Source organism: Rattus rattus, chromosome 1, assembly GCF_011064425.1.
Source record: "Rattus rattus isolate New Zealand chromosome 1, Rrattus_CSIRO_v1, whole genome shotgun sequence".
In the NCBI taxonomy this organism is placed as follows: domain Eukaryota; kingdom Metazoa; phylum Chordata; class Mammalia; order Rodentia; family Muridae; genus Rattus; species Rattus rattus.
Genome location: NC_046154.1, coordinates 210261418 through 210332875, shown reverse-complemented (window position 1 = coordinate 210332875; position 71458 = coordinate 210261418). Strand labels below are relative to the sequence as shown.

The 71458-nt window shown below is 46.2% G+C and overlaps 2 protein-coding genes across 2 annotated transcripts in view; both read left to right on the top strand.

Moving 5' to 3' along the window:
* Nucleotides 1-19037: 19037 nt before the first annotated feature.
* On the top strand, nt 19038-43821 carry Ywhaz (tyrosine 3-monooxygenase/tryptophan 5-monooxygenase activation protein zeta). The gene is made up of 6 exons (XM_032914565.1): nt 19038-19179; nt 22117-22421; nt 37766-37889; nt 38616-38779; nt 38861-38956; nt 41342-43821. Exons 2-6 carry the CDS (start codon nt 22128-22130, stop codon nt 41399-41401), a joined length of 738 nt encoding a protein of 245 aa, XP_032770456.1. The 5' UTR covers nt 19038-19179; nt 22117-22127; the 3' UTR covers nt 41402-43821.
* Nucleotides 43822-48371: 4550 nt separating this feature from the next.
* The window catches only part of LOC116890057, a 24095-nt gene continuing 1008 nt past the window's right edge, over nt 48372-71458 (top strand). The window contains 7 exon segments of the mRNA XM_032890825.1: nt 48372-48612; nt 53128-53316; nt 58737-58853; nt 62269-62385; nt 67493-67611; nt 69066-69089; nt 69091-69157. Coding sequence (XP_032746716.1) covers nt 48486-48612; nt 53128-53316; nt 58737-58853; nt 62269-62385; nt 67493-67611; nt 69066-69089; nt 69091-69157 — 760 coding nt within the window. The 5' untranslated portion in view covers nt 48372-48485.

Below are 71458 nucleotides of genomic sequence, written 5' to 3'. Positions count from 1 at the left end.
GAAACAGCAGATAGCAGGGCTGTTCTGTGACTAAGCAGAATGAGAACCCACTTCCTGTTGCCCATCGTGTTTGGAGCTGCACAGAAGGGGGCTCAGTGATGCAGAAAACAATACTATTTTAAGGGAAGAATTTCTGTAGGCTTCTCTCAGTGTCCTGACAGACTTTCAGAATGCAACAAAAGTGCAGCAGATACATAAGCCTTCTATAACATTAGAGACGTGTCCACTGCTCAGGAAAAACAGCCAAGAGAGTGCAGAGGTGAGCTGGAATCTCGCCCAGCAGCTGTGTGCGGTGAACAGGCCTGTAGACCTCAATACTTGGGAGGCTGAGGCAGGAGGATCATGGATTCCAAACCAGATCTGCTTAAGCTGCATAAGGAAAACCAGGTTGAAAAAATAAAACTAAACCAGCCTCTGTAAGGATAGTCTTTAGAGGTCAACGCTTATTTTTGCCACTTTTATAAGAAAGAATTGACAGCGCCATTGTTTTCAAATTCACAGGACATTGTTCTGAAGGAAGTGACACCCCCAGATCCCCACAACGGTCTTTACCATGCTGGGGAGCAAACCACGCAGCTCTTCTGCCAGCTTCTGCGCTTCCAGAACCCATTGCTCTCTGGACAGCTCAGTGAAGCCCGAGAGAATGCAGAATGCAGCCTAGAACCCACCAGTAATGCAGCCTCATCGAGTCCCCTCAAGTGCAGCTGAGGATGGTGGTTAGCCCCTCACCTGAGAGGCTCAGGCCATGCCAATCGGCAGAAGAGGATTAGGCTTTCAGTAAAGGTCGCAGTGGGTGTAGTAGGAGCACACTTCCTCTCAGCCAGGCTGCCCTGGCTGACAGTGGTTCAAGACCTTGTATCTGCCCAGTCACCAAGACTTGTCGAGACATCTCTAAGCTAGCTCACCACTTCTTCTCTTTCTTCCTCTCGGGGCAGACACAGACATGCCTCACTCAGAGGCTTCTTCAAGACCTAACTTGCTTGAGTTGTTGGAGTGTGGTTGGCAAAGGCCTCCATCTTTTGGCTTCCTTAGGATCCTCCTCAACTTTCAAGCCAGGATCACTGTCTCCGCCAGTCTTCTGTTGCTATGACTTAACTCTGCAGGCTGAGTAATGTATAACGAATAAAGGTTTGCTCAACCAGTAGTTCTGGGGGCTGGAAGGTCCAAAGCCAAGGAGCCACATCCTAGGAGAGCCTCCTTGCTGATGAGGTGGGGCCAGGCAACAGGAGGCCACAGAGGTACATACAAGACATGGAGCTAGACTGCAGCAGCCCCACTCTGGTGATGAACCCAGAATCCAGACCTCATAATCAAACAATTCCTTAAGGCTCCACCAACCCCACATAAGCCTCGGAATGTGAACCTGAACCTGGGTGAGACGGTCAAGCTGTGACAGTCACTCTTCCTGGGCAGATCCACGGTGACTGAGCAGGTCAATGTGCAAAGCCCAGCCATCCTCTTACCGCAGGACACAGATGACATCATTTGTGTGAACAGAGCACCTCGGACAGAAACCTGTTGAGTCTGCTGTGGCTCATAAGGGCAGAGCACCTGACTGGCAGTCAGCCTGGCTGGGGGGGCGTCAGGCTACACTTGCCAATCTGTTTCCTTCCTTTAAGTTTTTCTCCCCTGCAAACATTCATGCCCTCTTCTCAGCTCTTGACATTGGGAACTTATCCCCCCACCCCCTTTCCTGAGGAGTCTTTCAGAGACCCTATGAAGACTGACATCCTTTGGAAGTCTCCTCAGACAGGCCCAGCAGCTCACACCTGTAACACCAGCACCTAGATGGCTGATGGAGATCATCCCTGAAAGTTTAAGGCCTACTTGGACTGCACAGCAAGTTCCAGGCTAGCCTTGGCTACAAACTCTGCTTCAAATGCCCAGAGAAAAGAAGGAAGAAAGGAAAGAGGGAAGTGGGAGGGAGGGAGGGAAGAGAAGGAGGGAAGGAAGAAGGGAGAGAAGGAAGAGAGGGAGGGGAGGGGAAGGGAGAGAAGGAAGAGAGGAAAGGAAGGAGGAAGGAAGGAAGGAAGGAAGGAAGGAAGGAAGGAAGGAAGGAAGGAAATGTTATTCTAGATCCTGCACCATGCCATCCCTGTTGGAGACTGTGCTGTCCCTTGCCGACTCTCTCTGGGGAAGGCCACACTAGAGGGGAATACATTCAGTGTTCAGAACAGTAGTCACCAAGGAGAAAGTGAAGACTCATGCAGACTCTAGATTTAAGACCTGTCTCGGGCTTTTCCCCTCCCTTTCTTTTTCTCTTTTCTTCTTTTCCCACTCCTTATTATTTTAATGAAATGTCAAGGCCTTGATTGTAGCCTCAGCCTAGTGCGCAGTGCTGGGATTGGTTGCAGGTGTGACATCACACACGTTCCTCTGTCCTTTCTTTTATGTATTTATTTCTGTCCTTTGTTTTATTTTTGGGGACTCTGTGTAATGGCCGCAAACTTACTATGAAGACAATACTCACTACCCTCAAATTTATAGCAGAGCCCCTGCCTCTGTCTCCAAGTTACAGGGACCACAGGCAGGGCTGCTGTATTTTGTTCTGTATTGGTGCCTTTTTAAAAAAAACTTTTCATTGATTCTTTGTGAATTTCACCTCATTTCTTTGTAAATCCCACTCATCTCCCTGTCCCTTTGTACCCACTCTCTGCCCTTGTAACCTCCCCGCTAAAGGTAAAATAAATAAATAAATAATCTCACTGTGGAAGCTGTAGTATGTCACAGTGTGTACAGCAGTACACCCATTCTCCCACACTTCTTTACTTGCAAATGTTCATTACGAGTCCTTGTTCTGATTGGAGGCCTCTGGCTGCTGCTACACTATCAACGCTGGATCCTCTGGGACTCCTCTCTGATATCCTGCTGTTGCCCTGTGTCATGGAGATCCTGCAGCTTTGGATCTGCAGGACTGGCCCCTTCACATGCTCCAGCAACTCACAGATGGGGCGGATGTTGGGGTGGGCAGTTGGTCAGTGTGCCAGCTCTCCTGTGTCCACACCACCAGGGTGAGCTCTCCAGCACTGGTCTGGCTGGTTCATCCAAAGCCACAGCTGGCGAGGGGCAGGGCCAGCTCTCCCACTCTCACCTCTCAGGGCCGTCTCACCAGCACCCATACAGGCTGAGCCAACTCTATTGTGCTGCCCAGGTGAGACACAGGACCCACTCTCCTGAGTACTGCAGCCAGTGAGGGGCAGGGCCACCTCTCCGACTCTGACAACCGTGGGGCCAGCTCTCCTGCCTGCTGCAGGTGGTAAAGGTTGGAAGTGGGGTATCTCTCCCTCCTATACCACTGCACAGCAGACAGATGTCAGGGCCAGTTCTCATGTGCTCATGCCTTGGGGGTCCAGCTCACCCGAAACCCCTACGACCAGGGTTGGATCTCCTCCATTACCCAGATGAGGGGTACGGCCAACTCTGCACAGCCCTCAGACATCAATGGCCCCCAGTGGAACCCAGACCAAAGACAACTGCCTGGCCTTAGTGGTGACAGCCCCCCTCTGCAGCAGAGCCACAGACTCAGATATGGTCCTTGGGGGCAGCATGGGCCAAGACCTCACCATGGCCTTGGGAGGCATCGACAGCTACTCACATCAGGCTGCTCCTCACTACGCTGGAGTCTCCAGTTCTGTCTCTCTCCGCTGTGCACACTCTGCTTCTCTTTCTCTTCCATCCCTCCACCACTTACTTGCACATTTAATGGCCCCTGGGGTTGTCTCAGGAGTGCTGTGCCAGGTCTGTACTGTGTGGCACTGGGAGGGGACGTTTCAGGCATGGTCTGCCCACCTTGGCCCTGTTCTGTAATCTTTAAACAGAAGAATCCAACAAAGTAGATGCTGCCTGGGTTAGGGAACCCCACCCCTGGAAGAGCTGGAGCGTCTGCAGTGAGAAATGACTCTACTTTGGAGAAGGATCAGGGGAATTAGCCACAAAAACAACAAGGTACTAGTGTGAAGGAGTCAAGTCACTAACTTTGAGTCAGCAATACTAACGAGCAAACTACCGTGCTAACACGAACCTACCAAAGGATGAGCAGTGAGCTCGTAGTGTCTAGTTACTATCATGTGCCTTGCTTTAAACAATGTTTCTTGGATGTGTTAAAAACACAGCTAATGAGACAAAGAAGCGGAGCTTGAGTCTGACACGTGGCTGTTTGTGAGTTTGAGGCCAGCAAGGTCTATAGGGCTAGGTTTAGGACAGCCAGGGACATGGATATACCCTTGTCTCAAAAAAAACAACAAACAAAAAACAAAAAAAATGAATGAATAAGGAAATAGCAATAAACACTCCTAAAAATGTCCAACATCACTGTTTGTTGGAGAAATATATTATGAAATCACTGCTATGTGACTACACACATAATAACACAGACAAGGTTAGGTGTTGGCAAAGACGAAAGTTCTCCATGTTGTTGGTGAGAACGCAAAGAGACACCGCCATGCTGGAGAAGGGTTTGACAGTTGCTTAAAGTGTTTAATCTACAGTTATCACATAATCCTAAAGTCCAGTCCTAGATATGAAATAAAAGATATGTCTTTATAAAAGCGAGTATGCACATGTTCGTAGAACCGTCATAGTAGCCTAGAGCTAAAAGTAACCCCATGTCTATACAGATAGTGCATGGCGGTAAACCCCTGTGAGGCGAAGTTTGGTTCTCCAGCCCACCTCTTCACAAAGGACCATGGGGAATCAAACCTTCAACACAGAAGCCTTGAGGGACATTTTCTATCCAAACTGAATAAGAATATGTAAAGAATTCTCAAATGTCAACAATTTAAAGGGATTCATTTTAATAACAGACATTTCTCCAGATACAGGGTAAATAGACCAATAACACATGAGAAAATGTTTCACATCATTAACCAGTAGAAAACCCAACTTAAAGCCACAAGGAGCCATCACTACCTATCAGATGGCTGAAATTAAAAAATAAAATAAATAAATAAATAAATAAATAAATAAAAAAAAGTGATAGCACCAACTGGAAAGAACTGGATCCACACTGCTGGTTATAATGGTGCCCCTTGGGGAACTCAGACAGCTTTCACCACAGCACCCAACAACCACACTCTTGGGCGTCTTACTTGTTCTGCCTCACGGTTTTAGGGCCACCAGTCCACCACAGAGGCTGGGGCAGCACCATGCGCAGCTGCAGGAGCCTGCAGTGACAGCCCCTCACATAAAGATGGTTTAGGAACAGAGGTTGGGCTCTTGATATCTGGATAGCACCTTCAAGACCCACGCTCAGCCATTTACTCCCGCTTCTGAGGTCACAGTCCCAAAGTGTTCCGTCTCCCAAAAGACTGCCACTAGCTGTGAATGACATTCACGTTTACTTTTCAAATCCTCGCAGAAATCTATCTTTAAAAGAATCCCATAGAAACCGGTTGGTTTTGTGTCAATTTGACGCAAGCTTGAATCATCAGAGAGGAAGGGGCCTCAGCTGAGGAAATGCCTCCATGAGATCCAGCCGTAGGGTATTTTCTTAATTAGTGATCAATGCGAGAAAGGCCCAGCCCATTGTGGGTGGGGCCATTTCTGGGCTGGTCATCCTGGATTCTGTGAGAAAGCAGGCTGAGCAAGCCCCACAGAGCAGACCAGTAAGCAGCACCCCTCCATGGCCTCAGCACCAGCTCTAGCCCTGCTTGAGCTCCTGTGGTGGCTTCCTTTGGTGATGAACAGCAGCATGGAAGTGTACACTGAATAAACCCCTTGCTCCCCAACTTGTTTTCTGGTCAGGGTGAATCTCCCCGGCATGAGAAACAACACATGCATATTCACAGCAGCTCTGTTTGTAATTGCTTCGAATTGGAAGCAACCCATGGCCTTCACTTTGTGAATGGTTACATAAACTGTGATAGAGCCATGCCACGGGCTACTGTGCAGAATACAAACTGTATGCGGCGGCCCAAGTGAATCACCAGAGAACCACAAAGGGAACAAGTCGTTCCCCCGAAGAATTCCATTCATAAAAAGTTCTTCAAATGATAAAATGGAAATGAGGGACAGATTGGTGTCTGGGAAGATTATAGAGAAAAGATAGGGCTGGATGGGAAAAGGCCTAGCCAAAAAGAAAAGATTGTTGGGAAGGATCTAAATCTTGGCTACATCAATGTCAGTGTCTTGTTCTTTCCACTGAGGACTGGGTGGAGGGGACATGGGATCTCTCTGCAGTATTGTGCTAAATGAAGAGTCAGACGGAAGCCCTGCAAGTTAGCACATGCCTGTGTTCCTGTGTCCCTGACGCCTGGGAAGCCGAGACACAAGGACTGCAGACTCAAAGACGCTAGCTAGCTCTCTATACGGTAAGGCCCATAAACACAAGCGAAGGAAGGAACAAACAAAACCACCAAAAATAGAAAGAAAGAAGAAAAGGGTGAAAGAAAGTAAAAGAGAAAAGAGAAGCAGAAGAAAGTATATAACACATGCTTTAATTTATGTCAAAGTCTGTCTCTATTAAATGAACCAAGAGTAACTGGACTTGGAGGGACAGAGTGACTCCGGCACGTGGGAGGGGTTAGGAAAATCCACAAATCCATTGTCTGTCTACACCGTGAGATCCAGGTTGGACTGAGCTACAGAATGAGACTCTGTACAAACCAAACAAACCAAAACAAAAAGGGACTGGAGAGGTGGCTCAATGGTTAAAAGCATTGGCTGCTCTGCTCTTCCTGGGACATGAGTTCGATTCCCACACCCACATGCTGATTCGCATGCATGTACACACCTACATTAACAAGCACCACACACACACACGCAACTCAGCACATATCCACAGACACAAATCCCAAGTCTGGAGAGAAAGGCCACAGGGTTAAAACACTTGCCACAAAAACCTGACAACCGGAGTCTGATCCCTAGAAGCTACACCAAGAGGAAGGAGAGAATTGACTCCACCGAGCTGACCTCTGACCTCCACACATGTGCTCTCAGGGACACAACATACATATAGACAGCATTCATAAGTGTAAAATCTTTGCTGGGTGTGGTAAAAGCATCGGCTTTCCATTCTAGCTTGCCTTTAATTGGGAGGCAGAGGCAGACAGATTGCTGAGAATTCAAGGCCTGCTTGGTCTACAGAGCGAGTTCCGGGACAGTCAGGACTGTTATACAGAGAAACCCTGCCATGTGCTGACTTGGACCAGGTTCTGTGCTATGTCTTCCTTCTGGCCAGCTAGGAGGGGAAAGACAAATGAGATGTGACCCTGCCTGCTGGGGACGACCTCCTAAACCGTGCTCTTGAGTTTCTGGCTATCTCTTACGTGGTGCACCTGGCGGGACAGGAGGCTGAGAAATGTGATTGATTCCAGGGAGCCCAGAGACTATCAGAGTCTGTTAACACAAGAGAGGGAAGGATGCCTTGGAAGGACACACTGACTCACCCTCAGGCTGAACTACTTGCCTTTGTTTCTATTTCTACATAAAGTTGAACTAGAAATATGACTTTTCTTTAAAAAAAAAAAATCCCACACTCATTAGTTTACTCATGCTTGTTCGGTAATCATAAAATATTTTTGCAAGGAACTGAGGCGGTGCTAAATTATTAAGACAAAGACATGATGCAGATGGAACAAAATGCCTTATGAATAATTTAACACCTTACTATTGATCTGCAATTTTGAAAATGCACCTTTCAAAAACATATTAAGTCAATGATCTATGCACTAGGATTAACTTTTAGGTTTAAAAATAATGGCTTTCAGAGTTTGGGAGGCAGAGGCAGGAAGGGCTGCTGTAAGACTACGGATAGTTCCTCTGTACCATACAGTGAGACATAACTCCATGTCGGCTTTGATTTTATATACAGTCCTTTATCTGGGTATTTCTCAGAAATATACTGGGAGATAACATTTGAATTTTAATAGCTGGTTACATTTATCATTTCAGTCTAGCCCCTGAATCGGGTAAATACTTTTTAAAAAAGTCCTATTTACTATAAGTACTCACATACAATTAGATTGCTCAGGTCTTACTTCTTTTTTAATTGATGATCTCATTTTATGCCTGACCAAATTCAGACTCTGGTCTTTTCCAAAGAAACGACAATAAAACTTTCACTTAAACAAAAAAAAAAAACTTTTATTTTTGAGACAGGGCCTTTAGCCTAGGGTGGTCCTGAACCTTCTGTGTAACAGAGGATAACCTTGAACTGCTATCTTCCTTTCAAATCCCAAAATGAGTCACCATGCCCAGTTTCACAGATTTCTGTATTAAGAAGTACTTCTCATTCCTGGCTTACATATTCAAGTGTGTACATTTATTTGTTGCTGTCCATATATAGTAGTACTAGTCACTGACAAAATGCTACTGTTTTTTAATTCACTTGCTTCATTCATTATTATTCCATTCAACCAAACTTCACCAGGATTTTCCTATTATATTTGATTTTCCTCCTAGAATATGGCTTTGTGGGATTTGGAAGTGTGTTGTGGGGAGGGGGGGACAACAGTGCTGGGGGTCAAATCCAGGGCTTTGCACATTCTAGGCCAAGCACTCCACCACTGGACCTCATCCCTGTCTCTAGAAGTATCACTTTCTCCTCATCCTCACAACATCAGCCCCTGAATATACGGACATCCCAAAATCCCCTGGTCCTGATACTAGTTCCCTTCTTAGGGCAGTGTCTATAAAGAGCAGGAGGATGTGACCCCCTCCCACCATCTGCTCCCCACTCCACCTGTGCAGCAGCCATTGGGATTGTCCCTTGGTTTGTTTCTGTCTTCTCCCCAGCCATTTCTCCTCCCTGTCCTGACTCTCAGCTTGCTCTAGTGAGATGAGCCTTCTTTGTCAACAGCGAGGAGTTCCTTTGTAAAGCCTGACCTTCACGGGGACCCCATCACCACCCCTTTACTGTGTCTTCTCTTCCACGGGTCACTCATCAACAAATGAATCCCTCTCTATGGGTTCATGGTTCAAGTATGAAGCCCACCGATATTAGCTGACTTAAAAAACACAAAACCAATGTTCAGCAAACAAGGGAGGCATGAGCTGTGTGAGGGTGAATCATGGGGAGAGAAGCGCACATCTGAGTTGCCCAGAATAACCATCCTGTGTCCTACATAATAGGTTTTGTTTATACTTCCTATTTGGGTGCTGAAATATTGAAATAGGTCAGAAATTTTGAGGAATTCATGGCTAAGAAAGAATGGGAACCTCTCAAGACATCCCCAAGTTGAGAGAAATGTCTCTAAGGAAGATATGGAAAGTCTGCTCTCAGGCCTGGGAAAACTGTCGGGTTCCAGGACACCTGTCGAAAATTCCCTGACATTCACTTCCTTTTCCAATGCCTGTTTTGCTAAAAAGGGGAGAAATAAAATGATTTTCTTCTGCCATACATGTGTGTATGTATGAATGTGCGTATGTATGTATGTATGTATCTATGTATGTACGTGCGTATGTGTGCATATGTATGTATGTGTGTATATGTATGTTGTGTGTATGTATATGTGTGTAAGTATGTATATATGTATGTGTATGTATATGTGTGTATGTGTGTGTATATGTGTGTGTGTGTGTGTAGGTATATATATGTGTGTATGTACATATGCATTATACATTTAAACCTTTAATGAACTCCAAACATTCCCTCACTGATCCTTGGATACTCAGGGCTGAACTGTAGGCCGTGGAGTAACTTAGTCTTCTGACTTTTCCTCTCCAACACAGGCTTTTGAATGTTGAACTGATGGCTTCTGAATTATAAATACCTGTGCTTTTGAATCCAGGGGCTTCTGACTATTATTGTCTACTCAAGGGTCCAAGAGTCAGGTGGTGCTGGTATTTCCTCCCTAGGCCCTCCCCCATTCCTCCTTTTTCTTTTTATGGTATTTTTCACATGGATCAGTACCTCCCCATAGAACTGATTCCTGCACTGAGACAAATCTGTATTACAAACCAATATCTTCTTTTCAGACACAAAGGGAACAGACAAAACCTGACCCTATGAACCGTAGATGTAGTTCAGTTGGGTGGCCTATGACTGTAATCCTGTTACAGAGGTGAAGGCATGGGGATTCGGAATTTGGGGTCATCCTATTTCACAGTGACTTTCCATCCAGTTTTCTCTTTCAATCTCTCTGCCTCTTTGTCTCTGTCTGTGTGTCTCTGTGTGTATGTCTCTGTGTGTGTGTCTCTCTGTGTGCTTCTGTCTCTGTCTCTGTCTCTCTTTCCTTTTTAGTATTTTTCCTTGACATGAGGGGTAGAGGTCCTCAAGCCTCTAGAGTACTGGGATTAAAGTAATTTCCTACCATGCCTTTAAATACACACACACATACACACACACACACACACACACACACACACACACACACAGAGAGAGAGAGAGAGAGAGAGAGAGAGAGAGAGAGAGAGAGAGAGAGAGAGAGAGGATTTAAATTTCAAACTATTTACTAAATCAGCGCTTGCAAATCTCAGGCAGAGTCACAACAGAATACCCTGGGCTGGAAGACAGCTGGTTACGAATTGTGACAACAGAACACAGGGCTGAAGATAAGGCTAAGAGTGAACCACAGCAGCTAATGCGTTCAAGTTTATTCTTTTCTCACTTTTCAGAGCTGATTAAAGAACCACAGATAGCCACTAATTCTTGGCAACATAAATTCCCCTCGTGGAAAACAAGTGGGCAGTTTGAAGTGACAAAGATCTTGACATGGAGGCCGCCCAGGAGGTGATGAATGTTAGCAGCTGGGGGTTCCAGGATGAAGTAAAGAAGTCTGGGCTTAGCTCCTCCTCTCTCTGTAGGCCAGTTGGTTTCCAGATCAGCGAGACAGGCAGGGGAGTCACCGTCTGGAGTAAGTTCTCATTGACACAGAATAGGTAAATAGGAACTGAATAATTATCAGTTGGAAGACTCTAAGGAAGGGCATGTGTCCTTCGGCTGGGGATTTAGCTCAACAGAAGAGTGTCTATCTAGCAAGGGCCAGGCCCTGGGTTCAGTTCCTACCTGGGGCTGAAGTAGAGGGATGAGGCGTTTGAGAAAATATCTGTGTTCTCAATAGGATGCCAGAAGTATACCCTATTAATCAAGTAACCCCAAAATTAAGAACCTGAGGAAATAACTGTGTGGTGGCCCTACTTGTAATTCCAGTTCTCAGAAGGTGGAGGTAGAAGGGTTAAGAGTTCAAGGCCCACATCATAAGGAAAAAAAAAAAGAGTTCAAGGCCAACTTAGGCTAAAAATGGCTGTGCTGATTAATTAATTAATGAAAATGCATATTCATTCATTCTGCTGCTACTCAGAGCCTAATGAAAGGGAGTTAAGTCAGTGCATATCCTTGAGGGACATTGTGACTCTGAGCTGTTTTCTCCTTGTATCCCAGTTAAGTACAAACAAGCCTCCTCTGCTAGGCCAACTGGGGATGGACTGAAATCTTTGAAACTGTGAGTCAAAATCAATGATTTTTTTTCCTTTTCTTAGGTATTTTGCCACAGTTGTATAAAATGAATGTGCCCATTGTGTGTGCACACATGGATCAAGATATACAGAGGTATCTTCCTGAGTGGCTCTGTTGTGTAGCAGTTTCCTACTGGAGTGAAACATTGTATCCTGCAAGGAGGCTCCCTAAGGTGGACAATTCAAAATAGCCCAGGAACTCCCTGAAACTGACCAGATTTACCATGTCCCTCTCTCCCTAAGAGTAAACAGCACATTGCAAAGAAGACAGACAAGCTAAGCTGCCTGCAAGAAGCTGAAGAGAAGAGAGTCTGCCTTGAAGAGCCTTAGAGTAGCTTAGTGACATGGAAAGGACCTTTGAGCTGCCTGCAGGCTGTGCAGTGCTCTCCAGGTCCCCATGCTAGGGTGGGCTTTGGGGCTGCAGTTGTCTTTGAGTCATTTCTGTGCCTGTAAGTCAGCCCTCAACTATACTCTTGTAAGGAATCCCAGGTAGAATTCATTGAATCACCAATTTGGACTTTGGTTTTGTGTGACAACCTGACACAAGCTGGTGTTATCACAGAGAAAGGAGCCTCCCTTGAGGAAATGCCTACATGAGATCTAGCTGTAAGTCATTTTCTCATTAGATCAAGGGTGGGAGGTCCCATTGTGGGTGGTAGTCCTGGGTTCTATTAGAAAGCAAGCTGAGCAAGTCAAGGGATCCATGGCCCCTGCATCGGCTCTTGCTTCCTGACCTGCTTGAGTTCCTATTCTAACTTCCTTTGTTGATGAACAGCAATATGGAACTGTAAGCTGAATAAATCTTTTCCTTCCCAGCTTGCTTCTTGGTCATGATATTTGTGCAGGTAGCATCCGTTCTTGAGTCTGGGTGAGGTATGTGTTGCATCTCCCTAGGAATTCTGTCACAACATTCTCCACAAAACTTTGTTAGTAACCTTTTTTATTTATTATTTGAAATTTTTATATACTTGACTCCCTTTAGTGCCTCCCCTCCTTATCCCAACTTCATACCCGCTTTTGTTGCTATTGTTAATCTCACCGATTGAGAGTAAGACCACTACTACAATTTTTGAGCCAAAATTGAAGCAAGCTAGGGAAATGGATACTGGCCAGGTCCATACATGGAATTCCCAGAGAATGGTTGAAAATTCCATTAGTCAGGTGTTCATAAAGACAAAATCCTCAAAGGTATATACTTCCTCCCTTTATCTAGTCAGAGGCAAGCATATATCCTGATACACTTCTTGCCTACACACCTCTTGCCTGCCCAGATGTGATCAAGCACATCTTGTGCACTTGGGCAACCAACCTTGCTTACAGAAGTGAAAACATAGGGCTTGGGTCTTACATGAACCATAGCCCCCAGCAATCCTGGAAGGCATCTGTCTTTGGGCAGGTGGGGCTTGCAGGTTTATCTGTCCTTAGACAAGGAGTCTTAGAGATTAGAGGCATTTTTGTTTTACACATCTTTTAAGCACAGTAATTAAAACTTAAAACATAACTTTAGCCTTCACATTATTAATAACCTCTTGATTCTAATTAAGTGCTGCCCATATGGCGGTAAACTAGGGCATGGGAAACTTACCAATGGTTATCCTCGGAGGTGACTGACTCTCCTCTCTTAGCACCCATCAACTACCAATAGCTCTTCTGTCAAGGGAGAGGCTTTAGGAGTCCTCTCCCCATCCAAGCTGGAATCTTGACTAGCTTGCCCTTTCCTAAGTCATGTGCAGGTGAGCGCAGCTGCTACGGATAGTTTGACACAAGCAATAGCCCTGTGTTGGCCAGAAGACTGCATCTCACAGCTCCCCTCACCCTCCACCAGCTCTTACAGTCCTTCCCCATCCTCATCCTCAACTGTCCCCAAGTCTTGGATGGGAGAGAGGTTGGTATCGGTGATTCATCCATAGTAGACACATTTACTTATCCATGACACTTTGACCAGTTGTAAGTCTGCATTAACCCCTACCCCCTGCAAAGAGAAACTTGTCTAACTGAAGTTGAGAGCAATACAATTTGACAGGTCAGGGAAGTGAGACCCAGGGTACTAAGAAACTTATCTCTACCTTATCTCAATGACCTGGGTGTACAGAAAGCTCAAGGAAGCCTCCTGTCTTGATCTCCCCAGTGTGCTGGCCCAGCGAAAGGGGACCTGAACTCAGTGGTACTTTATCAATGGAGTCACCTCTCTTAACTCCTAACATTGTTTATAACAACCACCATCGTAATTTCTGACCCGTGAACACTGAGTAGGTCCTTCACCAGCATGCAGAGCGCTGAATCAGTTTGGTTTTCTTGGTTTTTTGTTTTAAACACGGATGTTGGGGATTTACTCATGGATGTGCATGTCCTGCAAATGTTCTGCTCATTAAGCCTTCTCTCCAGCCTCCCTTCCTTTTTGTTGTTTAAATCGATGTATACAAAAAATTTACCCAAAGTTTCAAATAACATAGGGTTAGAGCCTGGCATATAGGATAGAATCAATAGTTACAGAATGAATGAAACACTCAAAAAGGCAGGACCAAGGGAGGGGACAGAAGAATGGAGACCATATCAAGTAAATAGCAAAGCAAAGAAACAGTGTGAGCATCAGAACAGTCTGCACTGAGGAAATATCCCTGTTTGAGGTCATTCGAGAGGTCAATGGATAGCTGATCCCATTGAAACAAGGTAGGTTGCCATACTCCCCTTTTGAGATAGTCTCTTTATGTAGCCCTGGTTGACCTACAACTCACTATGTAGACCAGGCTGGCCTCAGACTCATGAAGGACTGCCTACCTCTGCTTCCTGAGCTCCAGGATTAAAGGTGTGGCACACTATGGCTTGTTATTGATTTCCTTTTTCTTCCACCTTTTTTAAAGTTTTTATTGACACTGAATTTCCCATCAGGCACCCCAGTCCTGCTCATCTAGGGACTCCTCTCATGCCTGCTCTTGGTTTTTGCAACCTCCTGCCCAAATAAAACACACACACACACACACACACACACACACACACACACACACACACACACACACACAAAAAACATCTCATCATCTGTGGAAGCTGTAGTGTGTCACACAGTGTGTCCCTCTTCTACACATCTTCCCTTTCAAGTGTTCATTGTAATGAATCATTGGTCTGGTTTGAGGTCTCTGGGCACCATCAATACTGGATCCTTGCTGGGACTCCTCCAGTTATCCTGTTGTTGCCCTGTGTCATGGAAACCCTGAAGCTTTGGACCAGCAGGACTGGATCCTCCATGGATCCTAATCATCCACAAGTGATATAGATTTGGGGCAGGCCAACTCAGAGCCCTTGATCCAGGCCTGCGTGGCAGCTGGGCTGGTGATCAAGCTCTCCTGCACTGCTCCAGCTAGGCCACCCAATGCTGTCATTGGCAGAAGGCGGGGCCAGCTCTACTGCTCTCAGGCCAGCTCACCAGACCCACCCCTCCAGAGCCAGCTGTACTCTGTCTGCTCAACTCTCACCTTCAGGGTTGGCTCATCTGTGCCCTCTCAACCAGGGCGAGTGCTACGTGCAGTCCTGGCAAGCTGCAGGGCCCATTCTCCCAAGTGCTGCAGGCGGTAATGGGCAAGACAAGCTCACCTGCTCCCATGACCCCTGGGTCAGCTCTCCCAACTGCCACAGGGGGTGAGGGGTGAGGAGGGGTAGAGGGCATCATCTCCACACCCACGCTACCTCACAGCAGAGGAGTGGTGGGGCCAGCTCTTCCACATTTTCACCCTGGGGCTGGCTCACTTGCCCTACCAGGGTCAGCTCTGCTGTGCTGTCCAGGCCAGGTACAGGGCTAGCTCTCCTCAGCAGTGAGGGGTAGGGCTAGCTCTCCTCAGTAGTGAGGGGCAGGGCTAGCTCTCCTCAGTAGTGAGGGGCAGGACTAGCTCTTTTCTGCTCATGATCCTGTGGGCAGCTTTCCCTACTGCCAGAATTCTCTCTCCTACACTCATACCTTCAGGGCTGGCTCACCTACACCCGGTCACCAGTGCCAGCTCCGCTGTGCTGCCTGGAGAAGGTGCTCCCCTGAGTGCTGCCACGGGTAAGAGGCAGGGCAGATCTTCTGAGCAACGCAGCCACTGAGAGGTGGGCAGGCTCTGCAAGGTCCGTCTGTGCACATTCATGTGATCTAACACTGAACCCTGCTGCTGAGGGGCCAGAAACCCAAACATGGCCCCATGGCTCCAGGTGGCAGGGCTGGCCACTCACAACAGGCTCCTCCTCTCCACCCTGAGTCTCTAGTCCCACCTCTCTTCATAATGCTCAAGCCGCTCACTTCTCTCTCTCTCCCCCATCTGTGTACCACACACTCACATTGTGGTGGCTCCTGCTGCAGGTGGACCCTGGCTGACAGCCTCTGGGTGACAGACATGCAGTGTGTGTGTGATGACAAGCAGGCGCCTATGGCCTGTGCTAGTCTGCGGGTGGCATGCTGGACTGCAGGTCTCTGCAGGGTTGTAGCTGGGCTCTGTGTCTATAGCCTGTGCCGACGGAGGGCGGTCTATGGGTGTATTCTCACCTGCACTGGTGCCATAAAGTAACGCATGTCTCTGTCTTCCTCCTGCTGCACTGCCAGGCAATAAGTTAGGTGAACAATGACTGGCATCTGCTCTGCCCTGACTGATAGATCACCACCATCATCAAGAAGTCTCTTTAACCACTGCCGGGGGAGGGGGAGTAGGGGTGTTTCTTTTTATAATTCGGGATCTCATGTCATGTAGCTGGACATGACCTTGCACTTGGGATCCTCTTCTCCACCCAATACTGTTCTGTGGTACTAGGCTCAGATCCAGGGCTTCAGGCATGGTAAGCAAACACTCCAACAGCTGAACCCACCCTCAACCACGGGATCTTCCACTTTATGAACTTCTCTCCTCGATGCCTTGGTCTGCTATTTGGTTGGCAGATTTGGGGTTCAACCATGAATGATCCTAGTAGGGAAGATTTATGGTTCAGGCCCACAAGCAGAGGGCATCACTTTGTGTCATGTTGCCTAGTAGTTGGTCAGTGGGCCACAGCTAGCTCCAAGAGACTCAACGGTGGGACCCAACTATGGCAACTAGAGAAGAGGATTTAGTGAACAACTCTCGGTATCTACTACTTCCTTGTCCTCTACAGCACAACAGCAGCCCACTCTTTACTCTCTCAGTCAGGGTATTTAATCTTATGGGGCTGGGAATTAGTGTGTCCAACTTAGTAACCTAAAGAACAGACTTCTGGATGGCAAAGCAAGATCGCCCCTCTTCTGACTGCAAAGCCCGGCACACTATGTTGCATTCAGTTAAAAGATGCAGAACTGAAATTATAGCCTGCTGGAACTGTTTATGAACGAAAAGATCACCCTTGACATGTGTCTCCAGTTGGAATGACACTTAAACTCCCTACTTTACTGTGTAGCATAACCCTGAATAGACCATTGTCTTTGGTGCAGGAATAGAATGAATGGGATACTGAGTACTACTGTGTATATGTCTTGTGTTGAGCAAACACATCTGTACTTTAGGCCTACTACTTTTAACGAAGTTTCACTTCATTTTTCACTAGTTTTTTTTAACACCAGAGACATCTACCACCTTTATTGTTCCCAAAATGTAATTACAGTAAACTACATGGAGTGGCGCTCAGAAGTACACACATGCATTCCTCAGCCCCAGATGGCATTTTTATTGCTGCTATTTTATTACTGTGCCTATCAAGTTATACAGGAGACAATCATCTGCATGAGGTAAGACCTGAGTAGAGAAGACAGTAAGACAATCGGGCTGCTAATCAAAGTCGCCAATAATTTCCCCAGAGTTCAGGCCCATGGGCTCTGTTTATTGGTTTTGCTACATAATACTTTTTATTCTTCAAAATACTTTTCACTTGGACCTTCCAAGGCAAATCTAATTCTGGCCCCCTTAAAGCCTTTTATTAGGCAAGCATGTTGGTTGGAGTTTGTAAAAGCTAAAGGCACCTATGGGTTTATTAAAACACAAAGAAGCCTCGCTAGTTAATGCACAAGGCAAACGCCCAAACTAGCTATTTCCCAAAGCAAGTCTGCATTTTATGCAGGGAAATCTCTTACCTTTCCCCGAGGAGTATATTCCAAATAGATGCGTATTGCAGACATTAACAGCCACTTCCATTTTACAAAAGATTTAACCTAGTATCTTCTGTCAAATTTCTAGCGCCTACAACAGAACTGGAAACATAAAAGCTTTTGAAACGAGTCATTTTAAGTGAGTCACTCCCTGAAAGAATTTACATTGGAGCCAAAGTAAGTTGACTTCAGTATCTTGGAAGTAAAACCTGCATTAATTTGCTCATCTGCTTAGCATGTTATGAATCTATTGCTGTGGAAACGGGTTGTGGGGGGGTGGTTGGCGAGGGGAGGGACAATGAACTGGTCACAGGCAAATCTTTAGCTAGCTGTCATTTCAGGCAAATTATAATTTGTAGAGCAAGCTTGTGGTTCAGACAATGTATCCAACATACGGATAAGACAGTGGTAGGGAAAGAATAGCTTGTTATGAAGTCTTCCAGAGAGCTCTGGGCCGAATTCCTGAGGTTCTTTTTTCAGTTGTGCTTAGTGTAGCCCCCCAAAAATGTTTTAGCTCAGAGGAGCACATTTAAAAGGAGCAAAAGCAGATACATCATACAGAAACTGCATCTCCTTTCAACTTCCGTCTCCTGGGTGGAGACCTTGTGGGTTCAGGCACCTGCAATTTCCGCCCTTTTCCTTCCCCCCCTCTTCCGGGCGTAGAAGCCCTGCTGCTCCTCCTCCACTAGGGCCCTAGGAACGACCACGCTCCCAAACCTTGCTTCCAGAACCTAAAAGGGTCACACTCTTACAATGCGTTAGTTAGGAACGATGCGTCTCCCAATGAAAGCCCTACGGAGGGTAAAGTGTAGACCATGAAGAACAATTCGGTGTGTTCTAGCCTGTTTCCCCGCTTCGCCCCAAGTCAGGCTTCTACGATCACGTCCAACTCGCAAACCCACCCTTTCCCCGCTCCTCCCAGCGACCACCCATTGTCCCCGAGGCTGTCACGGTGCGGACGCCGAACTCGCGACTGGAAGAGCAGGGCGTCATTCAGCCTCGCGCTTTTCCAAGCCTTAAAAGGTCTAAGGCCGCTTCCTGCAGCCGGCAGGTAAAGCGGACCGCGGGAGGGAGCAACCGCGCCCGCCCCGCCCCGCGACGGCGGGGCCGCTGCCCTGCTCCCGGGTTCTGATCACAATGCCCTGGCAGTAGAGCCGCTGTCACCCTGCCCTGCAGCCAGCCCGCCGCCATTACCAGCGCAGAGAGAGGGCGGCCAGGCGGGAGGGGGTGGGGGTGGGGAGATGCGAAGGTCCCGGATGTGCCCGCCAGTAGAGGTGGGGGCGGGGAGAGGCTTCCTTCCGCGGGCCGCAGGGGCGGGGAGGGAGGGCAGCTCGCGGGGGCGGTGGGGAGCGAACTGAGCACGCGGGTGAAGGCAGGGTCTGGAGCGGAGCGGAGCGCGGGTACGCGCTCTCCTCCGCTCGCCCTCGGGCGCGGGCGGGCGGGCCGGGCGCGCGCAGGGGAGCGGCGGTTGCGCTGGGCCGGAGAACTGTGGGCACCAATCAACGGTTGCCATAGCAGCGTTTGACGTCATCGTGCGTGTGGTGCCCCTGCTGCCGGGGCTAGTGATTGGAGGAAACCCCGTGTCTGCGGAGCGGCTGTAGCCTGTGAGCAGCCAGATCAGGGACAGAGTCTCAGCCTCGCCGCCACCGCTGCCGCCGCCCAGAGACTGCCGAGCCGGGTCCGTGTGCCGCCACCCACTCCGGACACAGGTGAGAAGCCGCCCTGAGCCGACCTCCGCTCCCTTCAGCCCTCCGCTGCGCTGCGGGCCGAGAGGGGTCTCCCCCGGAGGACCCGGGCGGCGGCTCGGCTCTGCCGGGCCCGGGCAGGCGCCCACCGCCGCCCCGGGTCGCTTGCTTCTGGCCTGTGGGGCTGCTCATCGCCCCGTTCTGGTCCCCGGGTGGGGGTGGCGGATCAGGCGCCCACGCGCGATACCCAGGGGCTCCTACTCCCCAGGGCGACCGCGATCCGCCCCCGCCGGCACCCTGCTTCCGCCCGCGACTGTGACTCGGTCGTGGCGCAGGTGAGGCCGCCCCCACCCGCGGTACCCCGGCCACCCCTCCCCCACGCGGGGGGCAGCCAGGTAGCACGCGGGGCGCTGGGGTGGGGCCCGTCGGGGACCCTGAGTTGGGTTTGCTGGGTCCCGCAATGCCGGAAAGGACTCTCGGGGCGCGCGGTGGGGGAGGGGCGCGGCCAGAGCTAGGCATGGGGGCACAGGGTCTCGGGGTCCCCAGCGTCCCGGACCGGTGGGAGGTGCGCATCCTTCCCGGAGCCGCGGCCCCGTAGTGGGGGCTGCGCCTGTCTGGGTGGGGCCCTGCCCCTCCCCCTACCGCAGCTGTCGGGGCTTCGGGACTCCGGTCGGACACAGGCGGAGGGGACCCTGGGCGGGAGCGGGGTGTGTCCGGCGCGGGTCGGCCGCGGTTCCGCTTCTGCGGGCGCGGATGGCATCGGGCCCCCGGGAGGGTGAGTCGCTCTCCCCCCCCACCATCCGACTGGGGCGGGTGCGCGGACTGCTCCACCCTCTGCCGGGGTTGGGGGGGGGATTCACAGTCGGAGTAGGTTGGGCTCCTTGACACAGTTCCGCCATGACAAAGAGAGTCGGGGACTAGCGCGGAGGCACCAGCCTGGGCGGAGCCAAGGAGGGGAGGTGGCTGCGGATGGCGCGGACGCAAGGACTAGCGCTTTAAAGTCACCGCTGCGCGGTTTCGGTTCGCCCCACCCGCCGGCCTCGGGCAGCTAAGGGTTAAGTGGGTGCGGCGAGTATTCCCGCAGTCTGAAGGCGAGGCCCGGGAGCACTAGTTTTCCTGTGAGAAACCTAATCCACTTCCCCTTATACGGGAGGTTGGCAGAGGAACGTTTGTACTGACTGGGCTTACATCATTTTTTGGAAGCAACATTTACCAGAGACGGTTTCTGATGTTAGATTTCGAGACCCCGGAGGGGAAGTATGGGTTCACAAATTTTAAATAGTTGATGCACTGAAGGTACTGTGTCTCGAATTTAAGCTAGCTCCGTGTTTCTGTTCCGGACACTGCTCGTTTGGCCAACCAAAAAGAGGTCGTCCTTTCTGGAAAGGGAAAGGAAAGGATTTGATAATTTCCATGGTGGGCGGCTGTGACTCTTATGCCTTTATTGGTGCCTTCAGGTTGTGACTTTTTCATTATATTTTGTGGGATCACTATATGATTTAGAATCTTGCTCTTGACATGGTTGAAGAAATAAGTAAATTGGAATCTAGAGATCGTTGAAATTGAGCAAAAGAAAACTGAGAAACTATGAAAAAGAAGAGCTTGAGTACTTCTGTGACTCGAGCTAGAAATAATGCGGTAGACATTGGAAGCACTCGGGTCCTTCCGTGTGTTGTAGACTCAGTGCTCACTCATAGTAGGAAGTATGGGTGTGTGCTGAAGCAAGAGGTCATACAATGCCATATAGAGACAGATTTGGTCTTGGCTTTAGTGATTGCTAGTGGTAGTGTGTTCAAGATGTCTTAAGCAGCAATTAGCCAATTATCTTGAGATAATTTTTATTCCATGATCAGCTGGCAAATGTTACAAGTGTAGTAGATCAGGGTTGGGGAGGTGCTAAATAAAACTCAGTCCCTCTTGGTAAGAGTGTATACATATAAAGGTTAGAGTATGTGAGTTACATTACACTGACATGACTCACGATTCTGTAGGTATGCTCTTCATAAGCATTGTAGATCCCAGTCCCTACCCTAACCCCTTCACCCCCATGCACACACTCGAGGGTCCCTACCCACAACCCCTTCACCCCCATGCATACACTCGAGGGTCCCTTCCCACACAACCCCTTCACCCCCATGCACACACTCGAGGGTCCCTTCCCACAACCCCTTCACCCCCATTCATACACTCGAGAATCCCTACCCACAACCCCTTCACCCCCATGCATACACTCGAGGGTCCCTTCCCACACAACCCCTTCATCCCTATGCACACACTCGAGGGTCCCTTCCCACAACCCCTTCACCCATGCACACACTTGAGAATCCCCACCCACAAGCCCTTCACCCCCATGCATATACCTGAGGGTCCCTTCCCACACAACCCCTTCACCCCCATGCATACACCTGAGGGTCCCTTCCCACACAACCCCTTCATCCCCATGTACACACCTGAGGGTCCCTATCCCTAACCCCTTCATCCCCATGCACACACTCGAGGGTCCCTTCTCACAACCCCTTCACCTCCATGCACACATTCGAGGGTCCCTACCCACAACCCCCTTCATCCCCATGTACACACTTGAGGGTCCCTACCCACAACCCCCTTCACCCCCATACACACACTCGAGGGAACGCTGCTCAAGTGGGTCATTTAGTGGTATTAGGGTCAAGTGATACTTTGGCCAAAGAAAATAGAGGTGGGTTTTTAAGTAGCTTATATGTCCATACATGCTTTGATCTTACTTGAAATTGGGATCTTCTGAACATCTGGAACATGCAGTTTGACTAACCCACTGTTAATATTCAGACTATGCTAGTTTTCTGGTTGGTTTGGGGACGTGGGGGTGTTTTAATTCCTCAAGCTAGGTTTGAGATGCTGGTGTGCCTTAATTACGACAGGTATAACGAGTGTGTGTTTTTCACAGGAGTTTTCTGAGTGTTTCTCTTGTTCACCTTGCAGAATATCCAGTTATGGATAAAAATGAGCTGGTGCAGAAGGCCAAGCTGGCCGAGCAGGCAGAGCGATACGATGACATGGCAGCCTGCATGAAGTCTGTCACTGAGCAAGGAGCCGAGCTGTCTAACGAGGAGAGGAACCTTCTCTCTGTTGCTTATAAAAACGTTGTAGGAGCCCGTAGGTCATCTTGGAGGGTTGTCTCGAGTATTGAGCAGAAGACGGAAGGTGCTGAGAAAAAGCAGCAGATGGCTCGAGAATACAGAGAGAAGATCGAGACGGAGCTGAGGGACATCTGCAACGACGTACTGGTAAGAGTCACTTGCTTTGGCTTCAGAAATGCATGGGGGCCTTTGTGTCTTAAAAATTGACTATTATAAATTAGAACTTGTCGTTTAAAAGATGCTATAAATAGAACAACTGCAGATCAGGTCTGTAAGATAAATGTAATAATGTTTGCCATGCAGGTCAAGTTAAACAAAGTGGAAAAACAGTTCACTGACAGTTTGTGTTCCTATAGTGCTAGGACTGATACTCATAGACGTGTGCATATGAACACAGGGATTTTATACCTCTTGTTTTATGTAAAGAATGTGGTATAAGCTCAGTCTAGAGCCAGCTCCTGTCTCTGGATTAGCCGTTATAGTAGAATGAGTCCACTGGAGAAAACTGGTTTGCAGTTGCTTGTGTGGACTTATCTGTTGTGAGTCAAACTGACTGGTAAACAATGAAATACTCTACTTGGCTGTCCAGTCTTAGAAGTACCTAAGTATTTGGCACCCACTGTGCTTCTAGGAGCTTAAGAGATGAAACAGTACATTGTGTGCATTTCCTATTTTTTAAGATAATGGGTATTTTGGGAAGGGGTTGTTTGGTTTTTTATTAAGAAAAAATTGAGGGTAATCTAATAGACCAATCAATTACTTTTCTGAGGCAGAATCTGTCTTACCACCCAGACTAGGCTTAAAACTTATGTTGGCTCTGCTGTCTCAATCTCCCAAATGCTTGGGGGTCACTATACCTTGCAAATTAGAATACTTTTAAGACTGCCTTTTTCGATAGAAAAGTTTTGGTTTCTAAATTGTACTTTTTGTTCTTCAAAGCTTTTTAAAGATTGAACCCATTTTAAGGTAAAAACAGATCATAGTCTTAAGTGGCTTTTGCTTTGGGTACATTTTTATTTGTTTCTTTATATAATAAGAGGTTTATGACTGCTGTTTTTGCAAGGTTAAAAAGTGCTATATTGAAGCACTTTTGAAATTAGGTAATTGAGAACTTGAAGACTGGACAGGTAGCCATCTCAGACACACCTGCTTTCCTTGCTGATCTGTTTATCACTAGGTTTTATTCAGCCTAATAGGTTTTGTGTAAGTACTGGTTTATATTTTGGTTTCAAAGGGTATACTTAACAGATTGTACTTTCTCCTGAGACAAAAACATCTTAGGGACAAAAGAGACATGCTAACATTTGCCTCTATGATCTTGCTGCAGGCAGCTCCAGGTAGGTGTTTGCATATTTTCCACAGGCAGGATATAGAGAAGTTCTCAGATATTTGTGACTTTTCCTAAGGACCAGGTGGCTTCTACTGTCTCCTGGTTTCCTGTGAAGAAACTGCAGTTATCTGTAAATAGCCTCTTCTCAGGGTTCTTGTCCCTTGCTTCCTGCGTGAGTGCCTCCATCAGGATACTTGCAGTTCTTCACAAGGTCTAAATGAAGTTTCCCCCTTGAAAGCTTGATTTCCTCACTGCATATGTAAATGGCTTAGAGAATTGTATGCAAGCTTTTGCCTCTAGCTCAGTCTTTTCAAAAGTATAGCTCTGGTTTATTACATACTAATAATGTTAATATCAATGCTCAGATGCCGTTCAGTGGCTCCTTGAGAAAGAGGGCAATGGAATTAGGTCAGCAGTACTGCCGGAACTCCAAGGCTTTCTTTGTTTTTGCTTTTCAGCTTGAGAAGGCTCAGTAAGTAAATAAAGTGGACTTCCTACAGGGCTTTTCTAAAGAGGTGATGGTGACTTAGAAATGGTTTTCATAAAATTCTTTCTGCCCTTTCTAGTGAAATAGAAGAATAAAATGTAGCCAATACTTCCCTTAGTGGGAAACGCGCCTTTGTGCTTTATGAAATCGTGAGCGCGGTTTCTTTCTCTGCTGTTGGTTGGTATCATCAATGATGAGTGCAGCCTAATTGTTATATTAATCACCTACATGGCATTAGCCGAGAAAAATACTTGTGGCTCTTGAGCACCCTAATCTAGCTATAGTGTTTAATGTGTCATTTAATAAAAGTAGTCTAAAGGGAGGGACTGCGCTGTCACATGGGCGATTGTCTGTGTGCTCGTCATAACTGTTTTCCCTACATAAAAGGACATGTTCCAATCTTCTGACATTTGTTAGAAGTCACAGTGTTGAGTCTCATGTAGACCAAACACTCTTCCTAAGTGAGAGGCCCCAGTCATTAGAGATATCTAGTAATAATTATTCATAAACCCAAAAGATATAACCCCAAAGGGGTAGTTTATGCAAGTCATAGTAAAATAGATTAATATACTAAAAACCTATTTCAGACTTTAAATATATTGTGATATGGAAAGCTGGAGGGTGGTTTTTTTTTTTTTTTTAATTTAAACTACAATTTTACAGTGTAAGAAAACTTGAGTTCAATTTAATAGGAATAATGTGTATATTGTCCGTTGAGTTGTCAGGAGGAGAGTCGGTTAGGTGCAGTTGTTGGGCATAGATTTTTATCTCTAGCCCTCAGAATTACTATGTATTAACTAGTGCAGGAAAAAGATAAGAAACCAGGCGGCTTCTGTGTGTCTGTGTGGGTCTTGGACTTTAATAATTGCTATACAGTTGATAATGACTGAGTGTCTCCTATGTTGAGAATAAAGACTTGACAGAAGAATGTTCCTGGTGATTGTCACCATTCCACTGCTTTCTAGATATGTGCGTGTGGCTTTGTCACATGTGGCTTTCAGTGTTTTAACACTGAAAGGACTAAGGTGACCAAGTAGATAGAGTGCCTTCCAGGAAGAGTATGGGGAATGTGTTTGATTGGTTAGGTTTCTCATCTTAAAGGATGGTATTCAGTGAGAAATTTTATCTATTTGAGAAGGCAAAAATGATAGGTGGAGGGAAATGCTGAGGGGAGAGGAGGTGGTACTTGTTCAGTGTCCAGAGTGGAGACAACCAACACTGCACATCATCACCTGTGAGGAATCCCTAGGTGACCTGTAAAACGGAGTGTGAGCATGTGCAGACAGGACTGTGAGTGAGACAGGGTGAATTCAGGTGAGAATCAGAATGAAAAAGAACTGCAGAAGCCTTAGGGACTGAGGAGATGAGGGTTACCTCTGAACCAGAGGCTGAACCCCTGAACCGTTCCACAAACACATTTATATGCTTTGAATTCCAATTCAATCAGGAAATAAACCATATTGGGGTTGTATTATCTTACATAGGGTTGGTCTCCCTCTCCCTCCCACCTCCCCTGTAAGCTCATTGGTCTGCCGTTGTACATGTGGTGTTCATAGTTGGCTTAATAGATTATCTTTGAAGTATGTGTCCTATTGCCTATTTTTAATATAGGGTTCAGATGTCGGCTTTCCCTGTACAGATGAGTTGAGAAATGTTCTTACATGCTCCATCCTTGTGATGTGTTTCTTCAGTAAGATGGGACTTAAATGTGTGATAGATAGGCCATGTATGATGTCGTACATTTGGCAACAGTAAGGCTATAAGAAAACAATAAAGCCTGTGATTGCATTTAGAAACAAGTATTGCATTTAGTACATTGGAGTGGTTAGAAAACCTAGCTTGTGGTGTTGGGGATTTAGTTCAGTGGTGCCCTGGGTTCGGTCCCCAGCTCCGAAAAAAAAAAAGAAAGAAAGAAAACCTAGCTTGCCTCAGACATTTTATTCAAGTTTTGGGCATTAATGTTTATGATGAAATCGTTTTAAACATTCTTCTCAATTAAGTGAAGTTTAACTTGACATATTAAATGAAGCTTCTTTCTGTAAGAGCTGTTCTCTCAGCCATTGTTAGAATGTTAGTCAACATTTGTATGTTTAAAAAACCTCACACACACACACACACACCCCAAGACCCCCTTTTCAGTAGTTTCCCCAAGTGCTGGGACTAGGAGGAGAAATGGGCATTGACCAGATGGTGAATGTTATGATAGGATTAAGGATTTTAAAAATCATGGGAAACTTTTAAAAAATGACAAACTTTGTTTGGAGTAGGAAAAACAATAGTGGTTGTTTTAGAACTTGGGGATCTGGTGGCCCACATCTTTCATCCCGAGCACTGGAGAGCAGAGGCAGGCTGTGTTTAAGTCTAACCAAGGCTACATGGTGAAATCTTGTCTCAAAACACAGTACACCACACCCCAGAACCCTCCTTTCCCCCAAAGAGAGAAAGGTAAAAAGGCTGTATATTAGTTATTTTTCTCCGCGTAACTCTGGAAGGGAAGGTTTATTTGGGTCCAGCATTTAAGTGCAGTCATTTGTGGTGGCAGTAGATCAAATCAGTTGGTCCCATTGTATCTGTAGTCAGGCAGCAGGGATGAGTGTTGATGGTCCGTTCACTGTCATTCCCACCCCTGGAAGGATGCTGCTGACCTTCAGGGTGAATCTTCCCTTTGCGGTTGAACCCAGAATGCCTAGAGGTGTTTTCTGTTGCTGTGATGAAACACCCTGACCAAAGCAACTTACGAAAGGCTACACTGGATGCAGGAGCTGATACAGAGACCCTGGAGGGGAACTGGCTGGCTCCAGGCCCCTTCAGCCTGCTCTCTTACAGAGCAGTGTTCTCAACCACCCTAATGCTGAGACCCTTTAACTGTTACCACATACAGTTCTTCATGTATGTGGTAACCCCCAATCATAAAATTATTTGTGTTGCTACTTGGTAATTGTAATTTTGCTACTGTTACGAATTGTATCAGTTTTCTGATGGTCTTCGGTAACCCTGTGAAGGGGTCACAACCTACAGGTTGAGAACAACGGTTTACAGATCACTACCCACAATGGGCTGGGCCCTCCCCTGTGAATCATTAGTTAAGAAAATGACTACAGGGCTGGAGAGATGGCTCAGCGGTTAAGAGCACTGACTGTTCTTCCAGAGGTCCTGAGTTCAATTCCCAGCAACCACATGGTGGCTCACAACCATCTGTAAGGAGATCCAATCCCCTCTTCTGGTGTGTCTGAAGACAGCTACAGTGTACTTTATAATAAATGAATAAATCTTTTAAAAAAAAAAAAAAAAAAAAAGAAAAGAAATGACTACAACTAGATGTCAATGGAGGCATTTTCTCTCTTCTTTTTTTTTCGGGACCGAACCCAGGACCTTGCGTTTCCTAGGCAAGCGCTCTACCACTGGGAGGCATTTTCTCAATTGAGGCTTCCTCCTTTCTGATAACTAACTTGTGACAGTTTGACATAAAACTAGCCAGAACAATTGACCTTTGTCAGCTTGACATACAAACATCACTGTTAAGCCATAACCTTTTTTTTTCTTCCCCACGATCACATATGTATATCAATGTTTTTGTTATAAACACTTCAAATTTTAAGTTCCACAGCCTTTAAAAATTCAAACGCTTTAAAAGTTCAATCTCTTAAAATCCAAAGTCCTTGTAAAATTCCAAATTCCCTAAAAATTCAAAGTCTCAACTGTGAGCTCCTGTAAAATCAAAAATAAATTGAATACTTCCTTAATTCAAGAGGGAAGGACCAGGGCACAGTCACGATGAGACCGATTCCAAAATTCTACAGTATAAAAAAAATCAATGCCTACTACCTAGGATCTACTCACTATCTTTTGGGCTCCTCCGAGGGTCTTGGGTCACGTCTGCAGCTCTGCCCTATGCCACACACACAGCTTGTCTTCTAGGATCAGTCTGGATCCACTCCAATGTTTGTGCTGTTCTGGTGGTCGTCCCACAGGACTGGCATGCATCTCCAAGATACTGTGACAGCTGCACTTTCACCAGGAACCTCTTAAAGGCTCTGTTCATGGTGCCAAGCCTCAACTTTTCTGCATGAAGTCCTGGGCCTTCAACTGCCACTGAGGCTGCACCCTCACCGGTGGCCTCTCCTAGTGCCAAGCCTCAGCTGCTCTCCAAGGCCCTTTCATAAGCCTTCAAAACCAGAACCATCTAGGTGGCTCTTATACTACCAAATTTGTCTGCTGACTTGTGCATGGTACAACCTCGGCTGCCCCTGGGAACACGGCTTCTGTGTGCTGACTCGCAGGTTCAGCTTCTCAGAAAACTTTCTTCAGTGATATTGGTCTCTTAATCACTGCTAATTTCTCAGCCCCAGCTAACTAGTATCTATTGTCCCAGTAAAGCAAAGAGCTTTCTCTTAAAGGTGCCTAGTCTCTTAGTCACAGCCGAGAGTCTTCATCCCAGCTTACCCAAACCACAGAATCTTAATTCAAAAGAGCAGATATAGAGTGTTTACTCTCTCCATCTCCCCAAGCTGGGCCTCCACGGTCTGCATTTTTCTCAACACTTTTCTTCCAAGCTCCCACAGAACAGCTCACCAAGCTTTGAACAATGACTTTTCTCTTCCAAAGTCCTTCCACAATTCTCCCCAAAACAACTTGGTGGCCACTGTCACAATACCCTACTATCCTGATACCAATTTCTGCCCTAGTTAGGGTTCCTATTTGTGTAATGGAACACCATGACCAGAACAACTAGGGAAGGAAAGGTATTTGACTTACACTCCTGTCTACACTGAAGGAAGTCAGAGCAGGAACCTGGAGGTGGGACTTGATAAAGGCCATGGATGAGAGTCCTCCTATCTAACTCCTGTCTTGCTCAGCATGCTTTCATATCAGCCCAGGCATGGCACCACCCACTTGGGACTGGGCCCTCCCCCAACAATCACTAAGTAAGAAAATGCCTTCCATGCTTGCCTGCTGCCTGATCTTATGGAGACGTTTTCTTTATTGAGGTTCCCTCCTCTCAGATGACCAGCTTGTGTCAAATTTGACATGAATGAGTTGATGGAGAAAAGCTCATTAATAATAATTTGGGGACTGGAGAGATGGCTCAGTGGTTAAGAACACTGTCTGCTCTTCCTAAGGACCCTGGTTCAATTTCCAGGACCCTCATGGCAGCTCAAAATTGCCTGTAGTTCCAGTTCCATTGATCTGACACTCTTACACAGACATAAATACAGACAGAACACCAATGTACATAAAATAAAAATAAATTATGTGTAAATTTTTGCAGAATTGGATTTGGCTTCTGGGGCATCTTTAAGTTGTGAAAGACTTAGGCTTTTTTCTTGCTGTGTCCAGAAAACAGCCGTGTCTTTACAGTCCTGACAGTACTGAGGACCATACACTTTCTCTTGGCTCTAGGGAAAAGGTGATCTTTGGCATATTTATGCTAAAGGGTGGGGTTTTCAGAGTCAAAATCAAGGATGTTCTAACGTCAACTAAGTTGGATCAGTATTAATTCATAACCATTGAACTTCTAGTAAGCTGCTTAAGCTTGTCCGGATGCTTGGGACTCCCTACTGTGTCTTCCTCTTGGTCCCCATAGCCTCCAGTACTGTGGCAATTGTAAATGGAGGGAGCTCGTGTTTGTAGGGTCTTAGAATAGCTGCCTCTGCTAAGGCCAACATCTGTTTTCTTGAAATAGCTGCTTCTGATCCTCTTGTGCAAACTACTATTACCTTGGGTGCTGCCTGTTTACTGTTTCTACTGTTTTATTCATTTACATTGTTGGGTGCAGTGTGTTTCCAGGTGGTACCTAGTTATACCTTATTAAGGGTAAATTTGGGGTGTGTGTGTGTGTGTGTGTGTGTGTGTGTGTGTGTGTGTGTGTGTGTTGGGACAAGTGGGGAAGCTTCCTGAACCTTTGAAAGCCCCATGATGAGGCTTGTTCCCAGCACATTTGTCCCTCTGACCATCTAGTAGACCCTCAGAGGATTTTGTTGTTTCAGACAAGGTCTGGCTGTATCCCTGACTGACCTCAGAATTTGTAGATATCTAGGCATGTGATACACTACACCTAGCTCTGTCTTAATGGACAAAAACAAATTATAATATCCTTTTTTTTTTTTTTTTTTAAAAAAGACAGTATTTTTGTATGTGTAATAGCCTGCCAGCCTGCCTGCACATTTGTCTGGGGCCAAAAGAAGCCAGATGAGGATATTGGATCCCTGGGACTCCAGTTGCATGAGCTACCATGTGGACACTGGGGGACTAGAAGCCGGGTTCTCTGTAAAAACAAGCCAGTGCTCTTAACCACTGAGCCATGAAAAGATTCTTTTAGTGCTGTGTCTGGCTTGGTCTTTTCTCTATACTGTTAAATAACTTTTTTTTCTTTTAAGATTTATTATGTATAAGTACCCTGTCACTGTCTTCAGACACACCAGAAGAGGGCATCAGATCCCATTACAGATAGTTGTGAGCCACCATGTGGTTGCTGGGATTTGAACTCAGGACCTCTGAAGAGCAGTCAGTGCTCTTAACCACTCAGCCATCTCTCCAGCCCTAAATGTTTCTTAGTTATCTTCATAAAACTTTTCATTCTGCATATTTGCTTGTCTTTGCCCAGATCCCACAAAGCCTTTGGCTTAAGCTGGTATTGTCCCTGATGGAAGGTTCACAGCTCTCATCTCTGACCTAAGGACTTCTGAGTCCTTACTCTCTGATTCCCTTCCACTAAGGCCTGCAAGTACCTGGAGGTAGACTTTGGGGAAATGGTCAGAACCTGGGGGTGAGGGAGGGACAGGTGTTGATGAGCTCCTCAGGGAGGTTGCTCAGCAATTAAGAGCCACTTAGATCATTGGCTGATCTTCAGGAGGACTCCAGTTTCATTCCTATTGCCGCCTACGTGGTAACTCAGAATTGTCTGTAATTCCAGTCCTAGGAGATCTGACACCTTTTCCTGGTCTCTGCTGGCACCAAGCATACATGTGTACGGACATACATGCAGGCAGAATATCTTTATACAAAATAAATTTAAAGCTAATTAAAAATTGTTGCTCAGTTTAAAGTGACGAGCTTAGATCCCAGAGGCCAATTGTTTTGACAGAATAAGCAACTTTAGTTACATTTAATTTCATGTACTTAACCAGAACCATGTTGTTTTCGGTAATGGCTTTCCTTCCAGTTACCCTTAGCTCTCGTCTGAGAGCATTGTCTTCAGACTGTTTCTTCAGTCATATCACAGAGATAATGAGAAGCCTTGCATGCCTAGCTTCTATGTTAGTTTCTGTATGGATTTTTATGGTTAAGGACAGGTTTGCAGACTTCATGGCCCTATAGTTAATATTTATTGACTGGCTGGCTGCCCATTTTTTGTAAACCCTGTGTCATAGAAAAGTAGATATAAAAAGCCTCTCCTTGTAAGTCTCAACTGGAGAGGGAAATGACTGTGCACAAATAGATGAAGGGGCTCACAGGGAATTTACAAGATACATAATGTGCGCAGGTTACAAACACTGTTAAAGGGTTGGGCTGGGGTGTGTGTGGCTCATTTGATGACGGGATGCACCTGGGTTCCATCCTTAGGCAGTGTAAAGGGCATAGTGGTGTGCGACTGTAATCCCAGCATGCCGCCTCTGGGTGATGGCTGAAGGGCCACAAGTTGAACTCCCTGTGTCATGTAGCTAGTTTCAAGGCTAGAGCCTAGGCCAAAGAGACTGTCGAAGGCCAAATCTTAGGTGCTATGCTCCTGTAATCCAGTACCTCAAGCAGGAAATAACAAATTTGAGGTCATATATAAGATAAAACCTTGGCTCTGAAAATGAAACTGTAAAAGAAACTGAGACACACATTTAAAGGGTGCTGGAGAGATGACTCAGTTGATAAAACATGTACTGTGTGAGCAGGAAGCCCCAAGTTCAGATGCCCAGCTCTTACTGGACTATAGTCCTCTCCTGGGGAGGCAGACCCACAGATTTCTGCCTCGCTGTACTGGGGTCCAAAAAGAAGGAAGGAGGGAGGGAGGGAGGTAAAAGAAGAAAGGTGGAAGACAGCTAAAGTTGACCTCTTCCCTGTCTACACACACAGCTCTATAATGGAAGCTTGGTAATGGGACCTTGTTTGTGAGGCCCAAGGTTATGCTGCATGCAAAGGGGCCTGGGGAGAGGGGAAAAACATGCTCAGGGGTGTCAGGGATTTGTCAACAACTGGTGAATTGGTGCCTGATTGTTATCTATATTGATTAGCAGTTACAGTTTGGGTGTGGCATTTGCCTGATGGTTGGTTAGTTATTTTGAGGCAGGCTCTCATTCTATAGCCCAGGCTGGCCTTAAATAGAAGTCCTACCTAAGTGCAAAGCTCCCCCAGGGTTGGTAAACAGTAGTTCCTCCCCATCCTGTTTTCCCCGAGTTACAGGGGTAATGCCTTCCTGAACCGATGATGGCAATGCTGTGCTGTCTCCCCTCCCCCAACTGGTCAAAGCAAAAAATGCATTCCGGGGGCTGGGGATTTAGCTCAGCGGTAGAGCGCTTACCTAGGAAGCGCAAGGCCCTGGGTTCGGTCCCCAGCTCCGAAAAAAAGAACCAAAAAAAAAAAAAAATGCATTCCGCCAAGCATTTTAAATTTTGTAAAGATGGTTTGCTTATTAAATTTTTGGCATAGACTGCCATTTATGGTATTTTAGGGTGCAGCCCAAGGGATTATTAATGTATCAGCTCTCTTGTTGGTTTTAAGACATTAAATAAAGGTCTGCCGTGTGCTTATTGCTGGGAATGCATTGGAGGTGATCACCCTCATCACTCTTCATATCCTCACATCTGGCCTTTAAAGGTAGCTGCTGTCCTTGTGACCTCATACACAACACTCAGTGTTGCCATAGGAAGCATCATTAGCATGTTTTGTGAGCACTTCACTAATTGGTTAGTTTGGAGCAACCCTGGTTACAATTTGGGAACAAGTGCCCCTTCAGCCACAAGGGGGAGTAAGAGACTAAACTCAGAAGCAGCGAGCCTGTTAAATTCATGGCTTAGCTTTCTGTTATATATTTTAAGAGAACTAGAAATGATGGTAAATTCTGTAGGTCTACAGAATAAAGTGCTGGGGAAACTTTACGTGGGAAAGAATTGCCCAAGACTAGGAATGTGTACCATGTCCTCTCTGAGGGTGTTTTAGTGTCATTGAGTGATGTGGCGATACACTAAAGTAGAGGAGTGGGTTTTGGAGTCACATTACAGCTGAGCTGCATTTTCAGATTTTAGTTCCTTAGTTTTAGGATCATTGTGAGGGTGCATGTGGCTGTGTGTATGACTAGTCTTGGATAGTCCACACTGGATTTGAAGTTGTGGTCCTGCCTCTACCTCCCAAGTGTTGGCACTTATGCCCAGATCTCTGTTTTTTGAAATAGGATACAATTCATGCCAAAGCTCAGGCCAGTCTCACACTTGGCGCAGTCTTCCTCCCAATTCTAGGGCTATAGGCACAAGCACCAATCTGTTACCCTCCTGCAATTGATGCAGTGCTTGTTCTAAGTGTAGAAAGCGAGAGCTGTCTCCCCATGCTTACTCATGTTTACTCATGCATCACTGCTTCTGTGCTGCCTCTGGAATTTGAAATACATTTGCACCTAAACCACAGGACACTTCTTTACAGGAGTCAGTTTTCCTTGGGGGGGGGGGCTCTTAAGCATTAAAATCATGTCACCAGTCTTGGCACAAGGCCTTTAGCCATCTTACCTGCTCTTAATTTTTTTTTTTAAGTCTATTCGTGTTTTGTCCAAGTGTGTGTCCGTTCACTGAGTGGGTGCCTGGTGCCCTTGGAGGCCAAAGGAAGGTACTGGATCCCCTGGGGACTGGAGTTACAGATGGATGAGAACTGCCCTATGGGGAGCCTTGGCAGTCTGGAAGGGCGGCCAGCGTTCTTAGCTGCTGTGCCATCTCTCCAGCCTGCTTCTATGGTTTTAACCGGGAATCCAACCAAATTGTTTACTTACAGGTTTTTCTTAAATACAGCATTGGACCACTGTTCTTATCAGATGGTTCCAGAGTTCTGTTCCCTTACACCCTTGACTCACTGTCCTTAAGTTGGGCTGCTTTTCCATCTGCTTTTCATGGTTTTGGTCTTTTCCCCCGTTTCCTGGTACACTGTCCTTTGATTTGGTTTACTTTTGTAATTCTCCGTTAGATACTTCAGGCTTTCTTGGGGGCAGAGGTTCAGGTGTGATGTCACATGGCAGTGAGCATGATGCTTGGGAAGCATGTGCTGTCATGTTACTGCTCCAGCACTGCAGTCTGTTGACCGGAAAGGGCTTTTGAACAAACCCCTGACTGCTGGCCATTGTCTCAGAGTCACAGACCACTGGAGGCCTGAGAGTTAGAAACACACCCAGGTCTCATAAAAATAAAAGCTTTAAAAAGTATCCACTGTTTCTTTGTTTTTTTTTTAAAGGGTAAAGTATAAATTAGGTTTTTAAAAGTTGTATGCTCTATATGTCTTTGCCTTTTTTTTTTTTAAAGTCAGAGGAGGAAATGTACTCTCAAATATCTAGGAAATCTGAAGGTTGATGATAGATTGGGGAACACTTAGCATATTGGGGACACTTCTGGGATAAAAATGGAAAGCAAACTGAAGTTAATGTTGCAGTGAAACCAGGTGAGTGAAGAGTGATCCTTGTACTGCCTCAATGGCCAGTTCTCACTCTCTCTAGAGTGAGTTCCCTTGGCTCAGGCAGGTGGGCAGACACTGCTCTGTGGCTGCTGCTTCTATCACAGGTGCTTACCTGGCACCACGTGTGTGTTGTCCTGGTGAGCACTCAGCATCAGAAACACAGATTTTTTTTTATTTTTATTTATTTATTTTTTTTTTGGTCTTAGGAAACTACTAATTATCTGATAGTGTCAGCCTTAGTTTATATTGTATCTTAATTGTCTAAAAGTTAAATAGTGAGCTTTGTTTATTTTTATATTTGAGAAGTGGGTCTTTAAGGCACTAAGGTCATAAAAATTGTTCTACTGAAGGTTGTTGTAAAATTCTCTTTTATTTAAAGTAGGCTGTTGAAAGTATGCATTCATTGTAATTCAGTCAGAACTTAATATTTGAGCATCTTAAAAGCAGGCAGCATAATGGATTTGGGGGTTTGTTATTGTTGTGTAGCTTATAAGATTGAAAACCATGAGATCCTACTACCATAACTACTAGTAGGACTGGGGCATGATCACTTAAGCCCATGAATTCCAGTTTACACCTGGACAGTATTGAGGTTGTAGCTCGAGAAACAAAATTGACTGTGTGAAAGTGAAAAGGTGTAAAATTGTTTTAATAATTGTACCTACTCCAAGAGAAAAAACAAACTCAGCCCTGCCATTTTCTCCATCTTGCAGTTTATTCTGTACTTATGTTTAGTGTTCACTAGTCCCTGACGACCAAAGAAAGGATAAGTCCTTGTTCTCCTCAAACTAAAACCTTTAGAAGTAGACACGATGTAGGTGGAACTCATGCGCTTATTTAAAAAAATAGGTTTAGGAAGAATGTGTTAGTATTGAAAAGTATTTTAGTACAAATTATTTCCTGTTCTTTTTGAAGAGGGTGGACAGTATAAACAGTTGCTGTATTTTCAGGTGAGCAGTGTACAGTGTGTTACTAGAAAGTTACAGGCATTAACAGTGATGTGCCAGCACTTGGGAGTCATTCTTCACTAGTCATCCTGTGCAGCCATAACTCTTTCTAGTCAAAGCAATCAGCATTATTGTCTACTGTCTTCTTGCTTTCTGTGTGGGCTGTTTTGTCTTTTATGCATGTGGTTACACCATGTGCATGCCTGGTGGCCTTGGAGACAAGGGTGGCCAGATTCCTCTAAAACACAAGTTGCAAAAGTTAAGGAGCTGCCATGTAGGTTCTGGGAATTGAGCTTGGGTCCTCTGGAAGAGCCTCCTGACTGCCAAGCTGAGCTCTTGCTATCCTCACTGCTGTTTTGAACATCAGCACTTACTGTCCAAAAATAACAGCTAGACTTCCTTATCAGGAAGCAAGACAAGGCAGGATTCATTGAATCCTTTACTGCTATACATTCACAGTTTTTAAATAAAAAAAATTGTATAGTCCTTGGAACTAGGAAGTTACTGTAACCCCTGCTTTGACGGCTTTTTCTGTAAGGAAGATGGGGAGATGCTGCTGTCACTGACATGAGTAGATTCCCAGGCCCCATACATGTGGTGGACCTGTTATAAGTTGAAGGTGACTTTTTCAGATGTTTTTTGGCTGCTGTTGGTTTAAATGAAAAACTCATGGTTCTGGAAGCCTGTGATTATCCTCAGAAAATGTGGGTGTGACTTTCGTGCATCCAACTAGATGCTTTTGTTCATGGGGTCCTTTTAAGAGAGGTTTAGACATTGTGGTTACTTGGTTGGCACTCTGAAAATTAATGAAGTGAGTCACGTCAGTGTTGAGGCTGAGGGATTGCTGTTGGGTCTGTTCCTGCAATCTTCAATAAGGTGGGGGGTTTGGTTTGGTTTGGTTTTTCAGAGGTCTCTGTAGCTCTGATTGTCCTGACACTTGGCTCTAGCTACACTCACCTGGAGCTCACGAACTGGCTCTTCTGCTTCTCCAGTGCTGGATTAAAGATGTGTGGCTCAGCATGGTTTTTAGGAATACAGAAATTACTGATAAAAAGTAGGTTGCTAATTCCCACTAACATTTATCAATACTGCCTAAAGGAGTTTCTGTCACAACTTTAGGTTTTTACATTGCACCCTCCACACACTCAAGTTGATTCTGTGGCTTTGCTGGGCCAGTGCAAGGTCACTGAGACACGTTTCTAGCCCTTTGGGCAGTGTGTTATTGTTGGGGGGGGGTGTTGTTTTTAGAGGCAGGGTCTCTCCATGAGTAGCACAAGCTATGCTTGAACTCAGAGTGCTTCTGTGTTGCCTTTAAGTGATGAGATTACAAAAGTGCCCACGCCAGCTGCCAGTCATGTACATTATGAGGGGTGGTCACTCAGTTAACTGTATCTTTGTGACCTGTCTACATTCATAGAGTAGGCAGCAGGATTCAAGTGTGTTCACTTATGTCCCCCATCATTAGATAATAGATATTCACATCTTTTCAGAGAATAAAAACCAGAATCTAAGTACTCTTGGAAGAATTGGCTCATCTGGGGTTCAGCCCAGATGAGCAGGAACATCACCTTGATTTCAGAGCAGAGGTATCCAAGGGAGTGGGTATGGTGAGAGACTGGTTTGTTTTTAAATTCACTCAGTTCTACCTTTTTCTCTCCAATGCAGTTATATCATCTACTTGAAATTAACTATAAAAGGTTGGTTTTATTTGGTGTGTGACAATTCCAGTAAGCTTTAAGTTGCTAATAGTTTTAAGCAAAGCTACAGGATGAAATTTTACCATTTGTGATGATCTGTAGATAAGACAAATTGCTATGCTGAGATTAACAAGTGTTTTTCCATCTGGCCTTTCCCTGCCTTGAGTTGCTCATTGATTTACACTTTTGAGACTGCATTGGTTTGCAGTCGAGCTTGGTCCTCATCCACCACAGTCCTCCTGCACCAGCACTCTGGAATGCTGTGCTGTTAGAAAAGCTAAGGTTTTGTTTTGAAATCTTTTACAACTGAGTCTATAGTGTTTGCTTAAGAAAAGTACTTAACTTTGGCTTGTAAGTATTGTCTTAATATTTCTGTTTCTTTTCTTCTGAAGTCTCTTTTGGAAAAGTTCTTGATCCCCAATGCTTCGCAGCCAGAAAGCAAAGTCTTCTATTTGAAAATGAAGGGTGACTACTACCGCTACTTGGCTGAGGTTGCTGCTGGTGATGACAAGAAAGGTGAGCTGGTTTTGCTTGGTTGAGCTTACATGCATCTTCCTTTCTGTTATGTTACTTAGAGAACTGAGCACTCTTTCTTTCTTTTTGTCTTGTGTTTTTGCCTGTTAGTATTTTGAACTTGAAGCTTTCTGAAAAGCTGTTTGTATAAGAATGTCTCCTTGTGGGGTTGGGGATTTAGCTGAGTGGTAGAGCATTTGCCTAGCAAGCACAAGGCCCTGGGTTCGGTCCCCAGCTCCGAAAAAAAAAAAGAAAAGAAAAGAATGTCTCCTTGCTGTTACCAGAGGTTAACCTCAGAATAGAATGAGGAAATCACAAGATGGTGATCAGATGGATGTGTGTATGAGTGTTTGCCTGCATGTGTTTGGGCACACGTGTCCGATACTGTTGTAGGTCAGAGCAGCGTGATTGGATCCCCTGGAATTGCAGTTACAGACTGTTGTAAGCTGTCCTTAGGGTGCTGGGAATCAAACTAGACTGGGAAAAGTAGCCAGTGTTCTTTGCCTCAGAGTTATCATTTCAACTCAGCTCCACTCTGAGTTGCTTTTCTCTTGACAACAGCGAGTGACTAGTGTGATCCAGGACAGCATTGTTTGTTTTAAAGAGAATAATTTGGATAAGACTGTCAGAGCGTATATTTCAGAGGACACATGCAATCTTAAATGAAAAGTTTGGCTTAAGCTGCAGCATAGAATTTGAAAGTCCATTTCACTGTGTTGCATTATCTAGGAATTGTGGACCAGTCACAGCAAGCATACCAAGAAGCATTTGAAATCAGCAAAAAGGAGATGCAGCCGACACACCCCATCAGACTGGGTCTGGCCCTCAACTTCTCTGTGTTCTACTACGAGATCCTGAACTCCCCAGAGAAAGCCTGCTCTCTTGCAAAAACAGTATGTGTTTTACCTGTTACTTGGGAATTGGGCAGTGTTCATTATTTGAATTCTAAGGTGTACTTTGTTTTGCATTTGTAGGCTTTCGATGAAGCCATTGCTGAACTTGATACATTAAGTGAAGAGTCGTACAAAGACAGCACGCTAATAATGCAGTTACTGAGAGACAACTTGACAGTGAGTACCTAAGACAGTCTGAAGGGTGTGGCCAGATAACTGAATACAGTGTCCTATCTACTGTTTACAAGCTTACCAAGAAGAAAACTACCTTATTGAGAACATTGCCAGTACTTATGAGAGATAGATAACTTTTGGGCTTAACTTATCCTAAGTTAGTTACTCCTTTCCGTTTCAAGTCTAGAGTAGTTTCATTTTTTCACCCCAGAATCAGTCATGTGCTGACTCAGCAGAAGTATCCAGGTTTCTTGTGGTGGAGGAAGAATCATGAGTTAGTTACAGGCTAGCCTGGACTACTTAGTGACAAGCTTGCCTAGGCTACATGACAAGATTCTATCTCCAAAAAAAAACAAAAACCCAACAACAAAAAAAGTAAACTTGCTACTACTGGTGTCTAATTTGTCTTTGAAGTTGGTTTTCTTGTCCTTTAGTGTTGTGCATGTTTGGTGGGAACAAGTGCACCCCTTGCACGCCTTGCTTGCCTGGTCTCTAGCCCAGGGAAAGGTGGGGTTGATGCTCTGCTGTGCTGAAGGTTTGAACATGAACCCCATATATATACCATTGTCTTAACCAAACTAAAACAACAGTTCTTGAAAATTCATTTAAATGGTTATTTATTATTTAAATAGGATCCCAATAAAGCCATGCTTATGGTTGGCTCCTTGGGTTTTTCCTTCTTCAGATGAGTAGTAATTTGAAGTTTTGAGGCTTGGGTGAAAAAGTTACCCAGCATTTGCTGTGTGTCAGGGAAAAGGTAGAAATGAGTGTCTCTGGTCTATGGGCTACTTTTCTGTGTGTGTTCAATTTGTCTAAGAGACTTGTCCATTCTTTATGTGTTTTACTTCCAGTTAAAGTCTGTAGCTAAAATTATTTTACTAACTCTAACTGGGGTTGTCTACAAACTTAAGAGACTTAAAAATAAGTAAGGGCTAATATGGAATTGACTTGCTGTGCATGCTGGAGGTAGGATTTGGGCCTTCTATACACTAGGTGAATACCACTGAGCTGCATCCTGCCCAAAGGAAAGAAAAGACGTCAAATATGAAGCACTTGATTCATTAGCTAATTTCTAATTGTAAGAATATATTGGGGGGGGGGTGAGTGTAGCTATTGGAAAAGTGCTTACCTGCGGTGTATAAGACCTTGATTATGGTCCTCAGTAAGCTAAAAATTTATTTTACTTGCTGAGCATGGTGACACACAGCTGTTATTTTAGTTGGTGGGAAGCTTAGGCAGGAGAAATACAAATTCTAGGCAAAGCAAGAAGAAAACTAGCACTAAGTCTTACATGTTGTCTAGGCTTGCGTTGAAGTGATGAGGTGGTATTTAAAGTAGACCTTAGGCCTAGGTGTGTCACTACTTTTAGGGGTTCATGATTGAATGCTCCTCTCATCCATTGGAATTATGGGGTGAGTACAGGAAAGAGTGTCCTAAGCAGAGTGAGAAGGTCAAGGAGCAGCTCTACCCTGAGCCTTGTTAGCAGACTGCTGTTGACAGCGTGACACCTAGCTGACATAACCAGTGCCTCACAAGAGAGCTGTCCTGATTGTAGTTTGTAAGGTTTATACACAAAATGTAAAACCCTTAAAGGACAAGGAGGGAACAGACAGGAGACTGTTGTCATATTCGTAAGCACACAGGCTGCAAGAAGACATCTGGCCAGCTATGTGTGACTTTGAGTCTGTTCTAGGCCAAGTGTGGAAGGTGATTTGGGGAGAATATATTAGGTTAGAGATTAGATTCCTTTTTCTCCTTTTTAAGTTTGGCTTAAAATATTTTACCTGGAAACAGTTGGGACTATTTAGAACTGTATTAGCTTATTGAAACACTATATCAGTAATGAGAAGTTAATAATGAAAACCATAATCCTACGACACCTTTCTTCTTTTTGGTAGAATATTTGCTTCTGTCCATAACATTTGTTAGGTTTGTTTTGGGTCTGGAACATTGTCAGGAGAGGCCAGCTCACCCAGCTCCAAGAGTAAGATCTTTCTGGAAAACACTCTAAAAACCATTGGCATTAGAGCTTTGGTTTTACATATTTGAGAGTCAGAACTGAGAGGAATGGCTGGCTCTGCATTAGGCTCTACGGTGGGTTTGGGGCTGAGGCTGGGCAAGCCATTTAAGCCACCTTGTCTAAAAGACTGAGATTTCCACTTCCTGCCCATTAGTTACTTAAATCTGTTCTGTTGAAAGACAGACAGATGTGCTGTGTATCTGCCATTCCCCAGGTCAGGCTGTCCTTCAGTGATGCCTTAAGCTTTCTGACTAAAGCATGTAGTCACAGGCCAGACCCACCCTTAACATGTGTACAGAAGGTTGGATGCTGGTTTTGTTTCTCAATCTGAAGTATGCTGAAAAAAATCTTTTCCCTTTCTTTACCAGTTGTGGACATCGGATACCCAAGGAGACGAAGCAGAAGCGGGAGAAGGAGGGGAAAATTAACCGGCCTTCCAACCTTTGTCTGCCTCATTCTAAAATTTACACAGTAGACCATTTGTCATCCATGCTGTCCCACAGATAGTTTTTTTTGTTTACGATTTATGACAGGTTTATGTTACTTCTATTTGAATTTCTATATTTCCCATGTGGTTTTATGTTTTAATATTAGGGGAGTAGAGCCAGTTAACTTTAGGGAGTTACTCGTTTTCATCTTGAGGTGGCCAATATGGGATGTGGAATTTTTACATGAGTTACACATGTTTGGCATAGTTAGTACTTTTGGTCCATTGTGGCTTCAGAAGGGCCAGTGTTCAAACTGCTTCCATGTCTAAGCAAAGAAAACTGCCTACATATTGGTGTGTGCTGGCGGGGAATAAACAGGATAATGGGTCCAGTCATGAGTGTAGTCTGTGTGGGTACTGTAAGGCTTGGAGCACTTGTGAGGCTGGGACACAAACACCCTGTGGATGCACGCTGAAGCCGTGTGTCTGCGTGCACACCCTTGACCACAGCTCCAGAAGTCGTCTGTAGACAAAGTTGTGACCCAATTTACTCTGATAAGGGCAGAAACGGTTCACATTCCATTATTTGTAAAGTTACCTGCTGTTTGCTTTCATTATTTTTGCTACACATTTTATTTGTATTTAAATGTTTTAGGCAATCTAAGAACAAATGTAAAAGTAAAGATGCAGTACAAACGAGTTGCTTGGTGTTCCCGGCTCCATGCGGATCAAGCACAGCGGTAAACAAAATCCCATGTATTTAACTTTTTTTTTTAAGTTTTTTGTTTTGTTTTGTTTTTGCTTTTGTGATTTTTTTTTTCTCTTTTTGATACTTGCCTAACATGCATGTGCTGTAAAAATAGTTAACAGGGAAATAACTTGAGATGACGGCTAGCTTTGTTTTAATGTCTTATGAAATTTTCATGAACAATCCAAGCATAATTGTTAAGAACACATGTATTAAAGTTCATGTAAGTGGAATAAAAGTTTTATGAATGGACTTTTCAACTACTTTTCTCTACAGCTTTCCATGTAGATCAGTCTTTCGGTTTTGAGACTTCTCTAAAGGAAATTGTTCTCCTTATTCCCTCTTGGCAGCTAATGGGCTTTTACCAATTTTGAATGCAAAGTTTATCATAACAAAAACGCTAATGTAGCTTCCATTCTCAGCCACGTCCCCCACATTCTTCCTCTTACTCCCTCTCAACAATGAAAGTGGACTTTTATTGGGGGTGGGGGGTGATTGGCAAAAGGTAATGTGTTCCATTTAAAATTGTGGTCTACGGCGTTTTCTAACTTAGGAAGCCACAATGTTCTTGGCCCATGTGACTGACACTGGGCAGCATTAACCGTTAAGTTCTGTGCTTCCAAGTCACTGTTGGTTTTCAGAATTTCCTGATGCTCTTACAACCTGCCTGTCTGGGATTCCAGTCCTCTATTTCCATGTCGGGCACAGGCTCACGTCCCTTTTACTGTCTTGTCACCAGCCATTCCAACTTGGTGGCCATGTATTTGGGAAAGGCCGCATGATCTTCCTGGCTCCACTCAGTGTCTGAGATCCCACTTCCTTCCTCTGCTTGCATCCCACAGCCTCTCCTCATCCTCTCCTGCAGCCCAGCTCCTCAGTTGAGCTTGTGTTTATCTCCCTGGAGACCCTGCCCTGAATGGTCTGTCACCGTCTCCCTTTAAAATCCTTCCTCCTCCTCTCCAATAAAGATGGGGCTAAGTCACACCCAGAGCTCACACCCCACCGAGTATTTCCTCAGTACTTTACAGAAAACACCAAACAGAAATGCCATTCTACAAGAGGTGTGTTTTTCCTTAGAATGTAAGCTCCTCAAGAGCAGGGACAATGTCTTCTGTATGTTCTATTGTGCCTAGTACACTGTAAATGCTCAATAAATATTGATGATGGGAGGCAGTGAGTCTCAATGGTGAGGGGAGAAATTCCAAGCATGTCCTGGCTCGCTCCATGATGATCCGGTCACATTCTGGAACCCCATTCCTTTGGGACAAATTAAACAAATACTGCATTCAGATGAAGTGCGGTGGGCTGGGGGTGGTTTCTAGAGAAATGAAATCACACCTGTGGTGCCACAAACCCTCTTCCCTTACAACTCATTACCTTGATTTTCCCTCAGCTCCCAGGCTGAGGAGAATTAAAGCAGTGGACAGCAGGATGTCCTCTCATTCGAGTAGCTTACAAGTGATGCCTGAAGCCTGTCACATTTGCCTAATTGGCTTACTCATATGCATTAGACATTGCTAAACCAGTTTGACTCTGAAATTGTGATTCTTACCTGCTCTTAGTTACTGATGTTTTTATGAATAGGGCCCAGTAGATGAAGAAAGAATTGCAACCTCAAATTTCCCACCCTCTGGAATTTGAATAATAAATTTGTTTTTAACTTATTTCCCTAATTGTCCCAAATCAAGGCTTCATGTCTGTTTTGTTAATACAACATAAAGCCAGGAAACTGTTGAATTCAGTAGTGTTGTGTGTGTGTGATACTGCAGTTACACCTTTAAACAGACCAGAGCTGTGCTGTGCGAAGCTGAGTGGCAATTCTGTGCTGAGGCGAGAGGAGTTTTGACCTCGGGCTTGTGCGGTTGACGGCTGGTCCTTTCTCATGCTGCCAAGAAGGGTATGGGTAACAGCATTGAGGGAAAATAGGCTAAACTTGTATACTTGTCTCACAAAGAATATGGGTCCCACCATGATCTAAAGCTTGCTATCCTACACCCCAACTTCACTGTGAAGTAAGTGATTGTAAACCCAAGTCTAAATACTGACCCAAGAATCCTGTGGTCAGAGCATCCTATGAGCACTCTTAAATACTGTGGATTCAGAAGGGGTTGGCTACCAGATGCAATCTGGTCTGGAGAGCATGACAGTAGTCCCTCCATGGGTCCAGGTCCCATTGGTGGTACCTCTGGTTCAAATCCTCTGCAGTGCTGTTCCCAATCCAGGGCCAGAATTCTGGCCCCATCAGCTATCCTAACAGGTGTCAGCTTGGACCAACTGCAGTTTGGTGAGCAGTATAAGGTTTATGTTTAGTTTAATACTACTGGAGTGAATGGGATCCTGGACAAGGAAGATAGCAAGATGAGAGGAATTTATTATCAAGGTGGCTCTGTTAATAAGGTGTTTGGCTCCAAGCCAGATGACCTACTTCCAGCCATGGAGTCTACATGGCAGAGTGGAGGTAACTTTGTACTCTGACCTCTGTAGGCCTATGGTGGCTGCTGTGCATGCACAAGTGCACATGCAAAGTAAGTGGGTTAAACATTTAAGAACACTCCCACTTGGGGCATTCGTGGGGTGTAGAGAGGAGAACCAAGCTTCATTCGCAGCCTAAATGCCAGTATTGTTCCTAATGCTTTAGACAGAGCCTGTTCTACATAGCTCCTCCTTGCGTTCTCAGTAATTCTAGTGTTTAGGTAAGAGCCCAGGAGTAGGTATTTTCAGCAAAACCTGTGAGTATTAGTATGCCAGAATAGCTATAAAACCTGCAGGAGTAGAGGGAATGTAGGTACATGGGAAATGAGGGTATGCTATACTGAGTCAAAGGAAGGCTGGTTCTTTTGGCACAGTTAGTAAAAGAAGTTTGTAAACTGGTAATATAGATTGTCAGGTTTTTCTTCCATTCTGCCAGGCACAAAAACTGAGGACAAGAACAGACAAACTAGGATGTAGACCAGCTAGACAACAGGGAAGACAGGAGCTGCTGGAATATGGCTGGGGCCCTAAGGCCATGCTGCTGGGATTACTTGCAGCACAGCCCTGCAGCTTTTTAGCATGACTGGGGACTCCGGGCTATGAGGTCGGGCCACTGACAGTGGGTCCTAGGGTGAGGAGTCTCTGGTCTAGTCAGTCACTGGTAAGTTACCTCCACTCACATACCATAACTGAACTCAGTTGCACATACAAAGACATGAACCGGGGTTGGGGATTTAGCTCAGTGGTAGAGCACTTCCCTAGCAAGCGCAAGGCCCTGGGTTCGGTCCCCAGCTCCGAAAAAAAGAAAAGGAAATAAAAAAAAAAAGACATGAACCTGGGAGGTGGAACTAGTTTAAAAGGAGAGGTTCAGTGGGGGAGGAGGGTGACGAGTGGATCTAATCAAATATATTGCCCACATGTATGAAATAATTTTTTAAAATTGGATAATGCATTAAATTGCAAAAAACAAAGTTCTAGGCTAGCTTGGTGATATTGATGTGTAAAGAAAGCTTTTTTAAAGTGTTAGCCAGAAATTGTGCATTTTGAATCATACAGCAATATAGAAGCATCTAGAAGTGGCAGTCAGGGCTTTGCAGAAGATTGATAAGAGTGTGTAAGATATATTCAGTAAAGGAGAGGCCTGTGATCCCAACACCTCAAAGCTGAGACAGGAGAGTATGACTTCAAGAACAGCCCTGGGCTACATTGCAAAACCTCGTCTTATCACTTAAATGTAAATAAATGTTTCACTCTTTCCAAAAAAAAGAAGCATTACCTCACAGAGGAGAGCACTTCATCCTGGCGGTCCCCTTGTAGGCCTGACTCCTAGAAATCTGGGGTATGCGTGAGAAGCCAGAGAACCATCCATATTCACAGCTACTGTGACTGGCTTAGCAAAAAGCCTAAACACATCCAAATTAGTCTGATAGTCTTCAAGGGTGAACATGAATCAACTATAACCAGACATGACCAATTATAACCAGACAGGATCAAACATTGGCAACAACGCAGAGTGAAAAGACTGCTTCCAGGGATGGAGATGACAGCTCATGCCACTTGTCCTCCAGCCCCAGGAAACCAAGCCACTGATGTCCTCCAGAATCTATTCATATACATGAACATCATTAAAGATGATAAAATCTCTTTAGAATGCAGCTTTAGGGGTTGATTTGTTTCCAGGGTTTTTTCCTAAAGACTAAAGCATGACTTTAAAGCAAACGTTAACCAAAACAAGCTTACTTGTACTAGGAAGGAAAATATTTTATGCCTGATAACAGTAGACAGTAACTTTGATTTTTCTTTTTTTTTTAATATTTTATTTATTCATTTATTATATATGAGTACACTGTAGCTGTCTTCAGACACACCAGAAGAGGGCATCAGATCTCAGTACAGATGGTTGTGAGCCACCATGTGGTTGCTGGGATTTGAACTCAGGACCTTTGGAAGAGCAGTCGGTGCTCTTAACCACTGAGCTATCTCTCCAGCCCAACTTTGATTTTTCTAAAGAACTAATTCTTTTTAAAAGATGTTGCTATATATTATTATTGGTGTGTGTGAGAGAGAGAGGGCGGGAGGGAGGGAGAGAAAGGAGAGAGTAGGTATGTAGCGGTCAGAGGACAACTTTTGGGAGTTGGTTCTATCATGGACTCCACCTGGGGTTGAATTCTTTGTGGCAAGCCATTTTACCCAGGAGGCCATGTCCCCAGCCTTTTATTCCTTAGAAAGGAGACTGAGGAGAGGAAGCAGGGGTGGGAGGTGTGAGCTAAAGGGTATGTGGGACAGGAAAGAGGAGTATAACTGAGGGCAGGGAGGACTGGAGGGCACTGCAGTGGTGACAGGGAAGAAATAGAGATCCAGTGTTTTAAATGTCTCATGCTGGCTAGATTTGGAATTACTAGTAACAGTAAAAACATGGCACGAAGCTGAGAGATGGGATGGGGCATTGGGGGAGAGACAGTGGTGCGATCAAATATGATCAACCTTTGTATGATTGAAATTTAGGAAAAGTTCGGAATACATAATAATAGAAAGCAGATCTTGGCCGGACGAGGTGGCACAGACTCAGGAGACAGAGGCAGAACAATTACCATAAGTTCAAGGCCAATCTAGGCTACATACTGAGAACCTGTCTAAAATCATCAGGGCCAGCAAGGTGGCTCCGCAGGTAAAGGTGCTTTCTAAGAGCCTGTAAGACTGTCCCAGGACCCATATGATGGGAGGAGGAACCCAAGACCTGACAATTGTCCTTGGACCACATGGGTTGGGGTGTTGGGGTTCTAAGCCTGTGCAGTCATTTCTGCAGTCACAGGGGAGCGAGCACAGGCCCGTCTGTGAGTGCGCTGGAGAAACAGCGCAACCAGAGCTACATCTCCATGACCACTCTCTCTGAAGAACTTACTGTCTGACATTAAATGTGGGCCGTTGGAGAAGAGACCAGCCCTCACCTCCCACCGGCTGACAACTAAAGCTTGCACAGGTGACAAGGACTTGCTTCCAAGCTCTGCTTCAGCTGTTGAGAGGATCCTGATAACAGCCAGGGAATCAGACATCATCCTCCGCTGATTTGCAAGAGCTGAGACCAATGGTAGATGTGGAGGTGCGGAAGCCAGGCAGGTAAGGCCTTTGCTGTCGCTCTTCAGCCTCTGTTCATAAGGCAACCAACTTAAATAAATAAAAAGATTGGCTTACCGAAAAAGGTTTTTTTGTTGTTGTTGGGTTTTGTTTTGTTTTGTTTTGTTTTTTGCATCTTTTTTGTTTTAGAAAGAATCCAAAGTCTTTCACTTCCATGGCTTTTAGCCTGGAAGAAACAGCCCACTGTGGAAATATTCACTAGTGTCCAGAGCACTTCAGTTAGATCTTTTTAGTAAAGATGAAATAGGAAACAGCAAGGAATGCTCACCCCCTCACTTTTGACACAGCTGCATCAAGAGAAGGTGTGGTATTACCACCCACACCCCATGAGTCAAACTCCTAAAACATGACCACAACAGGCTTTTCAAACCCAGGTTACACAATGCCTACAGAATGTCTCTGGTGCCTTCAAATCAGGATCGCCGTGGGCCGGGAAGCAGAATGGAAAAGACATCTGTACAACCCAGAGGCCTGGGTGTGGAGTCTGAAGGTAATGGACAAGAAGAGGCAGGTAGGGTCCAATCTAGGGTATTCTGAAAGGTACATGACTGGCAACCACATTGCTCTGCGGAAGAAGCACCTTGGGGTTTCTAGAGAGGAGATGGCAGAGTTTATGTCTAGCTTACCCTGCAGTGGTTCCTTGTCTCCCAAAGCCCTCGAAGATGAGTACTAAGAATCTGTGTAGAGGGAGCGCTACGTTCCCACCCTTGGTAGATAGCACAGAGAAACCATGAAGGCAGCTCAAATGCTGGGCCTTCTGGCAGCGGAGGATTGCTGGAGCACTGCTGGTCTTCAGTGTATGTTAGAAGGCCAACAAGCTTCCTCTGTTGGCCACAAGCAGCAGCAGCAGCCACGAGGTAGGCACTGGAGCAAGCAGCACTATTTTCTCTTGGGCCTCCTCATATCTGGGCCAAAGCAGGGATGCGCTGCCCACTCATTAATCCTGCAAATGCTCTCACAGACCTGCCTGATCCAGATCCAATCAAGACAATCTCAGATTAAGCATCCTATCCGTGTCATAAAATATTATGTTAATATATACTCGTTATTTAAAGCCTTAGAATTTTGCCATAGTAAAACTGTAAAAGGCAGTACTTACGTCACGGTTCTGAGTTTGTGCCAGGAGTTCAGAGGCCACACAGCTAGTGCCTGTGGTACTGGCTGCTGCTTCTGGCCAACTCCCTCAACAGCCTGTAATCCGCTGGAAGGATGTGGTATCTGCCGTGAGTACCTTACTTTCGCCTTTCGGCTGCTTGTCTCTGACAGAGCTCTCATGCACTAAGTAGGAAGGGAGCCACTGCACGTGCTGCCGGCGTGGAGGTCAGAAGACAGCCTCCGGGAGTCTGTCCCTTCTCTTCCCACTGCGTGGGTGCCCAGGATCGGTCCTAAAACTTTGCCAGCTGGGCCACCTTGCTGGCCCAATATACTTGGTTTTATGCTTCATAAAATATAACTCTCTTTTAAATCAAGGTGAAATTCACATAAATTTGCATAATATAAAATTAGCCACTTTAAAGTGAAGGCAGCCACACTTAATGTGCTTGAAATTTATGCAAACACCACCTCCACAAAGCTCCAAAATGTGCTGAAAGAAAGCCCTTTAAACAGCTCCCATTACCCTTCCACCAGCCTGGGGCGACCACCACCCTTCATCCTCAGTAGACTTAGCTATTGGTAAATAGCTTTGTTTTTGCTTTTTATAAATACTGTATTAAGGTGGTTGGAGAGGGCTCAGCTGCTAGCACTACCCACTGCTCTTCCAGAGGACCTAGGTTCAGTTCCCAGAACTGTATGGAGGTTCACCACCAGTCCCAGGGATCCAGTGCCCTCTTCTAACTTCTGAGGGCACCCGGCACAAATGTGATACACACACACACACACACACACACACACACACACACACACACACACACACACTCACGTGCAGGCAAAATACATGCACATATAGAATAGTAAGAAGTAAATATTTTTAAAATATGCTATGTTAACAAACATCGTAAGAATTTGAAACACGCAGTTCAGCTGTGTCTTCACCGTTGTGAACAAGGACTCAAGAGCGTCTTTACACTTTACCACTAAGAAACGCAAGTCTTTCTCCACGGCCTGATGACCACCGGATTTCCCATGTCTATGAGTCTGTTTTAGACTCCTCATGTCAGCAGACCTGATGGTCTGTGTTTTCCTGGTCTGTTAGCACAGCTGTGCAGTGTGTGGCCTATTCCAGGCCCATCCATACAGCATATATCAACACTCCTCTCCTTTTTTGCTGCTCAGTAATATTCTATTGTATGGACGTACCTCAGTTCCTCTGCTCACTGGACTGCATTTGGGTTTGACTACTATGAATAGTGTTATGGATGTGTATCCACACACACAAAAAGTGTGTAGTTTCGTTTCTCTATCTGAAAGTAGAATTAACCGTGTCACATGTTAGTCCTATATGTAGCTTCTCGATAAGGATGATTTTGACTGTTGCTTTGATTTTGAAAAAGAGTCTTGCTATACAGTCCAGACTGCCTTTCTGCTCAATATCCTGCCTCTGCCCCCTAACTGCTGGGATCACCGACCACCTTACTTGGCCATGTTTAACCGGTAAGGTCTCTGGCTGTTCCTTTCATCATCATAAATTTAGTAAGCCATAGTTCAGCCAACAAACTAAGCGGGCAGGCCCATGGCTCAGAAGGAGGGAGCAGATAGACTGTTTCCTACAGTTCTTGGGGAGAGGTAGAGCCCACCCCGGTGAGGTACTCAGCAATGTGAACACTGGGTCATCCCAGTGGCTGCATAGCAGTGGGATGGCAGCACTGGCACTCAAGGGTCAGGGGTCAGACATGCTAAGTTGCCTTTGAAGTGCAGTTTCAAAGACAGCTCTGAATCAAGTAGAAATGCTGCACTAAATGCAGTTACCAAGGTGCCCTGGGATGGCCAGCCATTTCTCCAGAGGTGATCTGTCTGTCAGGAGAAATCAGGGTGACATCAGGACCAGAGCAGAAGCAGTGTGTCAATGCCTCCTGCTCACCAGCCCAGGGGCAGAGTCACGCCCTTAGTCCTCCTTACAATGACACACAGTCATCTCAGTTGCTATAACAAAATATCATAGCTGGTGTGGCTTAAAGAACAAACAGTTCTCAAGGACGGAGCTGACAGGTCCAGACCGTGGTCAGTTTTCCTGGCTTATAGAAGCCTAGTCTCCCTGTGTCCTCACACAGGATTGGAGAGTTTCAATTTCAATGTTTTTCCTTATACGGACATTAATCCTATCATGGGGCCCCACCCTTATGACTTCATTTAGTCCTAGTGACAAATGTTCCATCGCTGAGCATCATGGCATCAGATGTCAGGGCCTCAAAATATGCCTGAGTGGGGATGGGTACAGATATTAGTGCATGGGCACATTAGCCGATGAGGTCCCTGTTACATAGCTAGAAGTGTGCCTAGAGATGGGGTGTGCTGGCCCACATCATGCCACTGACAGGTGGCCCAGCAGAAGCTGGGTCTGAACCCCAACAGGCCAGCGCTCATGCTCTCTTAACCACTGCTGGGAAGGCCTCATGGCAGGCACAGAAAACAGCTTCCTGTCCCAAAACAGAGGGAACCAAGAGCCAAAAGTAATCTCGAAGGTCACCCAAGTCTAGATCACAGAAAACTGAAGTCGGGGCTGCCCTTACCCGGCAGAGCTGGAAAGAAAAGCTCTAATCCCTGACCCTTGCCAGGCCGGTCTAGCCACAGTGGGTCTCCGCTCCTCTCTGTTTTAATGAGTCATTCTCTCGCTGCCAGCAGTGTGTGTCACTGCCCACAACCAGCTCACACCCCCGGCTCTTCCCACTTGGAGACACCAAAATGACAAGCCAGCTGATTTTATAGGACTGTTTTTAACATCATTTTAATATTAGGAACAAATCTGCTTAGCTGTTAAAATGGGTAAATTGGGATCGAGCTGAGTGCCCACGGCATCCTTGATCACTCTAGGACCAGTTCAGGCGACTGGGTAAGTAAGCTAGGAAGGTTCAGTGTGGGGGTATGGGGGGGAGGATGGTGGCTCCCCTGCTTGGTGCCTGCTGCCCTTAAGTATGGAATCAGATGGCTCTGGTGAGAATTCAAAACAAAACTAATCCTTGATACCATTCTTCTTCCCTGAACCTCAGATTTCTTATTTGTAAATTAGTAATGATGTTGTTTACCTCAAAATCGAGCTGTGGCGAAGACCAGGCAATTAAATAAAAAGAAGTGAAGCTTGTGGGCAGGCAATGTGGCCTATGTTCTCCAGGCTCTGTTGACTTGTAGGTTAACCAGTTCATTTCCAGGGGATGACTGACCAGCACCAAAGTTAAACCATGTAAGGAACAAGGGCCTTGACCTTGGAGATGGAAAGGCACAAAGACAACGTTGGATTGGACACAATCATGGCAGGCACTGAGGCTAATGGGCATGGCAGAGATTCTGCCTGTTGCCCAGGGAGATTGACACAGAGGTGGAGACCCGCCTTGTACCTGCCTTGCCTGGCCACCAAGGGTCTCCCTGGCCCAGTTGTCTTTTTCCTTCCAGTCCCCTTATTCCCTTTTAGAGATCACTTTGCCTTGGTGGAGCAGGAAAACAGAACCTGTGGGGTCGGAGCCTCTCACCCAGGAGCCACCATATAGTAAACCAACCCCAACATGTGTTGGCTAAGAACACACCACTCACGGCGTCTCAGCGTTGTCTACGGAATGCTTGTGAGGCACTTGAGACAACTGCCCCACTCCTCAGGGCAGTGTAGTGTGTAGATATTGTTACTCTGCTTTAAGCCCTGGGAACCAGCTGTGCTACCAGCCCCCACCCAGGTTCCCTTGGATCTGCAGATGAAAAACAACACACACACACACACACACACACACACACACACACACACACACACAGAGGCCAGTTAAAAATGCCTTTGCTAACTCAATGACTGCCCTACCACCCTAGGCATAATCTGATAGAGCAGCCATTGACCATCTTAACTGAAAACTCACATGGCTGGTTGGCTTTGTCTCCTGTAGCTACTGCCTCCTTCTCCTCCTCAGTTCTCTTGATCCTCCCTGTCCTCTGTATCTGTTAGCTCTGTGGGGTCTCTGTATCTGTTAGATCTGTTAGGTCTGTGGGGACCTGGAAGTCCTGCCTATTCTGCCCAGGTCGTTGGCCATCGCTGGCCCAGCCCATCACTGGCAGCAGCACTTGGGAGAATAGGCCCTGAACCTTACCTGGGCAGCACAGTAGAACTCTCCCTGGTGGCAAAGGTGTGAATAAGCTGCCCCCACCATCCTGAGAACATGAGAACAGGAGGGCGGACCTTGCCCCTGGCCAGTTGTGGCACTGGATAATCTGGCAGAGAGCTCACCCTGGTGGTTCAGGTGCAGGAGAGCTGGTGACTGACCAACTCAGCTACCGCCCAGGCCCAGGTCTGGGCTTTGAGCTGGCCCACCCCAACATCTACCCCATCTATGAGCTGCTGGAGTGTGTGAAGGGGCCAGTCCTGCAGATCCAAATCTGCAGGATCTCCACAACACAGGGCAACAACATAATATCTGAGAGGAGCCCCAGTGAGGATCCAGGATTGAGAGTGTAGCAGAAGCCAGAGGCTTCAAACCAGAGCAATGGCTCACTGCAACGAACATTTGCTCTGCGGTCAGGAACAGGTTAATCACATCGTTCAAGAAGACATGGAGGATTCTTTAGAGAGTGGTTTGTTATCAGTTTGGTCTCTTCTATCTGTCCCTCTCCCACTCCTACTCCCCCCTCCATCTCTGTCCGTCAGTCTGTCTGTCTATTTTATATGCTTCCTGGCTTATGTTATAAGGAAATAAGAAGGTCTTCACTACATGTGGCCCCTTGATCTTGGGCTTTACACCCTCTGGACATATGAGCTAAATAAATTTCTACTATGTGTGATTTATCCAGCCTGAGGTTTTCTGTTCCAATAGCAGAAGACAGGACAAAAGGTACACATGACAGGTGAGACAAGAGGAGGCTGAGGGGTTCCCCTAGTGGCCAGGTGTTATACCTGAGCCCTGCTTTCTACCCCATCTTGCTGTTCTTTGGTCTATGTCCCTTACTGGCTCCTTCTCTTCCTGGTTATGTCATCATTTATGTGGGGGGATGGAGGGACTGCTTGGTCTGAGTCACAGACCTTACCATGTCCCCAAACTGTCCCCTTCCAAAGCACCTTGAATGTAACACAAGTCTCTCTACTAATTCATGCCTTCTGACTCTTTCCACTTTGGACTTCACCACCTCCATAACTACTTCTGGTGGATAGGATGCATCTCAGTGAACAGTGGCATGCACCACAGCTCTGCCTTTGGATGAACTAAACCCTTTCTCTAGAGCAGTGGTTCTCAACCTTCCTAATGCTGTGACCCTTTAATATACTTCCTCGTGTTCTAGTGACCCCGCCATAAAATTATTTTGTTGCTATTATAAAACTAATTCTCCTACTGTAATGAGTCATAACATAAGTATCTGTGTTTTCTGATGGTCTTGGGAAACCCCTGTTAAAGGGTCATTTGACTCTAAATGGATCACGACACATGGGTTGAGAACTGCTGATCTAAAATAGCCTCTCTGTCTTTCTAATAAATGGTTAGCCTTCAGAGCTAGCTCTAAAATGCAAGCTTTGTGCTGCCCCCTTGTGGGTGGGATTCATGCCTGAGGGTCCCCAAGGTGCTGATGAGGCTGCCCACAGTGGCTGGTGAGTCCTTCCTTTCAACCTTCCCAGCAGATAAGGCCTCCCTTCTCATGTTTTCAACTCTAGGCTTCACAGCTGCCCCGCCCCACCACCAGTTCCCGGAGCCAGCCCCAGGAGTTATCCAGAGAAGCAGAGATCTTGTGGCCTCTGGCAGATAGAGTAATTCTGCAAGTCAGGATCTTGGGTAGTTCTGCAGAGGCTCAGCAGATGAGAAGTGGGACCAGAGATTTCCAGCTGAAATGTCAGCTACACATTTTTTTTCTTTTCTCTGGTAAGACAAACTGAAGAGTCCATTTTGTCTCCACTCTAAAACTAGGCCATAGATTATTTGATATCCATCCTAGTGTAAGGTATTTTGCTTCTGCAATTGATCACCTGTCTGAGTTGCTCTGAGGTGAGAAGCTGCAGTCTCTGATTTAGCACCTCATACTAAAACAGCAGGAGGCTAGGTAAAGTAGCCTTTGTTCTACCTCAGGAAGGAATAGCATTTCTCTAAGTCCCAGGAAGAGAAGGGGATGGAGGCCTGTCTCTGCCCTTTGTTTCCAGCACTTGTGCCACTTTCAGAGTGCGTTCACATGGTAAAAAGTTCACTACAAGTTTACATATACATTCAGGTCATAAATTAAATACGTTTATAACAAAGACTGTCTACATGCATATCTACTAGGAACAATTATCTGGGTAAACATTTGTCATTTGTCACTAGCCTGTAGGTTCATGGAAAGTTAAAGACTGTAACTAAGCTGTCCTTAAAATATAGATATAGATAAACCCAGTCAATATCTTATCTCCTGTTTTTGCACCTGTGGTCCTGTGGCAGATATCTTCTTTATGACCTTCAGTTAATGGTCTTTATGACCCCTTAAAATGTACCCTAGATTTTTAAAGTCTGTTGTTATCTCAGAAACAATTAAACAGTTCTGTTCTAAAAGAGACTCAAATGTCTTTGTCTGCATTGACATTCTGAACAATGATAACCCTAACATGTGAGTTGTTTCTACAGAAAAACGCAATTTGTTCTTACATACTATACTATGTGAGCCTGGGGTCTTCCTTCAGTGAATTTCAGACCCTTACAATGAAACTACCTCTGCAGAGCTCTGCGTACAGGACCATGCATCGTCTGTGTTTCTGTCCCTCCTGCCATTGGTCCATCTTGCTGTTTTCTCACCTTGTGAGAGAGGGAGACACCTGTGGAGAAGGAGAAGACACAAAGAAGACACAGGATGAGGGTTCTGGACAGAGTGCTATCCCCTGTGACAATACTCTGTTCTCCTGGATTCCTCCAAACACTCCTGAGGTTACAACCTTCATGCTTTGCTGAGGACTCCAAACCTTTCTTGGAAAATGTTCCCAAGCACAAGGATTTTACATGGTTTTGCTACAGAGTTTATGCCAAAGACAACAGCATGTCAACATGAGGCCAAGGGAGGGCAGAGGGCAGGTCTGGACAAAAGGACCTGAGAAGCTTCCAAATGTGGCACTTTGGCCTCTTGCTATCTGTTGTAATGCTAAATTCTATACCGGAAGGACTAGGCCCAAACGTCACTTCTTTTTTTTTTTTTTTTTGGTTCTTTTTTTGGAGCTGGGGACCGAACCCAGGGCCTTGCGCTTCCTAGGCAAGCGCTCTACCACTGAGCTAAATCCCCAACCCCCCAAACATCACTTCTTATGTTTACAAGCTTTTGTTGAGCAAACCTTGTTCTTCGATTTAAAACTATTGGCTAAATAAAATTGGGTAGGTTGGTGGGCCTGACCTACATAGTGCCTATCTTGGGCCAGCCAGGCCTATGTAGTGAGACCCTGTTTCAAAAAACAGGTCTTTGAAATCAGAACAACAACACCTACTATGTTAAGAGCATGAGCCCTCTAATTTGACCACAGCAAAGACTCTAAAATCCAGTCACTCAACTAAAGTTTACCTCACTCTTGCAACATGCTCAGTCCAGGTCCACATTCTTGTCCACCACACTCATTTCCAGGAGTTGTTTCAGCTTCCTGGGGTTGAGGGTGTTCTCCAGGTACTTCTGTATTAATGTGTCTCTAAAACCCCCACAGCAGAAAGAGCATCCATGCATATGGAATGGGTCACTCACACACGCCACATTGTATTGACCGGAGCATGATGGGGCCAAGGGTTTCCAGAGGATGAGCAGAGAATGAGCAAGTAGGAAGCCCCCTGCCAAGACAGGAGAGCCCGACTTTCTGGTGATAGCTGTGATGTCACTCCAGAGAAATCAAGACACAGCTGGGAAGCACACAGTCACATAGAGAAGGGACTGCTCGGAGGCTAGTGAGCCCCATTCAACACCAAATGACTAGTGTCAGGGACACAGCTTTAACCTTGAGCCATTGGTCCCCTCTGGGCTTGGGTACTGCTGTGTCATTCTTAGCTGAGACTCAAGTATTAACTCTGAGAATATAATAGTTCTACATGTGTGTGATGAATTGACAGAACATTTGTTCTCTTTTGTGAGACAGGGTCTCATTATGTAACCCTATCTGGCCCGGAACTCAGATCTGCAGGTTAGGTTGGCCTTGAACTTGTGACCCTCCTGCCTCTGTCTCCCAAATGCTGGGACTAAAGGCATGAACCACCATGCCTGGTGAAGACTGCAGCACTTATAAAGTCTATGAAAATGCTTGTGTGTGTCTCCCTATCCAGTCATCCCTCTGCCTTAGACAGTTAGGGCTGCTATACCAAGATACCACTAGACTGGGAAGCTTAAGCAACAGAAATTTCTTTCTCTTAATTCTGGAGGCTGGAGGTTGGAGACAGAGAGCCTGGGCTTCCTGATGGTGATCCCCCACACGCCTTGTCTCTCACTCTGTCACATGACAGAGTGAGGGTTTGTGTAGCCTTCCTACAAGGTCACTCTTCATGAGGCCTGCAATCTCGAAGCAAACACCTCCCCAGAGCTGCCTCCTCTTCTCCACCTACCAGCACATGGGATCTGAGGCTTTAGTGTATAAACTGGGGAGAGACACAAGATTACAAGGCCCAAGACAAAATATTAACTCTTTTTTTTTTCTTTTTTTTCGGAGCTGGGGACCGAACCCAGGGCCTTGCACTTGCTAGGCAAGCGCTCTACCACTGAGCTAAATCCCCAACCCTCAAAATATTAACTCGTAGTGAAGCACCATGCTTTAATATGAACTCACAGCCACTTATCAAGGGGCACCTACTTGTGTTCCTGTGTTTGTGATGGCTGACAGCCTGGCTTCCATTGTCCCTAGGAATGTCCCTGATGAGAGACGCTCTGACCTTGCTTAGCTCTTACAGCTGTTCTGGATTAAACGATATGGTTTCTACTCGGACCTTCCTTGGAGACATTTAAAGCCACTCATCTGTCACCAGTTTCCACATCTATGGGGTTTGTTTGGAGATAGCTGGTACATTGCAAAGTGTTTTCTGCGTTCCTAGGGAGGGCTACACAATAATTAGCCTGGTAGGTGTTCTCTTTCATCTCTGTGAGTCCATGTATATAACAGAGACGTGAGGAGCACTGATGGCCAGACAACCCAACAGGTGAAAAGAAAGGAAAAGGAGAGAATGCAGTGTTCTACAGTTAGGAAACAACAGGAGGTCCCAATACGGTCAGAGGCAGTCAGGGGACAAGAACGCTCAAAGAGGCTGCCTTTGACTCTTCTAGAAAACCTATCCAGGCTCTTCCTGAATATGGCCCATGTGATGGAATCATGTGTGGTTAGTTCATCTTCCCTAGCCTGCAACCCACCTCACTCAAGAGCTAATTGGAGTTATGGTCCTGTCCTCCACCCCTCTATGTAGCCCAGGGCAAGGTATGGGCTAGATGTCGACACATGGTGATCCCAGAGCCCAGCACAGTGACAGACTTGGAGTCAATCTTGGTTGTCTGAACAGAGAGAGGTGTTTATTACAAACAGAAGCATGTTGGCAAAGCTCAACGTTCTTATCCCCACATCTGCTTTGCTGTCTACCCAGTCCCCAGTGCAGAAGACATGAGAGGCAGGGCATAGCAGGCAGTAGCCCACTCACTCAGGGGCACTTTTGATACTGCATTTATGGGGTTGAAAGCAGGGCTTTGGGCTGGGCGTGGTGGTGCCAAGACTTCAATGTTAATATGTGGGATGCAGAAAGAAGTGTGAGTTTGAGGCTAGCATGGTTTACATAGTGTTTTCTGGACTGGCCAGGGCTACATAGTGAGACCCTGTCTCAAAAACAAACAAAACAACAACAATAACAAAAAGGCCAATGCATGGCTTTGCCCCTTACCTGGACTGCTAATCTCTCAGCACCTTATAACCTACTAAATGGGAATGATGATGGCAGTGCTGATGGTGCTGATGGTGGTGGTAGTGATGGTGCTGCTGGTGATGGTGATGATGGTGGTGGTGATGGTGATGATAGTGGTAGTGGTGGAGGGGTGGTGATGGTGGTGGTGATTATGATGATGGTGGTGCTGATGGTGTTGATGGTGGTGATGGTGGTGGTAGTGGTGATGATGTTGGTGATGGGTGATGGTGGTGATGATGGTGGTGCTGATGCTGGTGGTGGTGGTGGTGGTGATGGTGGTAGTGGTGGTGATGGTGATGGTGGTGGTAATGGGGTGATGGAGATGATGGTGCTGATGCCTGTAACAAGAATAAAATGAATTGGCACCTTGGGACCAAGATCATAGGGAGCAGAAAGGATTAAAATGTTGGCTATTGTCATCATTAAAGGTAGAAAACTATTTCAGATACATTCTGGATGTGACTCTGCAGTCCTTTTGTCTTTCTCATGACTTGCTTAAATGTCAAACTTCAGTTACCTTTCTTATTAAGAGCATCTTATAGGAGAGCACTGGTGCCTCACGGGTTTCAGAGTGAGGCTCTGGTGATCACCCACACACCACCATGGAGGCTTGGTTATGAAGTTCTTCATGTGAAATCTTTTCTGGACACAAGCAGCTCACAGGTTCCAGCTGATTTGTAGGCTGTGATTTTGATCTTTTACCTCTTCTCATGGTTTCCTGTGGAGTCACCTCTGCCAGGACAGAACTAGGTCTTCTATACCTCTTCTCTCTGTGTGATCAAAGAGAAGCTTGCACAAAACTTAGAAGGCAGAGAAAGCTACTCTGTGTTCTCTGTCACTGTGGCTTAAACAGAAGGACAGACCCAGAGTGCTAGACTCCAGCTTGGTCTCCCTCCTCCTGACTCTGTGGCCACCACATCCCTACAAGCTTCTCAAGGTTCAGCCTGGCTTCCCAGCCCCCTGCAATCCCTACCCTGTCCCTTCCTGCCAAGGCTATGGCTGACCTTTTAGGCCTCCTTCCTCAGCGTCTGTCACAAGTGTGTGAGGCCTTGTTTGTGTTTGCTGGGATGGACACTGGCTGTTACCATGATTGGATTAGCCTCCCCTCCCCCTTTCTCCTCTCCCCTCCCCTTCCCCATGTACCCCCATGGCCTCATCTTTGGGAAATCCCTTCACTTATCTGGGCTGACCTTTTGGTTGTTAGGTTGACAGAAAGGTGCTTCGTGGAAGTGACATGTATATCTTCTCGGCCAAGACTAAGAAATTCTAGCAGCTCCCAAGAAGGTGTTGTTAGGAGCCCCATGCTGTCCAGGTAGGAAGACTAGCTAACCAGCTGGAGAGAACGAGGAAAGCCTAAGGTTTCAAAATTAGGTGAGACGATCAGCAACTCTGCCTGTCCCATGGTCTTGACTGAGCCCAGCCTCCCAGCCACTCCAGTGGAAGAGCAAGAAGAGAGGTGATGAAACAGAACCTTCTGGAATATTCCTGCCCTGGCAGCAACTGTAATGAGAAAAACCTCAGCTATGGCTGAAGAAAAACTGAGGACCAACAACACAAGCAAACACACAAACCTAGCTGTTGGCTGGGTGTGGTGGTGCACACCTTTGGTCCCAGTGCTTGGAAGCCAGTGGAAGGCAGATCTCTGTGAGTTTGAGATCAAATTGTGGGGTTGGGGATTTAGCTCAGCGGAAGAGCGCTTGCCCTAGCGAGCCGAAAGGCCCTGGGTTGGGTCCCCAGCTCCAGAAAAAAAAAAAAAAAAAAAAAAAAAAAAAAGAAGAGATCAAATTGTTCTACAGAGAGCATTCCAGGACAGCTAAGACTACACAGAGAAACCCCATCTCGAAAAAATCAAACAGCAGCAACAGCAGCAACAGCAGCAGCAGCAGCAGCAGCAGCAGCAGCAGCAGCAGCAGCAGCAGCAGCAGCAGCAGAAAACCGTTATAAACTTTTTGGAGAGGGGAGGGCCAGTGAAATGGCACAGTGCATAAAGGTGACTGCAGCCAAGCCTGAGGATCTGAATTTGAGCCCTGGGAACTACAGGTTAAAAAAAGAAATCCAAATCCTAAGAATCGCCCTCTGACCGCCACATATACACTGTGGTGTGTGCCCCAAATAAATGGGAAAGAAAAATTTAAACCAATGAACTGTTATTCTTCGATGTAATTACAAATTCACAGAGGAGATGTAAGAATATACGGTACCCCAAGCTCTCATACCCAAGGGTGGGAGCAGGAGTCAAGATGATCAAAGTGCATTATACGTGTGTATGAAAATGTTATAACAAAATCCATCATTTTATACAACTAATATGAGCCAATCAGTCTTTAAAGATCCAGTCACCTTTCAGCCAAATTTCTCAAATATTAACACCACCCCCTAACCCCACGCCAATGTGGATAAGTGGCAGACGTGGTTCTTCTTTATTCCTACACGAGACAGCTTGCATCTCCTAAAAATAGAAATTCTATCTTACATAAGCATAGTACAATCAGAAAACTCAGGAATTTACATTTGATGATACAGTACCTCAGTGCCTTGCTTAGATTTTCCCAATTATCCCCCAAATATCTGTTACAGCACCAGAGAGCCTTGGCTTGTGGGTCATAGTCACATAGTTCTCCAGAGCTGCCTTTGACCTAGGCTGGCTCTCAGCGTGTTTTGCTTTCTCCCTTTTGTGACAGTGGCTCTTCTGAAGCGTATCCTCCGTTAGTGTACTGGTTTCAGCTCGGGTTTACCTGGCGTTTCGGTTCCCGATGATCCTGGATTTGAATATACGGTTCTAGTAACACCTGACAGTTCTAGAATTTCATGCAAAGTTGTTTTTCTTTGTGGTTACTGCTTAAAGGGTAGCACCTTGATCCAACTACCTGGGACACACTATGAGGCTCCAGTGCTTAGCGTCCCTGAGTGACTTCATGGCTGGATCCGTCACCACACGACTGTCACTGGTGATGCTCCACTGATTTGTTCTTTCTGTCTTTATACGTTGGCTTCTGTGGTAAGAGCGAGCCTCGCCTCTCCCTCTCACTTACTGATATTAGTTTTAACTCACTGGCGTCTATTTAAGTCTGTGCACTACGTGTAACCTGTTAGCCCTGTCCCTTTATCTGAAGCTTAACGTGCCCCTCGTTCGATTTCCAGAAGCCTCAAGCCCCTCCATCCTCATGTCGCCATGGTTCTTTCCGCATTTCCAGACTTTTTGGCACAAGATGTTTCAAGCTCGTCTGGTACTCTCTGCCACGGCTTTTAAACCAGTCATTTCCTGAAGGGCCCCGGTTCCCTTCAGAGGGGACTGGTGTTTGGAATGTAGCATCTGGCCGTGGGCATTGCTACTTGGGTGCCATTGCTTTTGTCCCCTCTCGTGGACAGACCTAGGATACATGCATGTGATTATATCCACACACGTGTATAGCCTACACCTCGTGTGTGCGCGTGCTTAGGGACTTCTTGTGTGGCTGTGCGGATGTGCGTGCTTGTGGAGGCCAGAGTCCGTGTGAGTTTACCTCCCCTGACTGCTTTCTTTTCCCCGAGGACTCATGGGTGAGACTAGCTGGCCAGCGAGCTTGAGGGGCCTGGCTGCCCTCTGCATCAGCAGCACTGGCTGTGATGCGCAGTGCCACACGCGTGCACCACCACACAGGCTTTCACGTGAGTGCTGAGGACCCAAACCCAGCTCCTTCTGTTTGTGTGGCAGACACACTTTACTGACTGAACCATCTCCCAGCACCCCCCATACACTATTTTTGTATTTATTTTTATTTCTTTTTTAATTAAAAAATTAGTACAAATCATGTTAGTCTGTGTGTTTATGTGTATGAGCGTGTGTGTGTGTGTGTGTGTGTGTGTGTGTGTCCAAGTGTGCACACACTTGTAGGAGTTCATTTTCTCCTCCCACTGTGTGCATTCTTGAAGTCAAACTTACATCATCATGCATGGTGGAAGACACATTCGCCTGCTGACCCATTTTTTCCACCCTCTACTTCTTTTCTATTAAAATCACTAGTTCCAAGGCTACAGCATGGGGTTGGGGATTTAGCTCAGCGGTAGAGCGCTTGCCTAGCAAGCACAAGGCCCTGGGTTCGGTCCCCAGCTCCGGGGGGGGGGCGGGGGGCAACCAAGGCTACAGCATTGCCTCAGCACAGGAGAGCACTTACTGCTCTTGTAGAGGATCCAGTTTGGTGGCTCTGCTGGGAGGCACGTCTGCCTTGCCACTGAGGGGGGCCCAGAGCCCCCACAGCAGCACAGGCAGAGCACAGTCCGCAGTGGGGGTCCTGGTCCATGTTTCCTCGGGTGGGAAACTGTAGGGTCTAAGATGGTTGCTGTGGTCTTCAGTCTCCTGTGTATCCAGGCACTACTGCGGTACTTACCACTGGCAGTGGGGAACGGGGGTCCCAGGTCCGCTCTTCCTTCTCTTCAAGGCATCTGCCCACCAGGAAGGAAGCCAAGTGAGAGCTGAGGGTGTGGAGGGGCTGAGAGAGAGAAGGCCTTCTCCAGGAGATTTAGGCATGGCTCTTTATGGCAAAGTATTGCCGCGCCACCCGCCCCCCCCACACACACACAGAGTGATCCTTGAAGAAGAGATAGTCTGTGCTCGTCCAAACTGCTTTATTTGATGGTGGATGAGAATGCATACATCTTACTCGTTGTGAACCAGGGAGGAAATTCCTTTCACAGAAGGAATGCCCAGGGAGGTACGCTCATTGGCTGAGCTGAACACTCACTCACAGCCTGTCTAGAGACCTCACTAGCATGGAGAACTCCAGGTCTTTTTGCTATGTGACTGATTGTCACAGTCCTCTCAGCGGGGTGTCATGGTTACATGTTCCAGACCAGATAGTTTGGAGGGAGCTGGCTCTACGCCTGCCGTTCTCAATTCCGAGATTCCCTAGGCCTGAGCCTGCTCCCCCTCATCAGTTTTTCTGTCTAGTGGCAGGGTCCACTTGCCCACAGCTCACAACCTGTAACACTTGTTCTGACATCCTCTCCTGAACTCTGTGGGAACCAGGCACTCACACAGTGCACATAAATACATGCAGACAAAACACTTATACACATAAAATGAAAAAAAAATCTAAAAGAAAAAAATTAAGTTCAAACTATGAGTTCACTTTTTCAAGTAGCGAAAACTCCAGGGTCTGTAGCTGCTTGTATTCTTATGTTAACTTGGGTCCCTAAAATTGTTTGCGTGGGAGTCTGTATGTCCACATGTAAGACACTGAGGGACCCCAGCTGGTTCTGATTGGTAAATACAGATGCCAGCAGCCAATGGCTGGGCAGGGCAGACAGTGGTGGTACCTTAGGATTTTCCTGGGCTTGGAATCAAGAGGGAGGGAAGGAGGAGATCCGCCATTCTGGGAGAAGGAGAAGAGAGACGCCATGCCTGAGAAGAGAGCGTAGCCGCCATGTAGGAGCTGGGGAGAGCAACCCCAGAGGGCTGCACGACTGGGTCCAGGGCAACAAAGATGGAGTATAGGATTTAGTAATACCTTGGGATTATCAGAAGGAGGTGGATTAGCCACATGGAGGTTAGGAAGTGACCCAACCATTGAGTTGTAGGCATATTAAAATATAAAGACGTAATTCTGGGGTTCGTGAGTAAACTAGGACACAGCCGCACCCCCTAAGCTGACCCGGACTACACTGGGTGGCAGGCTCGGAATCCAGCCTGAGGCCATCCCAAAGGCTTCTAAGCTGCCTCGAGAACCTAAGGCTAAGAGCTGCTGGGAGCGCCTGCTGTTTTCGGCTGTGTGATTCCTTCAAGAACCCAGTACATTGGGGTAGGTAGTGAGGAATGCACAGCCACCGGGATTTATTAAGACATATCAATGTTACAGGATCCTATTTCATACTCATGTCACTTTCTCACTCCTGAAATCGTAGATAGCAGTTACAAAATTGCTGACCAATACCCCTGAAGAAGAAAAAGTAAACCAACTTGACTTGAGTTTGGTGTTTCTTAGTAGTGTTTGTCTCTTGCATCAAGGTAAATAATCCAAAACTTTGGCTCAGAAGTTGCTTGGCAAAGTCATTGCTGTTTTAAGCCACCCATATGGGATGGCTTGTTTTGCAAGAGACTGTGGAATAACTTAGCATTCACCTCAGCCAACCACGTAAAAGAGGAATCAGGCATCAAAGAATGACAACAGTTTGCAGGAAGGATTTTCACCTGACTCCTACAGGATAGACACTCATTGCTACTGACTCCTGATAGGAAATTAAGCAGTGGCAATGGCAACAGCCGTAAGCAGGTACCTGGCAAGCCCACTCCAAGGTGTCCCCCGGAGAAATCACAACAAAGGACAGACCTAGTATAAGGGAGATTTACTGTGGGGGAAGGGAAGTGAGTGGGGACCTGGAGAAGGGGCAGAGGCCATGAGGACAGGGGTGGGGAGCAGTGACAGATGGAAAGAAAGGCTTGCCCAGGAACACACGGAAACAGGGGGAGAGCAAGAGAAGATGGGGGAGGGAGAGGAGGTGGTGAGCATTTCTTTTACGTGGCAGCAGCACAGGTAGTGACGGAAGCAGGTGATGATACAAGCTATTGCTAGGTCGCTGTTGGGAGGAGCCTAGCAGAATTGTCTGTAAGCCACTAACTCCTCCTAGGTGAGTCTAGATGAGCAGTTCTGGCCTAGAACTCAAGAATGTTTACTGTGTTTGTTAAACCTGGGTCCTAGATAAGGGTAAAGCTGAGATGTCTTTGGCACAAGTCTCTTCAGGCCTGAGTCTCTACCTTAGCTGTACCTTACCCTGTAAGCTGCAGCTGCTATGGGTGTGAGATCTGGAGGGAAAGCACACGGTGTACATTGGTTTGAAATCTCACAGACATCGTCATTAATTCATTAATTCAGTTTTAAATTCAATTTAACTCACAGTCTCACTGTGTAGACCAAACTAATCCTCAACTTCCAGACTCAAGTAATTGATCAACCTCAGCTTCCCAAGCATTGAAGTTTTTTATTTGTGCTACTCATCTAGTGTGTTGATGGTCAAGTACTCTCCTGTATCTTCTGATACAGTGGGAACCTTGATGTCCACCATTCGTGATGTGTTAGCTGGAAATGAGACATTCTTTCATGGTAGTTTGAATGAGAATGGCCCCATTGGCTCCTATCTTTGAATGCTTGATTCTAAATGAGTGGAACTGTTTGGAAAGGATTAGGAGGTGTGGCCTTGTTGAAGCAGGTGTGGCCCTGGGGGTGGGCTTTGAGATTTCAAATATTCATAGATTGGATGTAAAACTCTCAGCTACTACTCTAGCACCATGCCTGCCTGCTTCCTACCATGATGTCATGAACTAAGCCTCTAGAACTGTAAGCAAGCTTCCAATTAATGCTCTGCTTTGTAAGAGATTCCTTGGTCAAGGTGCCTCTTCACAGCGATAGAACAGTGGCTAAGACACCTGGCATGTACTACCATCAGCACACAGGTGAGATGACACCCATGATGCTGAGAGAAGCAGCTGCAGAAGTAGTCTCTGCCTTTCTTAGCCAATGGAGCACCAAAGTGTGGACCAGCATTGCCGCAGGGAGGTGGAATGGGCTTCAGAAGCTACTAGCCGGAAACGTCACCAACCATGATCATGAAACCATCTCGCCTGGCTATTCAGGAGCTATTGAAGGTGGGATGACCTCATAATAAGAGGAGAATTGACATCATAATCAAGAGAAGAGCTTTGAGTCATTTCAACAGAATTTCCCAAGAGCAAATGACTTCTTTATTCTGTAGCCCAGGTTGGCAAGATGGGTCATGACCTAGGTGTAATTCCACTTCAAGTGGGAAACTAATTTCACAAGAATCTTGAAGGCAGAGCCTACAAGAAAAGTAGCAAAATGAATTGCTATATTAGAGTCCCAGGGGCTCACATTAAAGTTAAGAAACTAAGGTCAATTTGGAGAGAAATTTCTAACTCAGGGTATGGGGTTACAGTGTTTTTAAGCCCAAAATTCACAAATATCTGTGTCAAATTATTATACCAATCAGGATTTAGGAATGGGGGATTTCCTTAGGAACATGTCTTTGTTGTACACTTACCCTGCTCCCATTGGTTGGGGTATTCAACTGTGGCAGGGGACTTGCCTTGTCTAACATTTGTGTCCTATCTTGTCTACCAGGACGGGACCTGTCTAACATGCACGTTTTAACTTGCCAACCAGGATGTCAGTTACCCATACATGTCTTTTTCTGACAGTTCCCAGGGAGGTTTTGGGAACTTAAATTTACTTGACCACTACTCAAAATGGAAGTCTTATTCCAAATATTTTTTTTTAAATTGGTGCAGGTGTCTCTCTGATGTTGGCGTTCATCACAAGGGCAGCTTATAAAAGCAAATACCATAAGAGTTCATATATGAGGTTCAGGAAGTGCTGTTACATGGCCGGTTTGGGTCCAAGCTTATTGGGTAACTATATAATAGTTCTCCTGACTTCTATTGTGATTGGTTTCCAGGTGCACAGAACATAACAGAATACATAATCAATCTTGGCATTGGAAAGTTTCCTAGTAACAGCAGAAACACATGAGAAAGTTTCCTGATAATGGGAGGCTGGCCAGGTAACAGTCACCTAGGCCTTAACATTCCATTTAGGTCTCAGTATTTTAACTAGGTCCTAACAAAAAAGGCCACATTTTACATCCGCTCTTCCCCATCTCATGACAAGAGACTAGGGCATGGTGAGGACTCACAGCAGCCATTTTATAATGATCTGCTCTTGTAAAGCCCAACCAACTCCAGTTTTGAGAAGAAACTCCTGACCAGGGGCTAAACTCCAGTTCCAAGAGGAGAACCACAAAGTCCACTTGAGCAAACATCCTATGGCAACCCCTCCAACCCTGCCCCTTAGCAACAGCCAGTCAGGCTACAACAGCAGGGTCAAGGTACACAGAGATACCTAAGACGTCCTTCGGAGAACAGATAAACTAGCCACCCTGTTTGTTGGGTGGTTTTGCTCCATGTTTGGTTCCTGTAGATTACAACAGAAATGCGGTTTTTAAAATACGAACTTGCTGATTCCTATGGAAACTCCCCAAACTTGTTGTAATAAAAACACTGTATGGGGCTGGAGAGATGGCTCAGCGGTTAAGAGCACCCGACTACTCTTCCAGAGGTCCTGAGTTCAATTCCCAGCAACCACATGGTGGCTCACAACCATCTGTAAAGAGATCCGATGCCCTCTTCTGGTGTGTCTGAAGTCAGCTACAGTGTACATATATATAATAAATGAATAAATCTTTAAAAAAAAACAAAACCCTGTAGCCCTAGACAGGAGACTCTCACCTCTGACCTGCTGTGACCATGATGGTGAGAGTCTATGCTTAAGAGCTCCTAATAAAGACCCTTATGTGTTTGCATTGGGATTGGCTCCTTGGGGATCTTTGAGGTCCCTGCCACTTGGGCATAACACTCTGGCATGAATGACTGTGTAACCACAAACCCATACATTGAACTTCAGTCTCCAGTGCAGAGATCAAAAGGGGTGCCATCTTGGAGATGATTTGGTCCTGGCATGGAACCCCTTGTGAATAGAGCAAGCAGCCTTTTAAGATGCTATAGGGATCGTGTTTGACACCTCTATCATGTGAGGGCTCATAGAAGATGCGATCTGGAAGGAACCGCCCTCACCAGACAGAGTCTGGATGAACCTTGGTTCTGGATTTCCAGGCCTTCAGGACAAAGAGAACTGAAGCCACAATTCGTTTTTTTCATTCATGTGATGTCCCCAGATCTAAGCTGATGTAAACTATCGTCCAAAGGCCCATGTGTCAAAGCCTTGGTCCCAAAGGTGATGCTACAGGGGAGACATAGAACTGTTAAGAGACAGGACCACCATTGAACTGAGAACGGGGCCCCCATTGGAGGAGTTAGAGAAAAGATTGTAGGAGCTGAAGGAGTTTGCAATACAACAATGCCAACCAACCAGAGCTCCCAGGGACTAAACCACCATCCAAAGAGTACACATGGACAGACCCATGGCTCCAACTGTGTATGTAGCAGAGGATGGCCTTGTTGGGCATCAATGGGAAGAGAAGTCCTTGGTCCTGCCAAAGCTGGACCCCCAGTGTAGGGGAATGTGGGGGAGGTGGAGGAAAGGTGAATGCTTGGGGAGGAGAACACCCTTATAGAAGAAGGGGGGATGGAAGAGGGGGGTTATGGATGGAAAACCGAGAAAGGGAATAACATTTGAAATGTAAATAAATAAATTTTAAAAAAATCCAATAAAAAAAGGGAGGGAGAGAGAGAGAGACAGGGCCTAGTGTGTCTTAAGGCCATTTGGGTTCACTGTTGGAAGAAATCGTAGTTTCTCATCACGCTTTCTTTTCTTCCTGGCCAGGGAGGAGGGATTTTGTTCTTCCATGTGGCCCCGCTACAGTGCAGTCCTCGCTACAGGACTGAAGCAGGGCCAGGGCGGATACGTGAACACCGGTGAGCATGCCGAAGGAGACACCTGCTCTTCCAGAGCAGGAAAGGAAGAACAGTTCAGAGAGGAAAATGGCTCCAAGTAAAAGCTTCACAACAGCCCTCACACTGGGTTCAGACAGACGAGACCAGTGCTCGGACAAATGTCAACTGTGTGCGTCTGCTGCTTGTGACTGGATGAGCGTCTAGGCTGTGGTGGGGGGGTTCTGGCGGTGGACGTTGGCTCTGCCAATGCCGTCTCAATGACCCTGCAAGCTTGCTTTATAGTCCTGGATCTCAGTTTCCTTCTCTGCAAAATGGGGGATAAAGTAATAGCACAGAGAAGAGCAGGTTTAGCTCCATGGTTGAGCACTTTTGTGGGGCCTGGAGTTTGAGCCCCAGCACCACACAAAATAACAATAATTAATAGTAATAGTAATAATACTACAAATAATGGCCTCACTGTACCAAGCATTTTGTCATATGGCATGTGTGTGTGTGTGTTAATTTACAGCGGAGAAGGGTTTAGGTGTACCACAGCAAGTATGGAGGTCAGAGAACAACTTGCAGGAGTCATGTAGTTTTCAAAGTCAAACTCAGGTCGTCCAGCTTGGCAGCAACTGTCTTCAACCTCTGAACCATCTCTCCAGTTTTGAGACAAAGTCTCACTGTGTAGTCTTGGCTCACCAGAACTCACTGTGCAAACCCCAGTGGTATGTAGCCCTGGCTGATCTCAAACTTAAGTGATGCTCCTGCCTCGCCTCCCCAGCGCTGGGATCACAAGTGTGTGTCACCACATCTACTTCAGATTCCCTGAATGTGAGCAAAAGTGACAAACTATGAACTGGGACCTGAGCACTCTGTTGGGGAGAGGAGAGGAGAGGAGGAGGAAGCCGTTCTGTTCTCTCTACCCAGGTGACCACCTCTGTACCTGGAGGTCTCTTTAGAGGAGGGACCCCTCTTTCCAGAGCAGCAACTTATGAAAACAGCAGCTGGCAGGACTCGGCCTTGGTGGAGGGATGGGGGGGTTGGGAGGTTCCCTAAGACACAGCCCAGGCTGGGGGCGGGGCTTCCCCTCCGCCTCAGTCACTACTTGCAGCAGTAGCTCTCCTGGTTGACTTTCGTTGAAATCTGAAACCTCCCTGCACCTTGACCCTCACAGATTTTCCCTTCTCCTCGTGCCTCTGGCACACCGATTCCCACTTCTGTGTGTGCCTCCTGGAAGCACTGACTGACCCAGATTTGCTGTCAGCCACACTTCTTCCCCTGTGGCCATAACCTCCTGGCTCTGATTTAGTTCGTGGCACAGCTTGAGAGGTTTGCAGCTTTAATAAAGACTGATCAGGAAGCATGCTGGGTCCTCCTCTGCAGGCCCGTCACGCTCATCTGTGGAACTGTACACTGCCTCCAGATCGGGGCTGAGCAAGGCAGCTGATGGTCTGGCAGAGGACAGTCTTGGTAGGACCCTAGTCATGGGAATATGTGCTTTAGGACGCAGTCCCTGTTGCAAAGCCCCTATTGGATATGTGTTGTTGTCCACAAGCCCTGCTTATCTTAGAGAGAAAGAGAGACCGGGTAGAGAACATTGGAAATGGAGACACACTTGCCAAGTAGTGCAAATCAATACTTAGGGTGCCTGAGAGGCCGGGGGCGGGGGGCTGTGCACTTTGGAGGAAATGTGCTTGTGGATGAATTCCAGGCAATCCCACAGGTCATCTGTAGCACTCCGAAGCAATATGTTCTGAAAGTGCTCCTTCAAGGGTTTCCCAGAGCCACCGAGAGGCAGATCTGCAGAATGACCATGGGCTGGGGAGGCTCAGTGATAAGTGTTTGCCAACAGAAGTCCTAGGTTCAATCTCCCAGGACAGATGGGGCTCGGGAGACCACAGAGCTGCACAGCAGAGTCCCCAGGCACACAGCTGGAGTTCAGACCGATCCCTCAAATGACCACAGAGAAGCTGGTGGCTCGGTGGCACATACCTGCAATCCCAGCACGTATAAGGCTGAGTCCTCAGCCTTTAACACTGCAAGCTTGAGGCCAGCCTGAGCTACCTAGCAAACTCTAGGCCATGCTGGGCTACAAAACAAGATCTGTCTTCAAGCACAACAAAGATGAACCTGCAATGATGGGAAATTGTTATCAGGAAAGGGTCATCATCAGGAAAGGGTCATCATCAGGAAAGGGTCATCAGGAAAGGGTCATCAGGAAAGGGTCATCATCAGGAAAGGGTCATCAGGGAAGGGTCATCAGGAAAGGGTCATCAGGAAAGAGTCATCAGGAAAGGGTCATCAGGAAAGGGTCATTAGGAAAGGGTCATCAGGAAAGGG

Coding starts and splice junctions, on each gene's coding strand:
- Ywhaz (XM_032914565.1), top strand. CDS start 22,128: ATGGATAAAAATGAGCTGGTGCAGAAGGCCAAGCTGGCCGAGCAGGCA. Junction 22,422..37,765: donor ACATCTGCAACGACGTACTG/GTAAGAGTCACT, acceptor TTTCTTCTGAAG/TCTCTTTTGGAAAAGTTCTT. Junction 38,957..41,341: donor TACTGAGAGACAACTTGACA/GTGAGTACCTAA, acceptor TTTCTTTACCAG/TTGTGGACATCGGATACCCA.